Source organism: Triticum dicoccoides, chromosome 2B, assembly GCF_002162155.2.
Source record: "Triticum dicoccoides isolate Atlit2015 ecotype Zavitan chromosome 2B, WEW_v2.0, whole genome shotgun sequence".
Lineage (NCBI taxonomy): Eukaryota > Viridiplantae > Streptophyta > Magnoliopsida > Poales > Poaceae > Triticum > Triticum dicoccoides.
Genome location: NC_041383.1, coordinates 52789529 through 52840119, shown reverse-complemented (window position 1 = coordinate 52840119; position 50591 = coordinate 52789529). Strand labels below are relative to the sequence as shown.

The 50591-nt window shown below is 44.6% G+C and overlaps 1 protein-coding gene and 2 pseudogenes across 5 annotated transcripts; all 3 read right to left on the bottom strand.

The window, feature by feature from the left end:
* Positions 1 to 13534: 13534 nt before the first annotated feature.
* On the bottom strand, positions 13535 to 18090 carry LOC119362098 (probable LRR receptor-like serine/threonine-protein kinase At3g47570). Of its 5 annotated transcripts, none has more exons than XM_037627286.1 (3): positions 17349 to 18090; positions 14152 to 17151; positions 13535 to 14046 (listed from the first exon to the last, which is right to left on the bottom strand). In XM_037627286.1, exons 2-3 carry the CDS (start codon positions 16979 to 16981, stop codon positions 13694 to 13696), a joined length of 3183 nt encoding a protein of 1060 aa, XP_037483183.1. In that variant the 5' UTR covers positions 16982 to 17151; positions 17349 to 18090; the 3' UTR covers positions 13535 to 13693. The 5 variants fall into 5 exon arrangements, with proteins under 5 accessions (XP_037483183.1, XP_037483185.1, XP_037483186.1 ...); XM_037627288.1 differs by having other exon boundaries at positions 14152 to 17756; positions 17888 to 18090; XM_037627289.1 differs by having other exon boundaries at positions 14152 to 17564; positions 17888 to 18090.
* Positions 18091 to 20896: 2806 nt separating this feature from the next.
* On the bottom strand, positions 20897 to 24380 carry LOC119367078 (annotated as a pseudogene).
* A 4753-nt stretch (positions 24381 to 29133) lies between these two features.
* LOC119362097 lies at positions 29134 to 32724 on the bottom strand (annotated as a pseudogene).
* Positions 32725 to 50591: the final 17867 nt, after the last annotated feature.

The window sequence follows — 50591 nt, the reverse complement described above, 5'->3', positions numbered from 1 at the left end:
CGAGATGCGGACTTCGCTTTATGCTGATGATGCGGCCGTCTTTGTGGCTCCTTTCAAGCAGGACATTGACAACCTTGCAGGGATCTTGAGAGGCTTTGGCGAGGTTACGGGCCTCTATTGCAACTTTCGGAAGAGCTCGGTCATGCCAATTAGATGTGCCCACATTCATCTTGAGCCCATCCTTGGGAGCTTGCCGGCCACCCGTGCGTCATTCCCGGTCAAATACTTAGGCCTCCCGCTCTCGGTCTGGCAGCTCAAGCGGGTGGATTTTTAGTATCTCGAAGACAAGGTGGCCGGCAAATTGGTTACTTGGGAAGGCCAAAATATCACAGTTATGGGCCGCACGGCCCTTGTCAAATCAGTCCTTTGCTCCCAAGCGGTGATCTCAGTCACACCGCTCATTGTGCCTCAAAGCACTCTTCATAGTCTGACCAAGGTTGAACGGGCTTTCCTCTGGTCAGGTGCTGACAAGACTATGGGAGCCAAGTGCAAAGTGAAGTGGGACACAGTTTGTAGGCCCAAGGAGTATGGTGGCTTGGGGGTGCTTAACTCTGAAAAAATTGCGCGTGCCCTTCGCCTTAGGTGGCCTTGGTTCGAATGGAAGGAGCCCCACAGATTGTGGGTTGGTTTTGGCAACCCTTGTTCGGAGGATGATCTCAGCTTCTTTTATGCCTCCACCACCATTACTCTGGGAAATGGAGCCAAAACGCCTTTCTGGGATTCTCCTTGGCTCCTTGGCCGTAAGCCCAAAGAGATCGCCCCACACATCTATGAGGCCTCCAGGAGAAAGAACTGGAAGGTTAGGGAGGCTATTAGAGGGAATGCTTGGATCTTCAAAATCAGCTACAACACCGTCGTCACCGGAGATCACATTCGAGAGTTTTTCACTCTTTGGATGATTTTGGATGACGTCCATCTTGATGAGCATCGGAGGATGACATCACCTGGAAGCATTCCAATGATGGGATGTACTCGGCAGCCAGTGCTTATAAAGCTCAATTTCTTGGGTTAACCTTGTCACCAATGGATCGCATGGTCTGGAAAGTTTGGGCTCCTCCGAAGATCAAATTCTTTGCTTGGTTGGCTATTCAAGATAGGATCTGGACTGCGGACCGCCTGGAGATGCGCGGGTGGGCAACTGCGGTCTGTGTCCTCTTTGATCTAGGGAGCAGGAAACAGGTGCTCATCTTCTCTTGAAGTGCCGCTTCACTATTCGGCTTTGGAGGTCTCTCGTGGCCAAGCTTGGTCTTCATCACATTGACACCTCCAGGTGGCATCTTCATGGCTCCGTCCTGGATTGGTGGGAGGATGGTACTAGGAGCCACGTCCCCAACAGGAGTGCCTTGGCCTCCCTAACCCTCCTCGTCTCCTGGACCATCTGGAATGAACGTAATGCTAGGGTGTTCCGACACAAAAGTGCTCCGCTGCCTATTCTTCTTAACACAATCCTGGAGGAGGCCAAGCTTTGGGTTACAGCTGGTGCAAAGAAACTAGGGCTTATTGTATATCGTGAGTAGTTCGCATGCCGTGTTTAAGGTGGTTGCTGTAAAACTCTAATCTACTCTCTCTTATTTAATCGATTAGGCAAATCTTTTGCCTCCATTTCAAAAAAAAAGGTTAGACATCAGGCAAGATAAGGAAAGAATATATTAGATCAGAGGCAACAACATGGGGACCAACGGCAATGAAGACCAAAACTGACACAATCATGCTAAGGAATGTTGTGTTTGTGTCGAATATTTTGTACTAGTTGGGTTACGCTTGGACTTGGTGTTGTAGTGTGGGTAGGATACTTGTAGTGTCGGAGTCGGACACGTTGTACCCTTGGCCTCTTATATATGAGGAGGCACCCCACGTTGTAACCCATGACGACTAGATAGCGACAGGCTCGCAAGGGGTGCTGGCGGCTTGTGCCGGTGCCCGGGTGGCCTGTGTTGCGGTATCTCGGGAGGAGCGCCCGTAGTCATTGCCCCGGGGAGTAGGCGAGTTCGCCGAACCTCGTTAACAAATCTCGGTGTCGTTGTTGTCTGTGATTGCTTGTTTCTCGATGGATCGACCGCGTACCTCGGATTTATTCTAACAAGTGGTATCGTGAGCAAGGTTACGAGGAGGTTGTTATTCATCGATCCGAGGATGTGAAGTAGTTGCGTGGTTTGCATGCAATCGACAGCGGCGGCGTGTCGCGTAGGGGCAGGCAGGGAGGGTCGGTCGATGGATCGACAGGCTGCCTGCGGAGCCCAAAGCGCGTTCGTGGGCAGCCGCCCAGGTGGAAGACACACGGCTGTAGCAAGGCAAGCAACCCACGGGCAGCGGTGGCTGGTGAAGTTGGGCGTACGTGTCCGTAAGCGGAGGCATCTCGACCAGGGCCGTGCACAGCAAGGCAGCGTTCGGCTGCGTACGAGATTTTGTTTTGGAGGAGGAAACGTCCTCGTGTCCGGGCCGGACTGTTGGTCGTGCAAACGCACGTTAAAAGGCAGCCGCAGGGACGCAGAACAACAGATTGAATCGGCAAGAAGTAAATCCATTGATAGATACGCATCCATCGGAAGCAAGGACAGAGGCGAAACAATCGCTAGCATCCAAGAGTTGAGCCAAGACAAGGAGCAGAACACGTGAAGACCGGAAGGATTTTTTTAGTTGGTTTTGCTATTAGTACGCGGATCTTGTTCGTGTACTTGGGGCATCGCGAGCAAAGCTCGGATAATTTTTTGCAGGGTCAGTCGTACAAAGGACCATGGCGCCATCGGGTATCAGGTTTGAGGTAGAGAAGTTTAACGAAACTGGAAGCTTTGAGTTATGGCAGACAAGGGTGAAAGATTTGTTGGCACAACAAGGATGCTTGAAGGCGTTGTTGAAGGAAGCCAAGCCAGCTAAGATGGAGGCGGATGACTGGGAGGAGTTACAGTTGAAAGCAGCCGGGACTATACGGTTGTGTCTGTCGGACCAGGTTATTTATCATGTGATGGATGAGAATTCGCCGAAGAAGATCTGGGAGAAGCTGGAAAGTCAGTTTATGTCCAAGACTGCGACGACCAAGGTGTATCTGAAGCAAAAGTTATATGGGATGAGGATGCAGGAGGGGTCGGATATTGTGGAGTATATGAACGCCTTTAATCAAGTCGTGACAGATCTAGCACGCTTAGGTGCAACTATTGACGACGAGGATAGGGCAATTCTGCTTCTTTGTTCATTGCCATCATCCTATGAGCACTTGATCACTACTTTGATGCACGACAAGGCGACCGTCAAGAATGAGGATATTACTGCGGCATTGCTATCTTATGATATGAGAAAGAAGAACGCGGTGGAAGTCTCTCATGGTGAAGGTTTGCTAGTCAAGGGTGAGCAGTGGCGGAAGGGATATGAGGCTGAAAAGAACAAGAAAAAGAAAAAAAATATACAGTGTCACAAGTGTAAGCAGTGGAGACATATGAGAAAGGACTGTCCAGAATTCAATGGTGGGGCAAGTGCTAATAAGGCAACTCATGGTGATGACTCAGACAGCAGTAGTGATGTTCTCATAGTATCAGACAGGCGGTCAACCAAAGGTGAAGCGTGGATGTTGGATTCAGCTTGCTCTTTTCATGCGACACCCAACAGGGAGTGGTTCTCTTCGTACAAGTCTGATGAGTTTGGTTTAGCCTATGTGGGCGATGACATAGGTTATCGTGTTGCTGGAGTAGGTGACATCAAAATTAAGATGTTTGACGGAGTTGAGCGGATGCTTCGGGCAGTCAGGCATGTGCCAGGGCTAAGGAGGAATCTAATTTCGCTTGGTGTTCTTCATGATGATGGTATGGTATTCCGTTGTGATCGGGATAAGAAGACCATGAGAATGATAGAAGATGAGGTGACCGTGATGATTGGAGAGAGGACGACTTCGCATCTTTACAAGTTGCAAGGGAGCACTATTGCAGGTGGAGTCACGGAGACTGGAGTTGCGGGAGTAGCAGCAGGGTCTCACGGTGGCGGCGGGTCTGGGGCAGACTCGTCGAGTAGCTCTCAGTAAGCTACGAAGAAGACAACACAAGTCCGGAGTACATGGAAGTTTGACGCATGGACAAATTCAAGGTGGTGGAGAATATTCGCCAAGGTGGAGTTTGTTGTGTTTGTGTCGAATATTTTGTACTAGTTGGGTTACGCTTGGACTTGGTGTTGTAGTGTGGGTAGGATACTTGTAGTGTCGGAGTCGGACACGTTGTACCCTTGGCCTCTTATATATGAGCAGGCACCCCACGTTGTAACCCATGACGACTAGATAGCGACAGGCTCGCAAGGGGTGATGGTGGCTTGTGCCGGCGCCCGGGTGGCCTGTGTTGCGGTATCTCGGGAGGAGTGCCCGTAGTCATTGCCCCTGGGAGTAGGCGAGTTCGCCGAACCTCGTTAACAAATCTCGGTATCGTCATTATCTGTGATTGCTTGTTCTTCGGTGGATCGACCGCGTACCTCGGATTTATTCTAACAAGGAAAACGAAGAACTCCCGGCCGTTAGAACACCTACTTTGGTAAAGGAGACAAAAGCAAAACCTTGGACGGAGATGGGCAGATAGCACTGAGTCTGTGGCGTCCAGTAGGGCAGAATCTACGTTCAAGCCAGCGAGACCAATCATCCGGTGAGGTCGAGCATGATGGCAGTGGCGACAGGCGAGTGTGCCGCTGTATGTGTCCCCGCCGATGCAAAACATGCGGGGGCAGAATTTCATGTTTTGATCCTTTTTGGATAGTATTTCAGGATCTGACCTCTGTTTGAATTTTTTTCGAGATTTGATCCTTTTGCCTACCGCCAGGGCCTCTGGCGGTAGGTTTAGATAGCCTACCGCCACGGCCCATGGCGGTAGGAAATTTATCCACGTCAGCGCGTGGAGACGGCACCGTCCCCCTCCGTCGCACCCTACCGCCAAGGGCCCTGGCGGTAGGCTGTCTAACCATACAGCCAGGGCCCTGGCGGTAGGGTCCGGGCAGTTATTTGCCCCGAAACCCCCGCGCCCCTGCCCATCTCCCCACCCCTCCCCTCTCCCCCCGTCGGCAGTTCATCCTTTTCTCCCCCAAGTCGCCCCTCTCTCCCTCTCTCATCTCCTCCACTCCCCCAATTGGATCTTCACTGATTCTTCACCGTTTTGGCGGATCGAGATGGCCCCGAGGAGAGAACCGTAAGCTCCTCCGATCCCTCCAATTAGTTTTTGCAAACTTGCTACCGATTCGACGCATTATTTGCTTGAAATCCCTCATGTTTTTGAACTTAGATTGATTTTTTTTCACCTAAGATTGATTGTAGTTGTAGTTCTTAGTTCTTTAGTAAGTAGTGGTATTGGATATGTACTCTAATCAATAGTTCATATGTTAGTGTGAAGATGAACCCTAGTTCATAATTTTTTTTGTTAAACAAATTATGATGTAATGTTGATAAAGGGATGAACCCTAGTTTGATGATGCATGTGATATGATGATATGATCTAGTGTGAAGATGAACCCTAGTTTGATGATGCATGTTGATATGATGATATGAAGATGTTGTTTGGAAAATTTTGTTTAAAAATATGAAGCTATGATGTATGTTGGAGGTTTTTTTTGATATGATGCATGTTGATATGATTTGATCCATCATGTGTAGTAGATGTTGTTGGAGGAATATGCTTAAAATTTTATCTTGATATGATTTGAGTTCATTGTTTGTTTATGTATGCTTATGCTTATGATGCTTTTGTTTATGAAACTCTATTAAGGCGTCCACCTCTTGCGGAAAACATCGGCCCACGGTACTGCATGCTGGACTGGGCATTCGACAAGGGTCATCGTGCCCGTTTCATAGAGAATGGAGAGGTAAGTGATATGAAAGAAATTTTGATCAAAGTTCTCGGATTGATGAAAATGATTTCCTAACTTTTTGGCGTTCACTTTTTGACAGACGCTCCAGCCACTGCGCATGAGGGGTCACGGGGTTCATGGGCATATGGACTACGACGAGCGCTACGCGCCGTTCTTCAAGAGAGCCCATCTATTGGGTTTCGTGCTGTCGTTCAAGCGTCAGCCGCCGATGCTTGTCCACGCGGCTCTCACAGCTCTGATTGACCGTTGGAGACCGGAGACCCATTCTTTCCATCTGCCATGCGGGGAGATGACGGTGACCCTAGAGGACTGGGGGATGATTACTGCAATGCCGATCGAGGGTCATGCACTCACCGGTCGAGTGGAGAGGGCCAACTGGCAGGAGAGGGTCACCACCCTCATCGGCGACTTCCCCGGTGCCAAGAGTAACCGTACATCCGGTGTGTCGTTGATCTGGCTCTCGGAGCACCGGAAGACATGCCCCCAAGGCACAGATGAGGCGACTGTGGAGTTGTACGCGAGGGCCGATCTGTGGTATATTCTCTCGGAGGTCGTATTTCCAGACAGCTCCGGGAACTCTGCCAACTGGGCGTATCTGTTCTTCCTAGCGGACTGGGATGCAAGGTACAGTTGGGGGGCGACATCTCTCGCCTACCTATACCGTTCGGTAAGAGAGTGTCTAATTGCGTACCTACCTACGAAAGTGTGTCCATGACATTTTCTTATATCTGATCCTCATTTGATGTTTTGCAGCTTGACGACGCAACGCAGAGGACGGGAGATAAGTCCAATATGGGTGGCTTTGTCTGGGCCTTCTCCATTTGGATGTGGGAGCGGCTGCCGGTGGGGCGTCCGGAGAAGTTGCGAAGACGCCCATGGGAAGACTATGACGAAGAAGGCGACGAGACTCGAAACCCCACCATAGCTTACGAGTGGGACGTTGTCAAACTCTACACGGGCCTAAACAAGACTTCGTACAAGACCTACACCAACGTGTTGGACGCTTTGACGCATACGCAAGTATATGAACTCGCCCAACACCTTTCTCTTTGATTCCACTATTGACCGAGAGTGCGAACTTACCAAGGTATATGTAATAGGTAATCTGGTGCCCGTATCGACAAGAACGAGAGTGGGACTTTGATCTGAACGTGATGTGCGATGCGGACCGTGGTCTCTAGCGGTGCATCGTGCCCATGATCTGTGTGTACGCCGTCGAGTGGCATTTGCCACAACGCATGGCCACGCAGTTTGGGATTTATCAGCATACCCCACCGGGCCAGCCCACCGATACCGGCAGCCACGCGCTCCACCTGTGAGCTCTTTGTTCTCCGTGAGATTATCATGTTTCTTGTTGCTTATGATGATCTCATTGCGCTTATGATGATTCTTGTTGCTTATGCCTTGCAGGATGAGCCGACAGAAGAATTAGTCGATCACAGACTGGGGAGAGGAGCATAAGACTCATGTGACGGAGTGGAACCGACGGAGGTACCGTAAAGACGTGGAGAGGAGAGTGACTAACTGGGATGATTACCTGGGCCGACACATGAGGTGGTACGATGATGGCCAGAAGCACCGTCTTCGTCTCAGGCCTCGATGGACGGCGGAAGACATCGCGGAGCTGGAGTGGGCTGACCCCGATGAACAGGCATACCAGACCGGCATTAGAGACATGCACAGTGGATTTAGGGAGTTTGCACCCCTCATCAACAGAGTGGTAAGTTCGAACTGACGGTTGATTTTAAAATATTTTATTCGTCATCGTGACTGACTTATGCCGTTGCAGTCCGGTGAGCTGAACAGATGCATCTTCGATGCCTCAGATGCACTAAGTGATCTTCCCGGGAGCATAGCATCGGAGACCAGAGTCAGGGGGACGATGAAGGTACATTTTCAGCCTCCTCGGAACAGATGCATCTTTTTCACTTGCAATCAGTCGATCTGATACTTATTATGACCTTGCTTCATTGTGTGTGCAGAAGTTCGTGCAGCGTTGTCGCAAGCTGGTAGGGCTGCTTGGGTGTGCTGGAGTTGGGTCAGTTGAAGCTTATCAGCCTGTAGCCACATAGGGTATCATCGGCTCATCGAGCCATGCTCCCTCGTCGTCTAGGTTGGTTGGGGAGGAGGAGGAGGAGGAGGAGGAGGAGGAGGCCACATATGAAGAAGGGGAGGAGGAGGATGAGAGCAACGGGGAGGAGGAGTACGATGAAGATTATGGACCTCCAGCAACTCAAACGTCTCAAGCATCTCAACTGCCGAAGAAGAGGAATCCGAAGACGAAGGATTTGCTGAGTCCGAAACCTTTCCAGAGACCGGTTCCTCGACGACCCAAGGAGAAGACCGAAGAGACTCGTTCAAAGAGTAACGAGGACCGTACCTCCAAGAGGGGAAGGAGCAACTGATTATGCCCTTCGATAGTTGGCTCTTTTAGTTTGGTTGAACTTCTTTTGGTTGAACTTTTCTAGTGGTTATGAAGCTACGTGGAACTATGTGTTTGCTATTTGTGGATCTATGTGTTTGCTATTTGTCAAACTATGTGGAACTCCGTTTACTAATTAGTTGAAGTTCGTTTGAAATGTTCTATGCACTTCAAATTTGTTAATGTGTATGTGATGCCCAAGTTAAATTGTTTGAGATCTGTGATATTGTTGTCATATTTGTGAAACTTGCTATAATGTTACTGTCATATTGAATTTGAAAAGAAGCAAGCAATTGAACTTAAATTCATAAAAAACAGGACCCTACCGCCATGGGCTCTGGCGGTAGGGTAGCACAGCCTACCGCCAGGGCCCTTCAATTCTTCGTTACAGAAACATTACACTGAAACAGGACCCTACCGCCATGGGCTCTGGCGGTAGGGTCGCACAGCCTACCGCCAGGGCTCCTGGCGGTAGGTGCTTAACGACGTTCAGCGCAGTCAAACGGCCGCCGTCCCCCTCCATCGCACCCCTACCGCCATGGGCCGTGGCGGTAGGCTATCTAACCCTACCGCCAGAGGCCCTGGCGGTAGCAAAAGGGTCAAATCTCGAAAAAAATTCAAACAGGGGTCAGATCCTGAAATACTATCCAAAAAGGGTCAAAACACGAAATTCGGCCACATGTGGGCATCTCCTAGAGATTGGCTACGCCGCCGACCCCATCCAGGACTCCATCCCATCACACAACATCCGCTTCAGGAACGACGTCGACGTGTCGAACAATCTCGACGATCGATGCCGTCCACCTTTTCCCTCCTCGTCCTCCTCGTCGTCTTCCCCGGTCGTTGGGCGAACCACCTTTGACCACCAGGGGGCGCGGGGGGAGGGCCAACAGCGTAGGACGAAAGCTCGTGGCGGCGCGCGCGCAGCGAGATTGGATCGAAGATGGAAGAGGAGGGGCAGGTGGGGTGTGGACAAGGATGGCAATGGGTCGGGTTTGGATCGGGTTGAACAATATCAAATCCATATCCACATCCATGAAGACAGTCTTTGCCCGCCCATGAAAAAACCCATGGGCGAAAAATTGTGTCCTTGTCCAAACCCAATGGATATCCATACCTGTTGGATATCCATCGGGTCCTTTCAAGACATATACATAAGGCATAACACAATGTACGCATAAGTTGTTGCACCCATGTGTTAATGCATGTGTGAAAAAGCAATGTCGGAGGGGTCGAGGGGATACGGAGCTGCGTTGTCGCAGGACAGTGGTGCTGGCTATTGCATTGCTCCACCATACATGGAGGTAGAGGCTGACAGTGCCAGCCATCTCTAGGGTGCAGGAGGAGTAAGAAGATGAGATGAGGCTGATACTTAATGAGGAGTCATTTAACGACGAGATAAAAGCATGAGAAGGGGCACAGAAGTAATATTACGGTGGGGAATGAGTGTCAACTAATAAAAGTTATGGTGGAGATTGTGCAATTTGTTTTGCATGTTTTAGATAATAATGGGTAAAATTATAGTGGGACATGTGAATGTGGGGTAGGGATAGTAGAATATTACCCATTAAGTCAGACTATCAGGTCGGGTTTGGGTATATCCATGGGTACAAGATTATGTCCATACCCTATCCATGAGTAATCGGGTCGGGTTTGGGCGCTGTCCATGGGCGCAAAAGCATATCCAAACCCTGTCCATACGGGTCGGATATCCATGGGTATCCATGTCCATGGATAAAATTGCCATCCTTAGATGTGGAGGGAGACGTGCAGCGGCTGGGGAATAGGGAAAATGGGATTAGGGATCTTAACCAAATTATTTAGAGATTAACCGTGATTGATTCTCTCCCATAAAGACATTACTAAATAATGTGTGTCAACATGAAAAGTTCTGATCCGTTCAGATTTCGGTAGCTGGGAATAAAAAGATAGTGGGAAGGGGATGGTGGGAGGTAAGGCGAAAAAAACCAGACAAAAAAAAACAAAAAAACCAGATGAAAGTGATGGGACTATTCAACCAACTCGTCCATTAGAAATAGAAATGGTCTAGTAATGCAAGATGCACCATTAATACACCTCCTTAAAAGATTAGCCATCAAGCTGCTAAGAGGTGCTTAAAATAACAATTGACAACAAATGTGGGAGGTTAATTAGTAAATAAACTAAACATGTTATTGACTTACTAGCAAAAGGGCCCGTACGTTGCAATGGGAGAAAAAATAATCATAATCTTCAATGGCAATGACCGCATTTTGTTCACATCTCATCGCATGATTTTGAAAATTTGTTCACAAATGCAAGAAAATGTTTCTTTTTAAAACTTTATTCACAAATGGAAGCAATGTTCACATTTTTTTAAAATATCGTGGTTGACAAAAAAACTTGGTAATTCAAAGAATTATTCTGAATTTCAAGAACCTTTTTTCAAAAATATACTATAATATTTCTATCCACCCCAGCAGTTAATTCTTTGAAATTCACGCGGGTATATAGTCACAAAGACTCAGATGCATTACTGTTTAACTACATAACTTCGATCATTCCTGAACATTTCTAAAAATTTGGCAACATTTTTAAAATCGCGAATTTTTTTACTATTTACAAACAATTCTTTTAAAATGTGCTTTTTTTATATTGTGAACGGTTTTTAAGCATTTTCTTTTGAAGCAGCAAAACATTATAGAATAGACAAACTTTTTTCCGAAGTTGGTGGATTTTTTTAAATTCACAATTTTTTTTTGAAATGCATCAACATTTTCTGAATCAATAAATTATCTCGTAATTCATGAACTGTTTTCAAAATTTAGGACATTTTTAAAAATTCATGAACATTTTTTGAATTAGAAAACACATTCTTCAATTTCATTAAAAAATAATACATGGACCTTTTTTCAAAATTATGAACTTTTTTATTTTACAAACATTTTTTGAATTAGCAAACACATTCTTCAATTTCATTAAAAAATAATACATGGACATTTTTTTCAAAATTTATGGACTTTTTTCTTTTACAAACATTTTTTGAATATGCGAACATTTTTAGAAAATATTGAGCATTTTTTGAATTCACAAACATTTTATGTTTTCTTGAAAGTTTTATTTCAAAATTCTCAGTTTATTTAAATGTCAAAAGCTTTTTAAGTTCAAATTTATTTAAAGTAGAAAAAACAAAACGGAACAGAATAACAAAAATAAAATACAGGGGCCCGCACATGGGCCGGCTCAAACTAGCGCGCTGTGTTTCTCCAGCGCGCCGAGCTCATTGTAGTAGGTCCCGATGCTTGGGCCGGCCCAGGTGTGGGATTCCCTGTAAAATGTTTTTTGTCACTTATAGATGACATTGGTGGTTAATATTTTGGAGACAATTTTAATGACGTACCGCCAAAAGCAATAGCCTCTTTATTATTAGGTAGGTATAGATATAGATATAGTCCCTCCGTTCCTGAATTTTTGTCTTTCTAGATATTTCAACAAGTGACTACGCACGGAGCAAAATGAGTGAATCTACACTTTAAAATATGTCTATATACATATGTATGTGGTAATCCATTTGAAATCTCTAAAAAGACAAATATTTAGGAACGGAGGGAGTAGATTTCCTGGGAAAAACACCTTTATGTATACAGTTACCTTTGCAAATTACTGGGTGCTTGGATACGTTTTAGTCCCATGACTAAAAGTAGTGGGACTAAAACTTGCTAGCCTCACCCATGCTTGGATCCAAATACTAAAGAGACTAAAATTAAGTTAACGAGCATTTAGTATCCTCCAAACCCTCCAATCCAAAACTCGCCTGTGTTAAAAAAAGAGGAGTTAAATGAGGAGAGAGAGGACTAATCCACATTCTAGTAGGGGTACCCCAGACTAAATATTTTAGTCTCAAGACTAGTTTTAGCCCCTCTTTAGTTAGGGGTGCTTGGAACTTTAGCCTCTTAAATAGACTATTTTTAGTCAGACTAAAATAAGTCCCTTGAATCCAAGCACCCTCTTAATTAGTATGCAAGAATCTCGCTATGCATACACGTCCATATCAAAAATAAAATAAACGTCAACAAAGCATGGTTGATATTTTCAATGTGCTCAAAGTTACATATAGTTTGTCAAATAGGGATAAGTATATTTTTCGTCCTCGAACTCTTCCGAGAGTTTAGAAATCATCCCTCAACTCAAAACCGGGTAGTTTTCGACCCTCAACTATCAAAACCGGATAGTTTTCGTCCCTCGCGCCGCTTTGGACGGTTTTCGTCCGTTGTGAACAGTAAACCGATGAACAGTAAATTCGAAAAAATAGCAAAAAAATGAAAAATAGTGGGATCAAAGTTCCTCGGGTGCGCAAGGTGCGTACAAATTTTCATATTGTTTGGACATTCCAAGTGCTCATGACAAAGAAAAATTTGTAAATATGTACAACAGTGAACAGTAAATTAAAAAATAGCAAAAAAATGTGAATTTTTTTGGCATCAAAGATGCTTGGGCGTGCAAGGTGCGTGCATATTTACTGTTCATGCAGACGAAAACCGCCCGAAGCAGCGTGAGGGACGAAAATTATCCGGTTTTGATAGTTGAGGGATGAAAACTATCTGGTTTTGAGTTGAGGGACGATTTGCAAACTCTCGGAAGAGTTCAAGGACGAAAAATATACTTATCCCATAAATAAAATACAAGATGCACTCTACTAGTTACAAATTTTTTTTTTACTTGAATACCGTATCGACATGTTCTAACAGAGCTGATATAATATTTCTCATTTCAAAACATGTTTTCCTTGAAATTTCCTGATTTTCTCTATGTTTATTGCTTTCAACCTTTTACGGAACTTCAGAAATCTTGTATGAACATTCATGAAAAACATCATGTTTCTTGGTTCTACATAAACGTTTCATTGTTCTTTGAGATAAATAATCCCTTTTGAACACATTTCCCTTTTACGTGTTGCCTAATTTTATCCATTCTTTATTGCTTCATCCATCAAATTGTTTTGAGTCAGGCAAGGGGCCAAATTTATCTGGTTTGAAAGTTGAGTGTCCTTCAGTATTTGAATTCATGGCTCCAAAAAGGAATCAAATCAACGACACTTCTCTCAGAAATATGTACAGTAACTAATAGCATTTCAAAATATCACACCTATGTTGTTTCAGTGAAACAAAGTTCTAAAAGAGCTTCGGCGCTCCCTCCCAAATGCTAGAAAATATCACTTCAATCTTAGATAAAAAGAGAAAGATTTACGCCGCTTATTTTTGCGGGCCCATGGCATAGTGGCACATATTTACCAGATAGGCAGATACATACAAAAAAAAAATGATGGGATTGTTCTATAAGTGGTACAGCTACTGTAATTTTGTATATAAGCATCACAGTAGTGTAGTAACTGTACTGTACTTCTGAATATGTAATTATGTATACATAATCTTTAACAGCTACTGCCCAACCCATTAGTTGCCATGATCACAAGGTCTCAACAAATGCCTCTTTTATGGCAACAATTTTAGCACAGACATCATGCATTCCTGGTCTATCTTTCGGCGATTCCATGGTACACATCAGGCCAATGCTGACCAGAGGTATAATGTACTTCTGAACACGTAGAGATGCAGCCGCCTCGTCCTCCTCAGATGGCATATGGGGATCTAGAACCTCAGCAATTCTGTCGGGGAAAGCTAGGTCAACATACTTGTGAAGGCTGAGAGCGTTACCACATAGCGCGTCCGTCGGTCGCCTCGCCGTGAGCATCTCCAGTAGCAGCACCCCGAAACCATACACATCACCAGCTGTTGAGATTTTGCATCCCATCCCGTATTCTGTAAAACCGGAGCAGTGGACATAAATACTTGGATAACTATAAAAACAAAGTGAGACCAGAGTTGAGATCGAAAGTCATTTCAAAGATTTTTTTTTTAACTTACCAGGTGCAATATATCCAATCGTTCCTCCGACGCCAATCAAGCCTTCTGGTCCGCCACTACTTGAAGAGAGAAACTTGGTGGACCCGAAGTCACCGATGCGTGAGGTCATGTCGTAGTCCAGCAGAACATTGCCAGGCTTCAAATCGCAGTGGATCAAAGGAGGTGTCAGCTGGTTGTGCATATAGTCCAGAGCAGAAGCCACATCAGCAGCAATACTTATCCGCTGGCCCAAGCTCAGCAGCCTCCTTGAGCTACCCACCCTTGGGTGTATCCACATGTCCAGGCTACCGTTTGCCATGAACTCATATACTATGGCCTTTAATTCTTCACCCTCAAAATCTACCGTTGAGCACAGAGTGATAGCTTGAACCAAATTGCGGTGGCGAGTGTGTTTTAGCACTTCGCACTCAGTGAAAAAGCTATTTCTTGAACCTTGCTCACTGAGATGGAATACCTTGATGGCCACTAGGTCTGTCTCGAACTCAAACCGGCCAATGTAGACGGATGCTGTATGACTTGAACTGATCCGGTTGACCAGAGAAAACCAATTGGTGGCTTTAAGGATGTCTCCATATGACACCCTCCTCATTGTCTCCTTGAAGCTTTCAGATGGTTGAGCTTTAGTTCCCTTCGTAATAGTGACAACAACACATAATAATGAGATCACGGCAATAGTAATTGGTGGAGCTATTATCAGCAGCAGGCGTGCGTTGATCTTCCTTCTTGTTGCTGAGGAGGTTGGGCAAATGGGCAATCCAAATATGGCAGCAGCTGTTTCACATAAGCCTGTGTTGCCTTGCAGGAATACTGCAGCTGAATTTCGAAATATGCCACCAGTCGGGATTGGCCCTTCAAATTTATTGTATGATATATTAATATAATTTAAGCTGCTGAAGTTCACAAAATACTGTGGAACTTGACCAGTTAAATTGTTCTCGGACAGATCTATCTGCTGTATGACCTTCAGTTTGCTGAAAGACTCGGGAATACTCCCGTTAAGCATGTTGCTTCTGATCTGAAGGGATAGCAGTTGAACACACAGGCCAAGTTCAGAAGGAAGGCTACCAGATAATCTGTTGTTGGAAACATCAAGGAGACCAAGATTGATCAGGTTACTAACTTCCCATGGTATTGGCCCAGTCAGGTTGTTGTTTGACAAGTCCAAGCCCAATGAAAGGGAGGAAATACTGAAGAGTTCTCTTGGTATGGATCCATTAAGGTGGTTAACTGACATGTTTAGCATAAGCAGCCTTTTGCATTGTCCTATATTTTCTGGTATGTTTCCAGACAATTCATTATCATCAAGATGAAGCTGGCTGAGTTGAACAAGATTACCCACTGTTGATGGAATCTGACCTGACAACCTATTCATGGAAAGTTTTAGGACAACCAAATTGCTCAAGTTCCAAACTGTCAGGGGAATTGGTCCTGAGAGCATGTTCCGGCCCATGTCAAGCAGAGCGAGACTTACAAGCTTCCCTATCTCAGCTGGTATGTTTCCAGAAATTTGGTTTCTTCCAAAGCTTAACCGCTGAAGCTTTGTTGAAAGTTTGCCTACTGCTTTTGGCAAACTTCCATTCAGGATATTTCCATCCATTGATAATATTAACAACTGAGTGCAATTGGTCAGAGAGGTAAGGAAGGCCCAGTCATCAGCTTCGAGTTTATTATCTCCTAGAAGCAGTTGACTCAAGTTTGCCAAGGATCCTAGAGATGGCACTACGCCAGTAAGCAAGTTGCTTGAAATATCAAGCACTTGGAGCTTTGACATGTTGGTCAGGGAATCCGGGACTGATCCACGAAATTTGTTGAGTCCCATTGCTAATGTTTCGAGGTTTGGAAGTGAGTGGCCAATGTCATAAGGTAGCTGTCCAGTAAATTTGTTGCTGCCTAGGCTAAAGAATGTGAGTGATGACACATTGTACAAGGTAGCTGGGACATACCCCGAGAACATGTTATTACTTAGATCTACCCTTTTTAGATTTGGAATTTGACCGATAGTTTCCGGAATTGATCCTGCTAACTTGTTCTGTGCTAGCAGGAGTGAACGCAAGGATGAGGCATTTCCTAAAGATGCTGGTATGGTGCCAGAAAGTGAATTCCCTGTAAGATCGAGAAACTGCAGAGCTGACGTCTTTTGGAAATGTGGGATAGCCCCAGAGAGAGCATTCGACCGGAGGTCAACAGCAGCAAGTTTGGATGAGTTGAACAAATTGGCTGGGATCCCCCCAGATAAGTTATTACGTGAGAGGATTATCTCACTAAGTGACGAACTATTTGCTAAGGAATCAGGAATAGCTCCGCTAAGAGAATTGTTTGCAAGGTTGACAGATCTAAGAGATGCAGCTGTACCTAATGACAGAGGGATGTTACCTGAAAGCCTGTTGCCAGCAAGCATCAGGGTTTGGAGGCTCCGAAGCTCACCTATCTCTTCAGGTACGCTTCCAGATAACTTATTGTTCCAAAGGTCCAACTGAACTAGAGAATTAAGGGCTGCCATGCAACTGGATAGTGTTCCTGTGAGCAGCGTAGACCTGAGTTGGAGGGACACGACGCGGATTGGGAGGGTGGTGCTGCAGGTGACCCCTCGCCAGCCGCAGAAGTTGAGCGAGTCATTGCGCCATGATCCAAGAACACGGGCAGATCCCTTGGAGATGCCAGATTTGAAGCAGAGAAGGGCTTGCCGGTCACTCTCAGATCTGTTGCTAGCTTGTGCTGATGTGAATACTATTGTGTTGGAGGACAGAAATATGAGGATGGTGTAGAGAAGAAAGAGTTCATGGTGCAACGGAGGAACCAGAGATTGGGTGCGAAAAACTTGAGGAGCCATGTCTCTCTTCTTGTCCTAATGGAGTGTGTTTATTAAAATATTTGTGTGTGCGTGCTTAGATATATGTGGAAGTAAGGGTAGGGGAGCTGACACTTGTACTTGACTTTGACTTCAGTGCCGTCTTGGTTAGCTTGCTTCTAGATCACGCCCCCCCATGATTGAAAAATAGCCTGGGCACAAAAGGAATATGTGAGAGGTTTATGTGGGTAAAGAAAACGTGTGCATATACCACTGAGTCTATCAAAGTGCAAATACAATTCCTGCTTGTTATACAACCTACAGCTTCTGTACCCCCAAATCCACCCAATCATGGAAGTACTCAGTGAACTGAACAGTACAAAAGGGGACATGTTGGCTACTCACTTACCATCATTTATTTGCCACCGTCAAGTAACAAATAATAAATATTTGTAGTTGTAGACGGTGTATTTTACAGTTTCTTGAAACCAATTTTCTGGATTCCAGTACGGTTCAGGAAGTGCCCTATTATTGTGCAACGTAGTTGACCCTCCAAAGTGCCAATTCAGTCATCAAGGACAAGAAGCAGGGCAAGCCGAAGACTTGTCCGTCCATCTTTGTCGTGCTGCAGGAAAATCAATTATTGATCCACAACATTTTAAAGTCAGTATCCAGCTATCCCCATCATCGAACTTCCTCCACACGAACCAGCTGATAGATTCAAAAGAAATGAAATGTTCCAAACATTCCTCTCCACATGATAATACCGGATTGAATACTGAAGTATACTGAATTGTGTGCACCATCTCCCAGCATCCTAACAGTAACAGGACGACCACAAATTGCAGTATCACGTACCCGAGAACCGCAGAGTCGCAATCAACTCGAACGAATTCGAGCACAAATTTGGTGTGGAGAGAGAGAATGACAGATGCAGGTACAGTATACCTGGGGTAGGGGAACATGCCGAGGATGTGGCCCTTGGTCTTGGAGACGCCGATGTCCGGCCGGCCGGGGCTCAAGACGCTGTTCCTCGCACTGCATCTGCCGTGGTGCCACCTCGGCCGGCCCTGTCCCGCCTCGCCTGCGGCGGCGGCGGGAGATTGCGGCCGGCGCTCGCGTCGTTGAGGGCCACTGGATTGGGGTGGGGAGAGAAATGGGAGTTTCCCCGAGTGACTGAGATAGAGGAGAGGATTTGGTAGGAACAATGGAGAGGAGTAGGGGTAAAGTGGTCATTTTCATGAATAGCATCAGACTTCAAGCAATTCCAGTAAAAATGGTTTTACGGAATGACCGTATAATCTATATCTATACCAATATAAAAAGACCCAGTGGGGCAGATCCAACAGATCTCGGTCATCCATTAGCGTTAATCCGACAGTCCTTATTGTCCTAATGGTGAGCAACTAAACACATTTAGCGCTAAATGCATTTATTGCTAATCAATCCTTTCTCTCCCCGACCCCCTTTCTTACATACCCTTTCACATGAAATGAAACAGCCATAGCGATCCGTCGTGCGATCCCCTTCCTTACGTACCCTTTCACACAAAAGGAAACTGCCACAGCGAACCTTCATGCGATCCTTTTCCTTACGTACCCTTTCACACGAAAGGAAACTGCCACAGCGAACTGCCCCAAGGCGCCGCCCCATCACCTCGCTTCAGTGACGCACACCGCCCCATCGCCTCGACCCACAACAACTTCAAGGACGCCGCCCCTCACATCTCTGTGCCGCCTCTACCCATCGCCTTTCCCGGCCTCGGCCGTAGTGACGCCGCTGCAACTTCAAGGATGCCGGCTGTCGGGGACGCCGCCTACACCACCTGGCCGACCGGCGAGGGCGTGTCGGAGGCGCCGCCTGGACTGCCCATCGCCGTTGGACCTGTCAGGGACGTCGCACGGCCATCCTTTGGTGTCGGGCTGTCGGACCATCATGGGCACTGCCTGGACCACCTGCTCGTCCCTCTCCGTTGGGCCTAGGTCATCAGTGCCGCCATCAGGGGATGCCGCCGTCAAACACGCAGCCGCCGTGCCAGAGGTCTTTCATCTCTACTTTCTTCATTTCTTCCGGAGAAGATTAATTCATGTTTCACTGAACAGAAAAGCAGCCTGTATGCACTAAAAACTGAACCCAAATCAAGCTTCGTAAAACTAAACCAAAAGCAGCCTTATGTGCACACATTCAACAGTTATTAAGCTTCATTACCAATATGCGCTATGAAACAACTAGGTTACACAATGATATGGAACTTTTGATAGCAGCTGGGTAGTGGATCAGTTGTGCTGATTTCAATGGATTGTGCTTAGATTGTTGGATTTCTCTTTTAGCGGCATGAGGACAAGGTATGTGCCCCCTCCCCTGGTCACTTGCATATGCCATTGACTACGTTGGGTTAGTACAATTTTCAACCCATTTGAAGGAAGAGATGGACCTGCCGCTGGTGGTGCTTACACAAACTATTTATTTTGATGCTACTTTTTAAAAGAAAATTCAGGTATATCTTCAAGCCGAATTAAAATTACACGTGCGTTGCACGTGCACATTTACTAATTTATCAAAAGTTGTCAGACAACAATTTTTCTCTCAGCTCCAGTAGAGAGGGATGACTTGTTTTTAGAAGGGAGGGGTAAAGCGATAATTCACCCTGGAGCCCGGGCTCAGCTGCTCCCGGTCAGCAAAAAATTCAAAAAAAATACTAGAAAAATTCAAAAAATTCAATAATGTGAAAGTGCATTCAATAATGAAACTAATGGTATTGATTTGTTATTGTATATGTTAATATTTCTATCTATAAACTTTGTCAAAGTTCATGAAGTTTGACTTTGACCAAAGCTAATACACTAAGTAAATAAAAACGGAGGGAGTACAACCCTTTTTTTTTGCGAGAAAGAGGGAGTACAAACTTTATGTGCTCTAGACAAAGAAAACAAGTAGTTCCGTATATATTTAGGTCACAGTGAGCTGAAATGTTTTTTTCTTTTTTGCCTGAGGCACATAAATGCATATTTTCACAATCCCTTCGTTGGATTATTTTATATATTAGAGAGATGCTTCACTATTTATTTCCTATCTTTTGATAAATTTTAAACCCTTAAAAGCTTAGCGAGCCTAAACAAGTTTTGCGGCAAGATATGGTAGACACAGTTTTACCCAACATACGGACTAAAATGAGTGAACAAACGCACTAAAACGTGTTTATATACATTCAACTCAGAAAGAATTTGGTAAAAGATCCCATATTTGTTTCTTTTCAGTCCGTCCTTTCTTTGTTTCCCTTTCTTTCCGTTTTTTCAAATATTTTGTCACATTTTTTTAATCTTTCATGATTTCTGAAATGGATGTTCCCTTTTCAAAACACATTTTCCTTTTCCCCATAATTCCTAATTTACTCTTCTTTTACAGCTTTCGGTTTCATTATTAATACAGTAACACTCCATCAGTCATACCTCTTTGAGGCACGTATAGGCAAGGGGCCAAATTTATCTGGTTTTGAAGACTGAGTGTCAACTTTGTCTTATTTTATCATGGACCAAAAAATTAACCAAAAAATAATGCTTTGCTTTATTAAGCTGGGCATAAGATTTTATGGGAGGAAAACGCATTCATATATACAGTACCCTTTACAAAATTAACTAGTACTCCCTCCATAAACTAATATAAGAATGTTTAGATCACTAAAGTAGTGATCTAAATGTTGTTGTGTTAGTTTACAGAGGGAGTACACGAATTTCGCCATACACACAGCTCAAGGTCAAAATAAAAATAATTCAGTAAATATACAACAAAGAACAGTTGATACTTTTTGTAGCCAATTATTGCCACTGCAAATTATATCTATGTGCTCAAGCCTCAAAGTTTCTTCCAGTTTGTAAATAGACAGGGTACTATGAAATGAACTTTACCTGTTACTACATTCTTAATAATATATATAAAGAATCAGCGTGCTCTAACAGAGCAGAAATATTCATCAATCGTCATCACGGTGTTCCAGAAAAGCATCTCTTATAGCAGAAAGTTTTGCACAAACATCTTTCATTCCAGGTCTGTCCTTCGGAGATTCCACAGTACATGCCAGCCCAAGAGCAACCAGGGGGACAATATATGTCTGCGTCCATATTTCTGCACACCCTTGATGACGAGGATCCAGAATCTCCGCGACTCTTTCAGGAAACATGGATTCAGAGAAACTGGGAAGGGTAAGTCCATCAACAAACATATCATCGGTTGGTCTTTTTCTGGTAAGCAACTCCAGCAGAAGCACTCCAAAACTATATGCATCAACTCCTACGGTGATCTCGTAACCTAACCCGTACTCTGCAAAGAACCAATGCTTTAGAATAATTCACATACGTAAAAGACAAAGTATAATTAAGCTGAAACGGAAAAGCAAAACTCACCGGGAGCCATGTATCCAACTGTTCCTCCAACATCATCCAGGCTTTCAGGAATAAACATATTCGACAAAAACTTTGCTGAGCCGAAATCACTGAGCCGTGCAGTCATGTCATCGTCCAACAGGATATTCTCTGGCTTCAAAGGTAAAGTTCCTTTGTAGCTCAGGCTACATGAAACCTCTTATCTTCAGCCCTCCAACATTGCTTTGAGATCCATACTCTTCAACTAACTTACAGCAAGAAGATTTCTCTTTTTTGTTTCTCTCAAATGAAAGAACATATAGACCTCAAACTCTCCAGATCAAACAAACATTCTAATTACTATGTGGGAAAAAACTTTCAGATTTTTTGGACCAACATAAATATACAAAATGAGGATTTTTTTATTAAAAAAATAAATTTTAGCATTTAAATTGCATGAAAAAATCTGAAAGTTTTTTCCCACATAGTAATTAGAATGTTTTGTTGTCCTGCAAAGTTTGAAGTTTATATGATGTTTCGTTTGAGAGAAACAAAAATGACAAATGTGCCTGCACGAATCACTATGCAAAAATGGATGGCTAAGATAAGGGGTACCACGTAGCTCGAGCTACACAAAACCACACTCCTCGGCTTCAAATCGTAATGGATCAAAGGAGGCGTCAGTTGGTTGTGGACATAATCAAGAGCAGAAGCCACATCTGCCGCTATGCATATCCTCTGCCCAAAGTTTAGCCCTCTGCCTGGGATTCCACTGTGTTGCTCAGAGTGTAACCATCTGTCAAGGCTGCCATTAACCATGAACTTGAATATCAACGCTTTGAACTCATGATTTTGTGAATCAAATGTCGAGCATACGGTCACAGGACACATTATATTTCTATGGCGGGTGTTTCGTAGCACTTCACACTCAATAAAGTAACTATCACTCCCAGTAGGTTCACTCATGTTGAATACTTTGATGGCAACCAATCTCCTGTCGAACTTGAACCTACCAACATAAACTGACCCAGTAGAGGTTGAGCTGATAGTATGAAGCGAAGAAAACCAGTTGGTAGCTTTAAGAATGTCCTGATATGACACCCTCTTTAGCTTCTTCTCATCGTTGCACAGAACTGTATGCACTTCTTTTCTCTTGTGATGGGTAACAAAATGAAACATCTTCTTGGACACAACCGCCAATTGGAAAAATAAGAACACTGCTCTCTTCCAAAGAGCGGGCAGAAAGCATAGCAAGACTAGGGAAGCAATAGTAAGTGGTGGTAGTACAATTAGCAGCAAGGTTGCCAGCAAGGACATATGGTGCTTTGTTTTAGTTGCTGAAGATGAGATGCCAGGACAAATTGGTAATGCTAGCCTCGAGGAATTCGAACAGAGTCCCTTGTTTCCATCCAAAACTACTGCGGCAGAATTCTCAAAGATCCCACTTGTAGGAATAGCCCCTTCCAAGTTGTTGTAAGATAGATCGAGTTGCTCCAACTTAGGAAGGTACCCAAATAATTCAGGCACGGCACCAGATAAGTCATTGTGAGAAAGATTAATCTGTAGGGTTGATGCTAACTGCCATCTTGCTGGAATTTGTCCATGAAACTTGTTTACTTCCATGTGAATGGATGTTGGACCATCACCAACACCATGTGTACCAAGTTCCGATGGCAGTTCCCCAGTGAGATTGTTGTGTGAGAAGTCCAGACCCAAGGAAAATGGAGGATTGACAAAGAGTTCGACTGGTATTGACCCATTGAGGTTGTTTCGAGACAAGTTGAGTTCAAGAAGTCCCTTGCACTGACCTAAACTACCAGGTATATTGCCTGTCAACTTGTTATCACTAAGATAAAGCTTGCCTAGTTGAGTAATGTCACCAACCGAGGGAGGGATAAGACCTGATAATTTGTTGTTTGATAGACTTATGATATATAGGTATTGCAGCTTCCCAATGGTAGAAGGTATGTTTCCCGAAAGAAAATTGCTTTCCATCCTAAGTGAAGTGAGATTAACAAGATTGCTAATCTCAACAGGTATGGAGCCTGAAATTTGGTTTGATGCAAGCGATAAATCTTCTAGTGTCGGGGAAAGATTAACAACTGCTATAGGTAAGCTGCCATTCAGAGCATTCCCTTCCAAGGACAATTTTGTCAGCTGGCTGCAACTTGCCAGAGATGTGAGAAATGACCAGTCATGTGCTTCTAGCAAGTTCCTCCCTAAATCTAACTGACGCAAGTTTGCCAACGAACCAAGAGATGGCATAGAGCCATGTAACGAGTTGTTTGAAAGATCAAGTATTTGAAGATTTAACATGTTGGCTAGTGAAGCAGGGATCAGGCCCTCCAGCTTGTTGCTTCCCAGGATTAGGGAATGGAGGTTTGGTAGTGAGTAACCAATGTGAGATGGTATCTGTCCAAGAAGGGCATTGGTGCCTACGCTAAAGTATTTGAGTGATGTCATGTTGTAAAGAGACAACGGGACACTCCCTGATAAACAGTTGAAACTTAGATCAAGCTCAAGCAGTTTTGTAAGGTGACTCAAAGTCTCTGGAATTAATCCCGATAAACTATTTTGGCCGAGCAATATAGAAGTGAGGGATCAAACATTTCCTAATGAAGGAGGTATGCTTCCAGAGAGGAAGTTTCCTGTCAGGCAAAGAAATCTGAGAGTTGTGGCTTCATGGAAAGGTGGGATGGCTCCAGTCAAAGAATTCATCTGGAGATCAACCACAGTAAGCTCAGATGAGTTATCAAACAAAGTAGAAGGGATCTCTCCAGAGAGGCTATTACGTGACAGTATAAGTGTGCTGAGTGTGGAGGTACCGGCCAATGAGAGAGGGATACTACCGGTACGCGTGTTGTTTGCAAGATTGACATAGCTAAGAGAACCGGTAGCGCCTAAGGAAATGGGGATGTTACCTTGAAGACTGTTGCCGGCAAGATTCAGTGTACGGAGGTTTGGAAGCTTACCCAGCTCTTCAGGGATGGTTTCCGACAGATGATTATCGGCAAGGTTCATCCACGATAGAAGAGCCAAGTTGCCTAGGCATCCAGATAATTGCCCACTGAGTTGTACAGAGCTGAGGTTAAGAGAGATTACCTGGGGTGGAAACGTTGTGCCGCAGTTGACCCCTCTCCAGCTGCAAAATTTTAGTGAGTCATTGCTCCATGAGTCTAGTGTGCCAAAGGCATAAGAGTTGATGCCGGACTTGAAGCAAAGGAGGGCCTGGCGGTCGATCTCAGATATGTTTGCTTGTGCTGCTGCTATTGGTGTGGTGATGAAGAGGGGAAGGTTAGCAAAATGGAGAGTGGAGATAAGATTGAGAACATGATATCTAGAGTTTACAGGAAGTGGAGGACTACAAGAACTTGGGAGTGCTTGCTGCTTCGGTTGGAGCCTGGAAGATCTTGTGTCTTTTAAAGGATTTGTGTGCCAGAAGCTATGTTTGACAAAGTTGACTTGATTTGGTACAGGATTGGCGGTTGTCTCACTCAGACTTTTGCAAGAAAACGTGATGCAAGGGATAAGTAGAGGCCGAAATCACTATTTTGACCTTTTCAGCGATCTTTGCCACAAAGTGAACTCGACATGAAAGTATTTCACGATCTAACCCTTTTAGCAACGCCACAGCCCGTGGCGTTTCTTCTCCATAAAGAAACGCCGAGATATCTCACGTTTCAGTCCACATTCAAACGCCGAGCTAGCTAGCGTTTTCGCTCCACATGGAGACGCCAAAGCTTATGGCGTTGCTAGCTGAAACTCTCTTAGTCTTAGGAAGGAGCTCGCGGATGCCAACGCGCACCGGGACGCCGATGCGTCCCGACCGTTCGCTCGCTCGAGCACCGCCGCCGTTGCCATCTCAAATCCAAGTGCAAGACATCAGGTCGTGTCGTCAGGAACCGCATGGTGGTGCGCCGTCCTTAGCCTGGCCGGTTCGTACTGCGGAGAGGGTTCCGGTGCATTGAGCTGGTTGTTGGTAGGAGCAAAGTGCACGCCGGGTGCAGTGGGAGCATGAGACACGGAACGAGCAAGGGGTCCGAGCTCTTGGTCTCGCGCTCTGCCGTCTTCGAACAGGTTGAGAAGAAGGAATAAACGGCGGCGCACATGGTCGCCAGAGTCACCAGTCTCGACCTCGTCGACAGCGCCGCCGTGCGACCATGCTCGCCGCTCGCGTGAACACATCTGCCCGGCGAGCTCGGCCGTCTCGCCGGCTCCCTGCATCGCTTGAGCTGTCGCGCATCTACCTGCCACCGCTGACTGAGCTGAGCTCAGTGCAGGGGAGGAGGACGAGCTAGTGAGCGACGTGACTAGTGTTTGTTGCTTTTGCTGTGGTTTTAGCCAGCCGGCCGTATCTTTCCTGATTTCTCCACGAAAAAGTTTGCATTATCCTCCTAGCTTCCCCAGCCCCTCCCTTCATGCCTTTTGTACGTGCCATTGCTCGCCGTAGCTAGCTAGCAACGCCATGAGCTTTGGCGTTTCGGCTTGGGCAGCAACGCCAAGATGCTTGGCGTTTTCATGTGGAACGGAAACGCTAGCTAGCTCGGCGTTTGAATGTGGACTGAAACGCGAGATATCTCGGCGTTTCTATATGGAGATGAAACGCCACGGGCTGTGGTGTTGCTAAAAGGGTCAGATCGTGAAATACTTTCATGTCGAGTTTATTTTGTGGCAAAGATTATTGAAAAGGTCAGAATAGTGATTTCGGCCATAAGTAGAAGAGTGGAACAAGGACTTTTGCAAGAAAAACGTGTGCAGGCTGAGTTATGGGCTGTGACCATCTTCCACGCGCCGCCGAAGCGAGGGCTAGCCTGCCAAGAAAATGGCTGCTGGGGTTTGACTCTCCGAGGACCGAGGCGGAGGAAGCTGTGGGCGAGAGCGAATCCGTCGAGCCGCGCGCTGCGCGACCGGAAGGAGAAACCCTTGGCGAGGCTGGCGCGGCGACGGCCACTGGTGGCGTCGTCACCGAGCCGCACGGGCTCGGGAGGTCGTCGGCCGCGCGTCGAGGCGGCGAGGGAGGGAACTGCTGGAGGCGTTCGATGGCGGCCGGGGAGAAAGCAAGCGGGCGCGGCGGCCGGCGGGGGAGTCGCCGAAGGCTCAAAGCATCACACCGTCGGGTAGATGGGTACCGGAGTCCGAGCACGAAGATCCAACGGCTGAGAGAGCATATTCGAGATTACTGTTACATTGTGTAGCTACCGTCACATTTCGGACATCTTTTTTTTCCTGAAGAAACATTTCATCAACTACCAGAGCCAGAAATGAAAAATATGAAGTAAATCGATCATACTAGATTATAATATTTTCTACGAAAACATCAAATCTACTATAAAAGTTCACCGGAAAAACAAAACATCTCAAATTATAATAAAAACTACATCGAGCTTCTGATATTCCCGAACAACCACTACAGCCGTCAGAATTAGAACCGGCCTGGCTTTGTTGATGACATTCGGAAAGTCTTCGTGCACGTGGACTATGGACCGGCGTCTTGAAGCCATAGTTGTCGTTGTTGAACACTTTGCATAGATCTCAAACACCTAACATCAAATATCACCACATGAGGAGAAATCCCAACCTCATTGCCCCAAGGAGACGACATGAATCTACACTTGATCTCCGTCGACTACGACCAAATGAACTCGAGGAGGATCAAAATTCGAAAGACAAACTTGAAGAAGAAGCACCGTCGACAGCCCGAATGCCACGTCTGCAAGGACTAAAGAACCCTAACCTAAACTACTAACTGGAGCGGAAGCACCAGGATTACCCTCCCCGTCAACGGCAGCCGAGGCGGCAGGTAAAGGGGAGGCGAATCCACAAGCCCGCCGGTGAGGCCTAGAGGTGAGAGTTTGTCCTAACCGCTTAGGGTTATGGGAGGAAATAAGAGGAATTGATTTATTTTCTTGTAAATAGTCTAATATATTTGAAACTTTTTTTGGCAGCATACATGGTCTAACGCATAGTACTCATGTTTAAAGTTTCGAAACAAAAATGAGTTATGTGTATTATGAGCAAAATGTAGCAATATTAATATTCCCTTCATTCCATAATGTAGTGCATATTTTGATTTTTTTTAAGTTAAACATGTTTACGTTTGACCAAGTTTCTAGAATCAATTATTAACATCTAAAATACTAAATAAATAGAATATAAAATTACACTTCATGATGAATCTAATGATACAAATTTTGTATTATGGATGTTGATAATTTTTTCTTTAAACTTGGTCAAACATGTAGACATGTTTGACTTTTATAAACGAAAATATGCACTGCATTTTGGAATGAAGGGAGTACTATATAAAAGCTACTATTCATGGTTTTTGTAGCTTTTTTTTCGCTCATAATACGACTTGGCTCATTTTGTTCCGAAAGTTTAAACATGAGTGCTACGCTAGACTATGGTTTTCGCCAAAAAAAATCAATTTTGTTGCCATTTACTATTTAAAAAAAAATTGCTGGCAAGATTCATTGTATGGAGGTTTGGAAGCTTACCCAGCTCTTCAGTCGATGGCGAAGCTTACTCAACTTCCTTTTTACATTTCCTGTTCTTTTCCATTCTTCAAATATTTTATCTCCATTTACTTATATTTATTTCATAATTTCTAGAATAAAATGTTCCCTATCCAAAGCGTCTTTCCATTTTCCATATTTTCTATGTTTTCACTATTTTTAGTGTTTTATACTGTATGTTATAAGGGGCCAAATCTGACTGGTTTCAAAAGTTGAGTGTCAACTACGTCTCATTTCAGACTTTACGACCAAAACTAGATCCAGCCAATAGTTAACCCCAAAAGAAGGGATATTTTTTTTTTTGCATCGACAAAAGAAGGATTTACGATTTTAAACCGGATGTAAGATTCGACAGAAAAATACCTAGTACAGTTTATGCTACTAAGGAATTTCGCCATACACAATGGCGGAGCTTCTCGGGGGCGAACCTGGGCGGTCGCCCCCCCAGCAAAAATGAAACTTTTTTAATACCCCATCATAGTAACGAGGCGGCACTGCACACACCAGCCCATAGGGCCCTTTTAACATCTCCGTACGGAGACAAACTAACTGCGATGTACAGCAGCCAGCGACCAACTCTGATTTCTCTCGTCTTTAGTCTTTCCTCTTGTCATCTTGTGTGGACTTGCGGACTGGGAATGGCTGGGTGCCTCCCCTTGATGCAACAAGTGCCACCAAGGAGCTACAAGGCCGACCGCGCTCCACTCCTCGACAATGCGAGCGGTCTGCGTAGAGGTAGAGGTGAGGCACTGATCAGTCATCAGTGATCGTGCCTGCGTGTGGGCTAGTGAGCAGCAAGCAGTGAGCTAGTGAGCAGCAAGCAAGCAAGAGCAGTCTGCCCACCCACTCCCCGCTGGAAATTTCTTCCTGGTATAGATTCTTGCATCTTAATTTGTTGGGGTAAGTTTTAAATAGGTCATATATTTTGTACTAATTCTTTTTGTTTACATAACGGGTAGTGATGGTTAAAGGAAACCATTGCTGCATTTTACAAAAGAAAGAGAGGTGAATGTAAAGCTAATGAACCGATATTAACTGGATCAGAACCCCTGTTCAACCTATTAAAAAAAATCTATTCAACCTCCTCTATTATTGCAGATGTTCTTGCCATTTAAGAGCACAAAGAAACGAAGAGCTGATTTTTAGTGTGATTAACTCAATACTCCATGGTTAAATAATATTTTGGTATATTTTTTCCATTGACTAGCTTTTATAGATATAATGAACGTTTGAAATGCGATTAATGTACTTACCTAAGTTTCTCAATACTTTTCAATATCTTATTTGTCGTAGTGATACAGTTCCTTATTGAGGAAGAAAAAAAATGTTCGCCCCTCCTGAGATTTCTTTCAAGCTCCGCCACTGGCCATACATACACTTTAAGATCAAAATGAAAACAACCAGCAAACCCGCAACAAAGGATAGTTGACACTTCCAGTAGCCAACTGTCGCTAGCTTCAAATCACATTGGGCACTTGCACTTTCAGTAGATTGGGTACGATATGCAAAATTACATTCTTAACGATAACAAATCAGCATGCTCTAACAGAGGTCAAATATTCGTCAATCGTCATGATGGCGTTCCAGAAAGTCGTCTCTGAGAGCAGAAAGTTTTGCACAAACATCTTTCATTCCAGGTCTGTCCTTCGGAGATTCGACGGTACATGACAGCCCAAGAGCAACCAATGGGACAACATATCTCTGCATCCATGCTTCTACACACCCTTGATGCTCCTCATGCGCCATATGAGGATCTAGCATCTCCGCAACTAGGTCAGGGAACATGGATTCAGAGAAAATGGGAAGGGTAAGCCCATCGACGAACATATCATCGGTTGGTCGTTTTCCGGTAAGCAACTCTAGCAGAAGCACTCCAAAACTATACACGTCAGCTCCTGCAGAGATCTTGCAGCCCAGCCCGTACTCTGCAAATGCACTCAAATACTCAATAAGCCATGCATACATACATGAAGGGAAAATGCGCTGTACAGGTGAAACAATACACATACGTACAAAGTAAACTCACCAGGTGCTATGTATCCAATAGTCCCTCCGACATCAACCAGGCTTTTACGAATAACCTGGCCTGGTAATAGAAACTTTGCTGAGCCAAAGTCACTGAGCCGTGCAGTCATGTTATCGTCCAAAAGGACATTGTGTGGCTTCAAATCACAGTGGATCAAAGGAGGCGTCAGTTGGTTGTGGACATAATCCAGAGCAGAAGCGACATCTGTTGCTATGCATATCCTCTGGCCAAAGCTTAGCACTCTGTCTGGGATTACATTGTGCTGCTCAGAGTGCAACCATCTGTCAAGGCTGCCATTAACCATGAACTTGAAGACCAGTGCTTTGAACTCATGGTTTTTTGAATCAAGTGTCGAGCATAGGGTCATAGGCCGCATTATATTCCGGTGGCGGGTGCTTCGTAGCACCTCACACTCGGTAAAGTAACTACCATATCCACCAGGCTCATTCAGGTTGAATACTTTGATAGCAACTAGGCTCCTGTCAGACTTGAAACTACCGACATAAACTGATCCGGTACAGGTTGAGCTGATAGTATGGACCGAAGAAAACCAGTTGGTAGCTGTCAGAATGTCACCATATGATATCTTCTTCAGAGTCTCCTTGTGGTTAGAACATGCAACCACTTCTCTTATCTTCTGGTTGGCAACTGCTTCTCTTTTCTTCCGGTTGGCAACTTTACATAACACACCAGGAATCTTATTACACCTTGGAAATGTAAGCTGCGCCCTTCTTTTCCAAACAGTGACAACCAAATATAACAATAACACAGCAGCAATTAACGGTGTAATTATCATTATTATTCTTAGCAAGGGCACATGGTTCTTTGTTTGGGTGTCATCACAAATTGGAAGCCCTAGCATGGAGACTCTTGCACCCAACATCCTATTGCCATCCAAAACTACCATACTCGAGTTCCTAAAGCATCCACCAGAGGGAATTGGCCCTTCAAAGTTGTTGTACGATAGATCCAGCTTGTCCAACAAAGTGAGGTCGCCAAAGAATTCTGGCACTGAACCAGATAAAATATTTCGAGCTAGATTAATCTGCTGGATGGACCGCAACTTCCTGAAACTTTGAGGAATTTGCCCTTCAAGCATGTTTTTCTCCATGCGCAAGAACAATAAAGTAAGATAGCTTCCAAGAGCTTCAGGAATCGTTCCAAACAACATATTGTTGGAAACATTCAGAAGAGCAAGATTTGCCAAATTACCAACTTCTGATTGTATTTCTCCTATGAGCTTGTTGTACGAAAAGTCCACACCCAAGGAAAGTGGAGGGCGATCAAAAAGTTTGACTGGTATTGACCCATCAAGGCTGTTAGTAGACAAGTTTAGTTCAAGAAGTCCCTTGCACTGACCTAAACTATCAGGTATGTTTCCACTCAAGTTGTTATCATCAAGATAAAGCTTGCCCAGTTGAGTAATGTCACCGACTGAGGGAGGGATCTGACCTGATAATTTGTTCTTTGATAGATTTAGGACATATCGGTTTTGCAGCTTTCCAATGGTAGAAGGTATGCTTCCAGAAAGAAAATTACTTTCCATCCTAAGAGAAGTGAGATTAACAAGATTGCTAATTTCAACAGGTATGGAGCCTGAAATTTTGTTTGACCCAAGCGACAAATCTTGCAGCCTCGTGGAAAGATTAACAACTGCTGCAGGTAAGCTGCCATTGAAACTTTGTAAGCTGGGTGCAATTTGCTAGAGATGTAAGAAATGATCAGTCATGTGCTTCTAGCAAGTTGCTCCCCAAAACTAACTGGCTCAAGTTTGCCAAAGAACCAAGAGATGGAACACGGCCATTTAGTGAGTTGTCTGAAAGATCAAGCATTTGAAGATTTGACATGTTGGTTAGTGAAGTAGGGATCAAGCCCTCCAGCCTGTTGCTTCCCATAATTAGGGACTGGAGGGTTGGTAGTGAGTGACCAATGTAAGATGGTAACTGTCCAACAAGGCCATTGCTGCCAACACTAAAGTTTTTGAGTGATGACATGTTATAAAGGGAAACCGGGACATTACCTGATAAACTGTTGAAACTTAGGTCAAGCTCAAGCAGTTTTGTAGTGTGACCTATAGTTTCTGGAATTAATCCTGATAGCTTATTTTGGCCGAGCAATATAGAAGTGAGGGAAGAAACATTTCCTATTGAAGGAGGTATGTTTCCAGAGAGGAAGTTCTCTGTCAGGCAAAGAAATTTGAGTGCTGTGACCTTATGGAAACGTGGTATGAGACCAGTGAAAGAATTCTTCTGGAGATCAACCACAGCAAGCTTAGATGAATTATCAAACAAAGTAGAAGGGATCTCTCCTGAGAGGTTATTACGTGACAGTATAAGTGTGCTGAGTGAGGAGCAATCGGTCAATGAGAGAGGAATACCACCGGTAAGGGTGTTGTTTGCAAGATATACATAGCTAAGAGAATTGCTAGCGCCTAAGGAAATGGGGATGTTACCTTGAAGATAGCTGCCGGCAAGATTCAGTGTATGGAGGTTTGGAAGCATACCCAACTCTTCAGGGATAGTTCCCGAAAGATTATTATAGGCAAGGTTCATCCTGGATAGAAATGTCAAGTTGCCCAGGCATCCAGATAACTTCCCACTGAGACGAGCATAGTTGAAGTTAAGAGAGGCCACCCGGGGTGGAAACTTTGTGCGGCAAGTGACCCCTTTCCAGCCGCAAAAGTTAAGTGAGTCGTCACTCCATGAGTCAAGGATGCCAAGGGGATAAGAGCTGATGCCGGACTTGAAGCAGAGGAGGGCCTGGCGATCAATCTCCGACTTGTTTGCTTGTGCTGCTTCGAGTATTGTAGTCCTGACGGAGAAAAGGATGAGTAAAATATAGAGTAGAGTAAACATTGAGGGCATGATTCCAGTTTACAGGATGTGGAAGAACCAAGGAGTTGGAGTGGTTTAGACTGGAGCTTGGGTGATCTACCTTTGTGCGTGGAGGCCATTTAAAGATTTTTTTCTGCTGGAAGGAATGGGCCTGGAGTTAAGCTCGACTAAGTTGACTTGACTTGATACAGGTCATCTCACCCTGAACGTGATGCAAGGGTAAAGAAAAGTAGAAGAATAAAACAAAGACTTGAGAAAGAAAACGTGTGCAGGCTGAGTAATGTGCTGTCACTAGTAGAATTGCAGTGAGCAAAATATAAATTCCAAGAGCAAAAGTGACAATTATTTTGACAGCGACACAAAGATGCTGTAAGACTAGTCCTGGCTCATGCTCATACCGTGATTGTAACCTGCGGACACGAAGACAAACCAATCCACTGACGTCCACTGAAGTTTTGAGATTTGATAGCGTCGACCCAAGACCACAAAGAGCAAACTGATTCTGCATTGCAATTTCGTGTTCTTTTTAATCAAAAGAGGGGGTTCTCTCCGATTTCATTAACGAAATCACCAAACGAAGCATCCAGCATGTCCCCAGCGTCACCCTACCCAACCTACAACTGCTAAGCAGGTTCAAGAAGTTCAGAGAAGATAACAAGTCTCCACACTGGGGAGAAATTTCGTGTGGCCCTAACATGCTTCATAACTGAATCTGAATGGGGCAACACAGCATTGAAAACTGGATTCTTTTGGCGTATTTCATCCAATTTAGCATGGAAAATTAGGAATCTACGGCAGAACTCACCGGCAACTACTGCTCACTCACTCGTCTTCCACGCCGTCGAAGTGAGGGTTGGCCTGCCCATCGAATTTTTGCTGGGGCCGCCGCGGAGGAGGCAGCGGACGAGAGCAAATCCAGCGAGCCGCAGGCTGCAGATCCGGACGGAGGAAATCTAGGCGAGGCTCGCGCGGCGTCGGCGGGCAGGCGGCGGCCAGTGGTGGCGTTGCCACCGAGCCGCACGGGCTCTGGAGGTGGCGTGTGGCGGGCGAGGGGACTGCTGGAGGCGTTCGATGCCGGCCGGGGAGAAGGCAAGCGGGCGCGGCGGACGGCGCGGGAGTCGTCGGAGGCTCGGAGCCTCACACCGTCAGGTAACGGGGCCCGAGCAGGAGGATCCAACGGCTGAGGGCGCATCTTCAAGTTCACTGTTACGTTGTGTAGCCACCGTTACGTTTCACACAGTGCCAGAACCAGAAATGAACACGTGTACCCTCGAATTTTATTTCATTTTTGAAAGCGTGTACATAAACAGAGAAGTTTGAAAATATCTCTTTCTAGCTTGATCAATTTATGTATAAGAATGAGGCTAGTGACATTAAACTTCTGCCTCTTCATTATGATTTATGAAGTCGAGTAGTACATGACAAAACTCTCAATTCCAACTAGATTGCATATGGAAGGTCTTCACGCTACATCGTCTTTGACATAAATCGATCACATTACGATTTTACTGCTATATAAATTCTCACAAGAAAATATTGCTACAAAGATGAGCCATACAATAAAAATCTCATACAGGATATTTTTTTAGGACATTCTAACAATTTTTGGTGTATAATCAATTGATTTCTCTCTCTTCATTTGTACCGGTGAAATGCATAGATGAGAGCCCTTGACCCAACGGCGTAGTCAGGCCCGGGCAGGCCGGTCGATGACCCGGAGTATATATGCTGTCGAATCTATTCGCGGACTGTAACATCACAGGCATCGTTTGATACTGTAGCAATGCTAATAGTCCGAGGCTTGCCCAAAGCCTGACCTAATAAGGGTTTTGTCTCTGTCGTGATTGTTGTAGCCACGCTCAAGCTTATTTTTCTGCGACGGTGCTAATGCATGAGGAAGACAAATGCATCGTAACAATTTCTCGTGAAAGACTACCTTTTTTTCTATCCTAATAAATTCTTGCCCATGGTCGAACCATGTAACCATGTGCCCCATGATAACCAGTGAACATGAGGGGTGGCCTTCGGCAAGCCACAAACCTAATTATCTATTCCCTTCGTCTCATAATATAATAACGTTTTTTAAACTGTTTTAACTTCAAAAATGCCCTTATATTATGAGATGACGTATAGTAAAATAAATAGTGGCTAATTGATTTTTTTTTGAAATAGAGAGTTGTATTAATTAAGTAGAGAAACATAGTTCGTACAATCGTGCAAGGCCTCACTCAACACGCAGGTTGGCACAGAGCCTTGCATAACCCCACCACGCAACTCTCTACGCCCCAACTGGGTAAGACTATGAGCTAACCTATTGTCCCTTCTATCTACTTTGCAAACTTTTACTTCTCTGTTCCCTTTCATGGCTTGAAACTCCTTTACAATTGTTGCAACCTCCGATCTATCAATAGACGAGAGGATAAGCGCCTTTGTCACCGAGCTGCAATCCGTCTCGATGATTAAGGGTAGATTCGTCCCCGACATTGCCATCCTTAGTCCTTCTAGGCAAGCCATGGCTTCCGCGCAGTCCGCTTCATTGCACCGCGGTATATAATCCCAAACTGATAAGATAATTCTTCCATCATGATCTCGACCAGCCGAATGTGGTTAATTGATGGTGCAACGGGCCAGCCGAATCAAATCGTGAGCCGCATATGTGATATGTGCGGTGCAACAAAGCAGCAACATATGCCGTTCACACTAGCTAGAGAAGCAGAGAATGCGAGTTCACGACTAATGGGTTCACAACTTTACTCAACATGCAGTAGTTATATACACTTGTACCGCATGCACCTAAGAATTGTACCACAACTATTAAGTGGAAGGTAAGTTATATTATTAAGGAAATTATTTGGCTACTAGGGGACCTCCACGCGGCGTATCACCTTGGAGGCAGCCCTAGGGGTCATAGTTCTTGTATTTCATATAGGGCACGGTGCACATCATGACGGCCGACTTCACCTAATCGTATGGTATCCTCTGCCCACCAGGTTTAAGTCCTGGTGCTCGCATTATTTTTGGATTTATTTCAGGATTTTCAGCGATGCGCTTTCAGTGGGAGGAGATATTTCCATCGATGACGAGGTGCCTACCGTGACTTCATAAACCTCAAGATGATATGCCGGCTCAGTCTCTCGGAGGCTCTCATAGGGGTAGGGTGTGGGTGTGTGTGTTCATAGGAATGAGTGTATGCACGTATATACGAGCGCTTGCGTTTGTACTGTGTGTTCAAAAAAAACTATTAAGTGGAAGGTAAGATATATTATTAAGGAGATTATTTGGCTACTAGGGGACGCCCACACGGCTTATCACCTTGGAGGCAGCCCCTGAAGGAAATATGCCCTAGAGGCAATAATAAAGTTATTATTTATATTTCCTCATATCATGATAAATGTTTATTATTCATGCTATAATTGTATTAGCCGGAAACATGATACATGTGTGAATACATAGACAAACTTAAAGTCACTAGTATGCCTCTACTTGACTAGCTCATTAATCAAAGATGGTTATGTTTCCTAACCATAGACATGAGTTGTCATTTGATTAACGGGATCACATCATTAGGACAATGATGAGATTGACATGACCCATTTCGTTAGCTTAGCACTTGATCATTTAGTATGTTGCTATTGTTTTCTTCATGACTTATACATGTTCCTACAACTATGAGATTATGCAACTCCCGTTTACCGGAGGAACACTTTGTGTGCTATCAAACGTCATAATGTAACTGGGTGATTATAAAGGAGTTCTACAGGTGTCTCTAAAGGTACATGTTAAGTTGGCATATTTCGAGATTAGGTTTTGTCACTCCGATTGTCGGAGAGGTATCTCTGGGCCCTCTCGGTAATGCACATCACTATAAGCCTTGCAAGCAATGTAGCTAATGAGTTAGTTACGGAATGATGCATTATGTAACGAGTAAAGAGATTTGCTAGTAACGAGATTGAACTAGGTATTGAGATACCGACGATCAAATCTCGGGCAAGTAACATATCGATGATAAAGGGAACAACGTATGTTGTTATGCGGTTTGACCGATAAAGATCTTCGTAGAATATGTAGGAGCCAATATGAGCATCCATGTTCCGCTATTGGTTATTGACCGGAAACGGTTCTCGGTCATGTCTACATAGTTCTCGAACCCGTAGGGTCCGCACGCTTAAGGTTTCGATGACAGTTATATCATGAGTTTATGAGTTTTGATGTACCGAAGTTTGTTCGGAGTCCCGAATGTGATTACGGACATGATGAGGAGTCTCGAAATGGTCGAGACATGAAGATTAATATATTGGAAGCCTATATTTGGATGTCGGAAGTGTTTCGGGTGAAATCGGGATTTTACCGAAGTACCCGGTTACCGGAACCCCCCGGGGGCTTAATGGGCCTACACGGGCCTTAGTGGAGAAGAGGAGAGGAGGCAAGGGCTGGGCCGCGCGCCCCTCCCCCCTAGTCCGAATAGGACAAGGAGAGGGGGGCGGCGCCCCCCCTTTTCCTTCCTCTCTCTCCCTCCTCTTTCCCACCTTCTCCTACTCCAACAAGGAATGAGGGAGTCCTACTCCCGATGGGAGTAGGACTCCCCTTGGCGCGCCCCCTCCTAGGCCGGCCGCCCCCTCCCCCCTTGCTCCTTTATATACGGGGCAGGGGGGCACCTCTAGACACAACAATTGATCTCTTGATCTCTTAGCCGTGTGCGGTGCCCCCCTCCACCATAGTCCTCCTCGATAATATTGTAGCGGCGCTTAGGCGAAGCCCTACGACGGTAGAACATCAAGATCGTCACCACGCCGTCGTGCGGACGGAACTCTTCCCTGACATTCTGCTAGATCGGAGTACGGGGATCGTCATCGAGCTAAACGTGTGCTAGAACTCGGAGGTGCCGTAGTTTCGGTGCTTGATCGGTCGGGCCGTGAAGACGTACGACTACATCAACCGCGTTGTTCTAACGCTTCCGCTTTCGGTCTACGAGGGTACATGGACTACACTCACCCCTCTCGTTGCTATGCATCACCATGATCTTGCATGTGCGTAGGATTTTTTTTGAAATTACTACGTTTCCCAACAGTGGCATCCGAGCCTGGTTTTATGCGTAGATGTTATATGCACGAGTAAAACACAAGTGAGTTGTGGGCGATACAAGTCATACTGCTTACCAGCATGTCATACTTTGGTTCGGCGGTATTGTTGGATGAAGCGGCCCGGACCGACATTACGCGTACTCTTATGCGAGACTGGTTCTACCGACGTGCTTTGCACACAGGTGGCTGGCGGGTGTCTATTTCTCGAACTTTAGTTGAACCAAGTGTGGCTACGCCTGGTCCTTGCGAAGGTTAAAACAACACTAACTTGACAAACTATCGTTGTGGTTTTGATGCGTAGGTAAGAACGGTTCTTGCTCAGCCCGTAGCAGCCACGTAAAATTTGCAACAACAAAGTAGAGGACGTCTAACTTGTTTTTGCAGGGCATGTTGTGATGTGATATGGTCAAGACGTGATGCTCTATTTTATTGTATGAGATGATCATGTTTTGTAACCGAAGTTATCGGCAACTGGCAGGAGCCATATGGTTGTCGCTTTATTGTATGAAATGCAAACGCCCTGTAATTGCTTTACTTTATCACTAAGCGGTAGCGATAGTCGTAGAAGCAATAGATGGTGTAACGACAACGATGCTACGATGGAGATCAAGGTGTCGCGCCGGTGACGATGGTGAACACGATGGTGCTTTGGAGATGGAGATCACAAGCACAAGATGATGATGGCTATATCATATCACTTATATTGATTGCATGTGATGTTTATCCTTTATGCATCTTATCTTGCTTTGTTGACGGTAGCATTTTAAGATGATCTCTCACTAATTATCAAGAAGTGTTCTCCCTGAGTATGCACCGTTGCGAAAGTTCTTCGTGCTGAGACACCATGTGATGATCGGGTGTGATAGGCTCTACGTTCAAATACAACAGGTGCAAAACAGTTGCACACGCGGAATACTCAGGTTTAACTTGACGAGCCTAGCATATACAGATATGGCCTCGGAACACGGAGACCGAAAGGTCAAAAGTGAATCATATAGTAGATATGATCAACATAGTGATGTTCACCATTGAAAACGACTCCATCTCACGTGATGATCGGACATGGTCTAGTTGATTTGGATCACGTGATCACTTAGATGACTAGAGAGATGTCTGTCTAAGTGGGAGTTCTTTAGTAATATAATTAATTAAACTTAAATTTATCATGAACTTAGTACCTGATAGTATTTTGCTTGTCTATGTTTGTTGTAGATAGATGGCTCGTGCTGTTGTTCCGTTGAATTTTAATGCGTTCCTTGAGAAAGCTAAGTTCAAAGATGATGGTAGAAATTACACGGACTGGGTCTGTAACTTGAGAATTATCCTCATTGCTTCACAGAAGAATTACGTCCTGGAAGCACCGCTGGGTGCCAGGCCTGCTGCAGATGCAACTGACGACGTTAAGAACGTCTGGCAGAGCAAAGCTGATGACTACTCGATAGTTTAGTGTGCCATGCTTTACGGCTTAGAACCGGGACTTCAACGACGTTTTGAACGTCATGGAGCATATGAGATGTTCCAGGAGTTGAAGTTAATATTTCAAGCAAATGCCCGAATTGGGAGATATGAAGTCTCCAATAAGTTCTATAGCTGTAAGATGGAGGAGAATAGTTCTGTCAATGAACATATACTCAAAATGTCTAGGTATAATAATCACTTGATTCAACTGGGAGTTAATCTTCCCGATGATAGTGTCATTGACAGAATTCTTCAATCACTGCCACCAAGCTACAAGAGCTTCGTGATGAACTATAATATGCAAGGGATGGACAAGACTATTCCCGAGCTCTTCACAATGCTAAAGGCTGCGGAGGTAGAAATCAAAAGGAGCATCAAGTGTTGATGGTCAATAAGACCACCAATTTCAAGAAAAAGGGTAAAGGGAAGAAGAAGGAGAACTTCAAGAAGAACAACAAACAAGTTGCTGCTCAAGAGAAGAAACCCAAATCTGGTCCTAAGCTTGAGACTGAGTGCTTCTACTTCAAGCAGACTGAACATTGGAAGCAGAACTGCCCCAAGTATTTGGCGGATAAGAAGGATGGCAAGGTGAACAAAGGTATATGTGATATACATGTTATTGATGTGTACCTTATTAATGCTCGCAGTAGCACCTGGGTATTTGATACTAGTTCAGTTGCTAGTATTTGCAACTTGAAACAGGGACTACAGATTAAGTGAAGATTGGCTAAGGACGATGTGACGATGCGCGTGGGAAATGGTTCCAAAGTCGATGTGATCGCAGTCGGCACGCTACCTCTACATTTACCTTCAAGATTAGTTTTAGACCTGAATAATTGTTATTTGGTGCCAGCGTTAAGCATGAACATTATATCTGGATCTTGTTTGATGCGAGATGGTTATTCATTTAAATCTAAGAATAATGTTGTTCTATTTATATGAGTAATATCTTTTATGGTCATGCACCCTTGAAGAGTGGTCTATTTTTATTAAATCTCGATAGTAGTGATACACATATTCATAATGTTGAAGCCAAAAGATGCAGAGTTGATAATGATAGTGCAACTTATTTGTGGCACTACCGTTTGGGTCATATTGGTGTAAAGCGCATGAAGAAACTCCATACTGATGGACTTCTGGAATCACTTGATTATGAATCACTTGGTACTTGCGAACCGTGCCTCATGGGCAAGATGACTAAAACACCGTTCTCCGGAACTATGGAGCGAGCAACCGATTTGTTGGAAATCATACATACTGATGTATGTGGTCCTATGAATATTGAGGCTCGCGGCGGGTATCGTTATTTTCTCACCTTCACAGATGATTTGAGCAGATATGGGTATATCTACTTGATGAAACACAAATCTGAAACATTTGAAAAGTTCAAAGAATTTCAGAGTGAAGTGGAAAATCATCGTAACAAGAAAATAAAGTTTCTACGATCTGATCGTGGAGGAGAATATTTGAGTTACGAGTTTGGTTTACATTTGAAGCAATGCGGAATAGTTTCGCAACTCACGCCACCCGGAACACCACAACGAAATGGTGTGTCCGAACGTCGTAATCGTACTTTACTAGATATGGTGCGATCTATGATGTCTCTTACTGATTTACCGCTATCGTTTTGGGGTTATGCTTTAGAGACGACCGTATTCACGTTAAATAGGGCACCATAAAAATCCGTTGAGACGACGCCTTATGAACTATGGTTTGGCAAGAAACCAAAGTTGTCGTTTCTTAAAGTTTGGGGCTGCGATGCTTATGTGAAGAAACTTCAACCAGATAAGCTCGAACCCAAATCGGAGAAACGTGTCTTCATAGGATACCCAAAAGAGACTATTGGGTACACCTTCTATCACAGATCCAAGGGCAAGATTTTTGTTGCTAAATTCGGATCCTTTCTAGAGAAGGAGTTTCTCTCGAAAGAAGTGAGTGGGAGGAAAGTAGAACTTGATGAGGTAACTGTACCTGCTCCCTTATTGGAAAGTAGTTCATCACAAGAGCCGGTTCCTGTGACAACTACACCAATCAGTGAGGAAGCTAATGATATTGATCATGAAACTTCAGATCAAGTTACTACCGAACCTCGTAGGTCAACCAGAGTAAGATCCACACCAGAGTGGTACGGTAATCCTATTTTGGAAGTCATGTTACTTGACCATGGCGAACCTACGAACTATGAGGAAGCGATGATGAGCCCAGATTCCGCAAAATGGCTTGAGGCCATGAAATCTGAGATGGGATCCATGTATGAGAACAAAGTATGGACTTTGGTTGACTTGCCCGATGATCGGCAAGCCATCGAGAATAAATGGATCTTCAAGAAGAAGACTGACGCTAATGGTAATGTAACTGTCTACAAAGCTCGACTTGTTGCGAAAGGTTTTCGACAAGTTCAAGGGGTTGACTACGATGAGACTTTCTCACCCGTACCGATGCTTAAGTCTGTCCGAATCATGTTAGCAATTGCCACATTTTATGATTATGAAATATGGCAAATGGATGTAAAAACTGCATTCCTGAATGGATTTCTGGAAGAAGAGTTGTATATGATGCAACCAGATGGTTTTGTCGATCCAAAAGGTGCTAACAAAGTGTGCAAGCTCCAGCAATCCATTTATGGACTGGTGCAAGCCTCTCGGAGTTGGAATAAACGCTTTGATAGTGTGATCAAAGCATATGGTTTTATACATACTTTTGGAGAAGCCTGTATTTACAAGAAAGTGAGTGGGAGCTCTATAGCATTTCTGATTTTATATGTAGATGACATATTGTTGACTGGAATTGATATAGAATTTCTGGATAGCATAAAGGCATACTTGAATAAAAGTTTTTCGATGAAATACCTCGGTGAAGCTGCTTACATATTGGGCATCAAGATCTATAGAGATAGATCAAGACGCTTAATTGGACTTTCACAAAGCACATACCTTGATAAAGTTTTTGAAAAAGTTCAAAATGGATCAGGCAAAGAAAGGGTTCTTGCATGTATTACATGGTGTGAAGTTGAGTCAGACTCAATGCCCGACCACAGGAGAAGATAGAGAGAAAATGAAAGATGTTCCCTATGCTTCAGCCATAGGCTCTATCATGTATGCAATGGTGTGTACAAGACCTGAAGTATGCTTAGCAATAAGTTTGGCAGGGAGGTACCAAAGTAATCCAGGAGTGGATCACTAGACAGCGGTCAAGAACATCCTGAAATACCTAAAAAGGACTAAGGATATGTTTCTCGTTTATGGAGGTGATAAAGAGCTAGTCGTAAATGGTTACGTCGATGCAAGCTTTGACACTGATCCGGATGATTCTAAATCGCAAACCGGATACGTGTTTATATTGAACGGTGGAGCCGTCAGTTGGTGCAGTTCTAAACAAAGCGTCGTGGCGGGATCTACATGCGAAGCGGAGTACATAGCTGCTTCGGAAGCAGCAAATGAAGGAGTCTGGATGAAGGAGTTCATTTCCGATCTAGGTGTCATACCTAGTGCATCAGGACCAATGAAGATCTTCTGTGACAATACTGGTGCAATTTCCTTGGCAAAGGAATCCAGATTTCACAAGAGGACCAAGCACATCAAGAGACGCTTCAATTCCATCCGGGACCAAGTCCAGGTGGGAGACATAGAGATTTGCAAGATACATACGGATCTGAATGTTGCAGACCCGTTGACTAAGCCTCTTCCACGAGCAAAACATGATCAGCACCAAGACTCCATGGGTGTTAGAATCATTACTATGCAATCTAGATTATTGACTCTAGTGCAAGGGCGATACTGAAGGAAATATGCCCTAGAGGCAATAATAAAGTTATTATTTATTTCCTTATATCATGATAAATGTTTATTATTCATGCTATAATTGTATTAGCTGGAAACATGATACACGTGTGAATACATAGACAAACTTAAAGTCACTAGTATGCCTCTACTTGACTATCTCATTAATCAAAGATGGTTATGTTTCCTAACCATAGACATGAGTTGTCATTTGATTAAAGGGATCACATCATTAGGAGAATGATGAGATTGACATGACCCATTGTGTTAGCTTAGCACTTGATCATTTAGTACGTTGCTATTGCTTTCTTCATGACTTATACATGTTCCTACAACTATGAGATTATGCAACTCCCGTTTACCGGAGGAACACTTTGTGTGCTACCAAACGTCACAACGTAACTGGGTGATTATAAAGGAGCTCTACAAGTGTCTCCAAAGGTACATGTTGAGTTGGCGTATTTCGAGATTAGGTTTTGTCACTCCGATTGTCGGAGAGGTATCTCTGGGCCCTCTTGGTAATGCACATCACTATAAGCCTTGCAAGCAATGTAGCTAATGAGTTAGTTATGGAATGATGCATTACGTAAGGAGTAAAGAGACTTGCCAGTAACGAGATTGAACTAGGTATTGAGATACCGACGATCAAATCTCGGGCAAGTAACATACCGATGACAAAGGGAACAACGTATGTTGTTATGCGGTTTGACCGATAAAGATCTTCGTAGAATATGTAGGAGCCAATATGAGCATCCAGGTTCCGCTATTGGTTATTGACCGGAAACGGTTCTCGGTCATGTCTACATAGTTCTCGAACCCGTAGGGTCCGCACGCTTAAGGTTTCGATGACAGTTATATCATGAGTTTATGAGTTTTGATGTACCGAAGTTTGTTCGGAGTCCTGAATGTGATTAAGGACATGACGAGGAGTCTCGAAATGGTCGAGACATGAAGATTGATATATTGGAAGCCTATATTTGGATGTCGGAAGTGTTCCGGGTGAAATTGGGATTTTGCCGGAGTACCGGGAGGTTACCGGAACCCCCCGGGGGCTTAATGGGCCTACATGGGCCTTAGTGGAGAAGAGGAGAGGAGGCAAGGGCTGGGCCGCGCGCCCCTCCCCACTAGTCCGAATTGGACAAGGAGAGGGGGGCGGCGCCCCCCTTTTCTTCCTCTCTCTCTCCCTCCTCTTTCCCCCCTTCTCCTACTCCAACAAGGAAGGAGGGAGTCCTACTCCCGGTGGGAGTAGGACTCCCCTTGGCGCGCCCCCTCCTAGGCCGGCCGCCCCCTCCCCCTTGCTCCTTTATATACGGGGGCAGGGGGGCACCTCTAGACACAACAATTGATCTCTTGATCTCTTAGCCGTGTGCGGTGCCCCCCCTCCACCATAGTCCTCCTCGATAATATTGTAGCGGCGCTTAGGCGAAGCTTTGCGATGGTAGAACATCAAGATCGTCACCATGCCGTCGTGCTGATGGAACTCTTCCCCGACATTCTGCTAGATCAGAGTACGGGGATCGTCATCGAGCTGAACGTGTGCTAGAACTCGGAGGTGCCGTAGTTTCGGTGCTTGATCGGTCGGGCCATGAAGACGTACGACTACATCAACCGCGTTGTTCTAATGCTTCCGCTTTCGGTCTACGAGGGTACGTGGACAACACTCTCCCCTCTCGTTGCTATGCATCACCATGATCTTGCGTGTGCGTAGGATTTTTTTTGAAATTACTACGTTCCTCAACAGCCCCAGGGTTGAGGTCCTCGTCGTCGTCTGCTCTAACGCTGCAATTTTGGACGAGAACCCGGTGTCACAGTCGGGTAGGCCACCACCACATTGTGGTTTCCAAGCATCGGCTTGAGAACTAAAATGCGACAGCGGTAGAAAACAGATCTAGCGTCGCCCCAAAAGAAGTCGATGGTGCCATCTACCTCACAGTAGAATTGCGTCTTGCTCTCTGCCAGCAATAATGTGTCTTGAAGCCCAACAAACTTGCACATGTAGAAAATGAACATGTTGGCCGCACTTTAAGATATACTCCCTCCGCATGGAATTACTAAACGCTCAAATGGATGTATCCAACACTAAAATTCCGGACGGAGGTAGTAATATTAAGTAGATTATTTGACTACTAGGGGACCTATGCCCCCCTCCCCCCTTCCAAAAAATCGACATGTTTCTTGCTTATCACTTTATAGATTTAGGTGTGACCTACACCCTACGTTCGGTGAACAATGTACGTTTGGCTTAAAAATTTGTCCACAAAAGAGTGTACTTTTATCTTTCCAATGCACTTTAAAGTAGAAAAAAATTCCCTTATCACACGGTAATCAAGACCAATAATATTCTACACATGGTCTCCTTCATTTTTACACGCACTTAGCTCATTCGGGGTTGAGTAATTAAAGAGGAGAGAGATGGAGACTTGCATCTTCATAATTTGTCCTAAAAAATTATATGTTAGAGTATCTTTAATAGCAAAATACCAATTCTTTTGACAAAAAAGCAGCTAGATGCTGATTTTCATTGATGAAGGAGATGGGTTCAAGTAGCTATTACAAACGCACACTCACACACAGCTTGCTGGAGCCGGCAGCCAGGTACAAGTGTATCAGGCGCTACCATGAGGACTCAAGGTGGATCAAAGAACTTGTTCATTGACGCCAAAGAAATGCTGGAATTTTGTCTATTTTGGGCCCCAATAACAGTTTCAGAAATTCCTAATAAATCCTAGAGGCCCATGCAGCCCATTCGTGCAAGGCAAGAGGTGGAACTAAAGTTTAGTCCCACATTGCTAGTTTAGAGGGAGTTGGACCTCTTTATAAGGGAGGCTCTTTCCCCACTTGTATGAGCATGAGAACAAGAGGGACATCCACGCGCGTTCCTCCTCCTCCGCCTCGCCCCACCGCAGGTTGCGGGAATGAGCCGATGTCTAAATTTTTGCCACGCACTACGGGTATACGAAAGGTCACTCGGGAGCTGAAAAGTTTTTGTTGTAGTGGACATTGAATACGAACGCTGCACCATTCGGCTGCTGCCTGTTTGTTTCTTCTCCCTCGTTCCCTTCAGCTCCCGGTGCTGCCCTCTCGCCTCCTTCTCTTGCGCCTATAAAAGGGAGGTCGCTCCTCTCAGAGAGACGCACCAGAAATACTTCCTCCTCCCGCCATCGGTTCCTGAGCACTGCACTGCTGCTACGATCTTCCCCATCCCGGCTTGCGGCGTGCACCGCAGGTCGGGACAGTAGGCCTCCGAAACCGCACCTTTTGAGTCCTGTACGAGATAAGGGTGATAAGGTTTTTGGGGAGCGCTTAGCGCGACTACTGACTTCTTCATCATGGACTCCGACGACTTCTTCCCCGACGTCGACAGCCTGCTCGACAACATGGCTGGCGAGGACACCGACCCCAAGTCTAGTGCTACCGCTGCTGCTGTCCTGTACGTGTTCTTACTCTTTCTATTAGAGGTCCTGCTACAGTTCCTTGTTCTACTATTTGCCCTAGATATGTTAGACTCTATTTCATATATGCAACTTGCTATGATGTCTGCTCTAGATATGTTTAGTTACGGTTCATATATGAAGATGCTATTTACCTTCTCTTTGTCAAATCGCATGGATTGTTTTATCACTGCTATACTAGTCATGCTTTATCTAGTATTTCTGTTAATAAAATCATTCGGTAAATTGCTCATATTTCCAACAATCAACAATCCAAAAACCTTAATATAGGCAATTTACCCCAAGTGGTTTTGCTGCTTCCATGAGACCTCCTATGTTTGAGGGTATCCACTATAAGAGGTGGCGCGTGAGAGCAGTCTTATGGTTTCAAACCATGATTTGCTATGGCGCCACTCTTGGCAAACCTAAAGGAGAGCAAGATGCTCAACAGGCACAAGCTTTTCAGAAAATGGATACCTTGTTTAAGGCTGCTCTCTTGAGTGTTCTTTGTGAGAACATAGTTGATGCTTATGCATCAATTGATAATGGAAAGATATGTGGGATGCACTCGAGGCCAAGTTTGGGGTCTCGGATGCTGACACTGAGCTGTACATCATGGAGCAATTCTATGACTACAGGATGACTGAAGAGCGCTCCGTGGTTGAGCAAGCTCATAAGATACAATCATTTGCTAGAGAACTTGAGCACTTCAATTGTATCCTACCGGACAAATTTATTGCCGGAGGTATCATCACTAAGCTTCCTCCCACGTGGAGGAACTTTGCTACCTCACTGAAGCATAAGAGGCGGGAGTTTTCCGTTTCGGATCTCATTGGTACTCTTGATGTGGAAGAAAAGGCGAGAGCAAAGGACAACCGTGCTCGAGGTATTGAGGGAGGTTCTAGTGCCAATCTGGTACAGAAGAAGAACTTCCAGCTCCACAAGTTCAAGAACAAGGGCAAGTTTGATGGTAAAGCAAAGTTTGATGGGAAGAACAAGGTTGTGCAGCACACAAACTTCAAGAATAAGAAGAATGACAAGAAGAAAGGTGCTTGTCATGTGTGTGGGTATCCTGATCATTGGGCTCCTAGTTTCCCTAATCGCTATGACAAGCGTCATCCCAGGAATGGCGGCAAGACCGCTAATGTTGTCATTGGAGACACTGACATGAAGGATGCTGAGTATGGTATATTTCCCACTATTCTTTCAGTATGTCATTCTCCTGATTGGTTGATTGACACGGGTGCTAATGTGCATGTATGCGGTGATATTTCCATGTTTCCGTCTTATGAGACAACAGGGACTTCCACCGTGCTGATGGGCAACGGTTCAAGTGCTTCTGTTCGTCGATCTGAAGTTTACTTCAGGGAAGATCGTGCGGCTGAAGAACATGCATTATGTCCCCTCCGTCAATAAAAATCTTGTTAGCGGATCTCTTCTGTGTAGAGATGGCTACAAGCTTGTCTTTGAGTCGAATAAATTTGTAATTTCCAAGTACGGAACCTTTGTTGGTAAAGGCTATGAGTCAGGAGGCCTGTTTCGTTTATCCTTATCAGACGTTTGCAATAAAGTTGTTAATCACGTTTGCAACAATAGTGAATCAAATGTGTGGCATTCACGTCTCTGTCATGTTAACTTTGGTTGCATGTTGTGACTAGCGAAGTTAGACTTAATCCCTAGTTTCACCACTGTCAAGGGATCTAAGTATCAAGTGTGTGTGCAAGTTAAGCAACCTCGTAAGTCTCATGTGACTGCGGAAACGAGAAATCTTGCACCACTAGAGCTCATACATTTAGATCTATGTGAAATGAATGGTGTTTTGACGAAAGGTGGAAAGAAGTATTTTATGACGTTGATTGATGACTCCACTAGATACTGCCATGTGTATCTTCTGAAATCTAAGGATGAGGCTTTGAACTACTTCAAGATCTATAAAGCTGAAGCAGAAAACCAACTTGATCGAAAGATCAAGAGGCTTAGGTCCGATCGTGGTGGAGAGTATTTCTCAAATGAATTTGATTCCTTTTGTGCGGAACATGGTATAATCCATGAGAGGACGCCTCCCTATTCACCTCAGTCAAATGGGGTGGCTGAACGAAAGAACCGTACTGTAACTGATTTTGTTAACGCCATGTTAGACACATCGGGTCTGTCCATGGCATGGTGGGGGGAGGCGATATTGACTGCATGTCATGTCCTAAACCGAGTTCCCACAAAGAACAAAGAGATAACTCCATTCGAGGAATGGGAGAAGAAAAGGTTAAAGCTCTTTTATCTACGAACCTGGGGTTGTTTGGCGAAAGTCAATGTGCCAATTCCAAAGAAGCGGAAGCTGGGATCAAAAACTGTGGATTGTGTTTTCCTGGGATATGCTTTTCATAGCATTGGTTATAGATTCTTGGTTATAAATTTTGAGGTACCTGACATGCATGTCGGTACGATCATAGAGTCGAATGATGCGACTTTCTTTGAAGATATCTTTCCCATGAAGGATATGGCTACCTCATCTAATCAGGAGATGCCTAGTTCATCAAATCAGGAACCAGTTACAATTACTGAACCTTCCATTTCGATGGAACACTTTGAAAGTCCTGTGGAGGAAAACAATGAAGTTCCTACTAGGAGCAAGAGACAGAGGACCACAAAGTCCTTTGGTGATGATTTTCTTGTGTATCTCATAGATGACACTCCCAGTTCTATTTCAGAGGCCTATGCATCTGAAGATGCTGACTACTAGAAGGAAGCAGTTCGTAGCGAGATGGATTCCATCTTGGCGAATGAAACCTGGGAGATAACTGATCGTCCTTATGTGTGCAAACCTATAGGATGCAAATGGGTATTCAAGAAGAAGCTTAGGCCTGATGGTACTATTTAAAAGTACAAGGCTCGGCTCGTGGCTAAGGGTTATACCCAGAAGGAAGGTGAAGACTTCTTTGATACTTACTCACCTGTGGCTCGACTGACCACTATTTGAGTTCTACTTTCACTAGATGCCTCACATGGTCTTCTCGTTCATCAAATGGATGTTAAGACTGCTTTCCTAAATGGAGAGTTGGACGACGAAATTTATATGGAACAACCAGATGGGTTTGTAATAGATGGTCAGGAAGGGAAAGTGTGGAAGTTGCTGAAGTCTTTGTATGGACTCAAGCAAGCACCCAAACAGTGGCATGAGAAGTTCGAAAGAACTTTAATAGCTGCAGGCTTTGTTGTAAATGAAGCTGACAAATGTGTGTACTATCGCCATGGTGGGAGCGAGGGAGTTATGCTTTGCTTGTATGCTGATGACATGCCGATTTTCGGAACAAATCTGAATGTTATTAAGGAGGTCAAGGATTTCCTATCTCGCTGCTTTGAGATGAAGGATTTAGGAGTGGCTGATGTCATTCTGAACATCAAGTTGTTGAGAGACGATGATGGTGGGATTACATTGCTTCAATCTCACTATGTGGAAAAGATCTTGAGTCGCTTTGGCTACAGTGACTGCAAGCCCTCTCCAACACCATATGATTCTAGTGTGTTACTTCGAAAGAATCGAAGAATTGCTAGAGACCAATTGAAATATTCTCAGATTATTGGCTTGCTTATGTACTTAGCTAGTGCTACAAGACCTGACATCTCTTTTGCTGTTAGCAAACTGATTCGGGTTTATCTCAAAACCAGGAGATGTGCATTGGAAAGCTCTATAGAGTTTTGTGTTATTTGAAAGGCACTGCGAATTATGGAATTCACTACACTGGGCATCCAAAGGTGCTTGAAGGGTATAGTGACTCAAACTAGATCTCAGATGCTAATGAGATAAAGGCCACGAGCGGATATGTATCAACTCATGGAGGTGGCACTATTTCTTGGAAGTCTTGCAGGCAGACCATCTTAACAAGGTCAACAATGGAAGGAGAACTCACAGCACTAGATACAGCTACAGTCGAAGCAGATTGGCTTCACCGGCTCTTGAATGACTTGCCAGTTGTTGAGAAACCTGTACCGGGTATCCTTATGAACTGCAACAATAAGACTGTGATCAAGAAAGTGAACAGCTCAAAGGATAACATGAAGTCATCAAGACACATTCAGAGAAGGTTAAAGTCTATCAGAAAAATGAGAAACTCCGGAGTTATTGCATTGGATTATATCCAAACGTCTAAAAATCTGTGAAAGATTGTGGATGTC

Bases quoted from the DNA above. Each gene is read 5' to 3' on its own strand.
- LOC119362098 (XM_037627285.1), bottom strand. From the start codon at position 16,981: ATGGCTCCTCAAGTTTTTCGCACCCAATCTCTGGTTCCTCCGTTGCAC. The intron at 14,047-14,151 runs GTAAGTTAAAAA...CCGGTTTTACAG, and splicing joins GATTGGATATATTGCACCTG to AATACGGGATGGGATGCAAA.